The sequence below is a fragment of the Orcinus orca genome, chromosome 4 (assembly GCF_937001465.1).
Source record: "Orcinus orca chromosome 4, mOrcOrc1.1, whole genome shotgun sequence".
NCBI lineage: Eukaryota > Metazoa > Chordata > Mammalia > Artiodactyla > Delphinidae > Orcinus > Orcinus orca.
Window position 1 is genome coordinate 103,349,875 of NC_064562.1, and position 71,692 is coordinate 103,421,566.

Below are 71,692 nucleotides of genomic sequence, written 5' to 3' on the forward strand. Positions count from 1 at the left end.
TGGGATCTTAGCTCCCCAATCAAGGATCCAACCTGCACCCCTTGCATTGGAAGGCGAAGTCTTAACCGCTGGACGGCCAGAGAAGTCCCCTATCACTGCACCCTTAAGAGATACTTTACTTCTCCTGCCTGGGAAGGTAAATATCCCTACACAGAGATGCTTGAGTTAGAAACACTTGCAGGTCTTTTTTTCAACAGAGGGCAAGCCTTTGTCTGACATGAGCTAAGATGGCCTGCTGAGGACAAACTTGGGATTTACTACTGCCCTCTTCCCGAAATGACGGCCCCTGTGGGTCAGCACTCGTGCCAGTGGATACACCCCCTTGCCCTCCTTAAATGATGGATCCCCTGCTCTCCCACCGAATTAGCAGTCTTCAGGAGCCACATAAATTCTAAGCTCCAATGTCATCCTAACGATCGAGAACAAGGAGTCATGAGGTTTGTTTAAGGGATGTGAATTTATTCAGTGCAGTGGCAGGTCTGGTCTTGCCCTGGTCTCGCCCTAGTGTAATGTGAGTGTGTGTGTGTTGGGGAGGGGAACAGCGTGCTGGAGTCACCGCCATCTTGCCCTTTGGCCAGGCTCCTGAGATTCTGCCCAGTTGCCTGGGGGCTGCTAACCCAGGCACGCAGGACATCCTCCCCGATTTACTGCATGTGCAGGGCTGGCGGAGGGCAGTGGGAATCCACAGCTGGACCACATCTGTCTTGTCCACCACTGTATTCCCAGAGTCTAGCACAGTTTCTTCTCAATAAATATTTATTGGCCAATTAAACTCATTTTTCCAGCTTTCAGATAAACGCACAGATTCTGTCTCTTGGGATGTGGAAAGAAAGTGGTGGGGAAGAACTAAGACCCTCTGAGTACCAGCAGGCTTTTTTGACATAGAAAAGTCTTATTTCCTTGGGTACTTTTTTTTTTTTTTTTTTACAGTGCGCGGGCCTCTCACTATTGTGGCCTCTCCCGTTGCGGAGCACAGGCTCCGGACGCGCAGGCTCAGCGGCCATGACTCACGGGCCCAGCCGCTCCACGGCATGTGGGATCTTCCCCGACCGGAGCACGAACCCGTGTCCCCTGCATCGGCAGGCGGACTCTCAACCACTGCGCCACCAGGGAAACCCTCCTTGGGTATATTTTAAGCTCCCTGAGGAGAATCTATTTATATTTATATCTATATCTATACATATCTATATCAATTTTTATTCATATCTAAAGCTATATCTTTATCCATTGTGATTTGTGGCTCTGAATGAACAGGTAGAGCCCAGCTAGCTAACCATGTAATTAATCACGTAATGAACTAATATGAAGAATTTTCATATTCTTCAACTGATTTCATCCTTCAAGCAATCCAGGGTGATGTGCAACATCCTCTCCCATTTGCTGAAGAGGAAATCAAGGCCCTTTGAAGATGAGAGCTGCCCAGGTTGCAGTGATGATAAATGGTGAAACTGGGATCCGTATCGGGACCCCTGACAACACATTCCATGATGCCTCCCACTCCACCCGTGGGTCCTAGTACTAGATTCTGAAGAGCTCAGGCAGGAAGTGTCGAGGGAGGACTCTGAAGATAAGCTCTTCCTATAAGACATGGGTGGGTTGAAGAGGGGAGACTCATAGCCAGGTCTGCAGGTAGCAGTGGAAGACTTAGTCCGTTTTCTGATTTCAGGGAGTCTGTCTGAAATTCTTCTCTTGGTGTTGAGCTTACTCCTGAAAGCTATGTTCGAACACAAACATCCCTGGGAAGGGCAGTCCAGTGAATTAACAGCCGTTGGGATTAAATGTGGATGCATTTCAGATGCTTCCCTCAGAATATATTTTGACGTGGGCTGGGGCGGTTTGAGCAGAGGGCATAAGATCACAGAATAACTCAGATGCTATTGAATGAAAGAAAAAATAAGCCCCAAATGTCTTTAATTTAGTCTTATTTAAAATTAAGTTGAGACCAGAGGCCACAGGCTTCAACAGCAAGAAACTTAAGAGGCTATATATCCTTAGAGAATGCAAAGCTTTGAATTAGCCATGGTTTATGGATTAGAGAAGAGCTTAGACGATATTTAAAGACCCATTATTATACATTGAAGTTAAATCTGTACTCATTTTGTAACTTGTTCCCCTAAAGTAGAATTTCTAAGTCTGTTTGCCAAGAAGAGTGAAGCGATTTCCCATAAAATTATTATATTGACTTGTAAATTTGAGACTGTGAAAGTTGGTTATACAGAAAACCGTCCTTGTCTTAGGAGACTGACTTTACTCACAGACCCACTGTCTGGGACTCACAGATGTACTTCTAATCAACTCAACCCAACTCGAAGATCGGGGACGTTCTCCTAGAACTAGGAACATCGTTAAAGGCCTTCTGATATAAATATAAATAAAGTGATGTATTCATCAAGGTTCTCCAGAAAAACAGAACCAATAAGATATAGATGAGGGGATTTATTATAGGAACTGGCTGGTTGCAGTTAGGGAGGCTGAGAAGTTCCATGGTCTGCTGTCTGTAGACTGGAGACCCAGAAACACTGACAGTGTACTTTAGTTTAATCCAAAAGCCTGAGAACTGGGGAGGGGTGGATGGGTAGGGCGTGGACGTGATGCTGTAAGTCCTGGTTTGACTGTTCTAACCTGAGAAACAGGAGCACCAATGTCTGAGGGCAGGAGAAGACAGATGTCTTAGCTCAAGCAGCGATAGCAAATGCACCGTTGATCCACCTTTTTGTCCTCTTCAGGCCCTCAGTGGATTGGATGACGTCTACTTGCACGGGTGAGGCTGGTGAGGGTGATCTTCTTTGCTCAGTCTACCAATTCAAAAGCTTACTTCTTCCTGAAATCCCCTCAGAGACACACCCAGAAATCATGTTTTACCAGCTAGCTGGGCAACCCATGGTCCAGCCAAGTTGACACATAAAATTAAAGTGACTCTTGTAAAATAAAGTGACTTGTAAACTAACGTTACTCTGATTAACTTTTTTTAAAAAGGTGCGAAATTTCAGAATATAGTAGAAAACAGATGATAAAGATTAAAATATAGTAATGACATAGAGAACAAAGATCAAATAGAAAAAGATCAACAAAGGCATAACTTGATTCCTTGAGAAAACTAATAAAATAGATGAAATTCTGGCAGTATTGACCAAGAGAAGAAGAAAAATGACAAAAACAGTATAGAATTTCAAAATTTCCCTGACAAAGGGGAGGGAAAGGACATCACAAAATTGGGGAAAGAGGAGAAAGAGCTTTGAGAGGCAAAGCTGGGGACACTTACTGAGTTTCACCTGCTTCTCAGTTTCATCTTGAAGGTGCTGTGTATTGTCTCTGATGTCTGCATGCACTAATGATGTCTGAATGAACTAGTGATGTCTGGATGGACGAGGCAGGATTCATCTTGTTGCAATAAACCAAAACCCATACTCCGGCTAGTTAAACAAAAAAGGGAAGTTATTATCTCAGAAAACTGCAGAATTTAATGGGTGACTTGATCTGAGACCCAAATGATACCATCAGGATTCCTCTCCTGGGTGTGGGAGGGGACATCTTCTCAGGAACCTGTGTGGGTTTCCAGCCTCACACCACCACAACTCCTCGGCCAGTGGAAGAGTGAGACTGCTTTCCAATATGTCAAGCATAGGTCCTGTCAAGCAGTTTTTTTAGCCCTGATTGCTCCAGTTGGATAAGGTATTCACCACAGAAACAGTCACTGTGGCTGGGAGAGTGGAATGTTCCAGAATGCTCTAGTCTAGAGCCATGTGCCATGGGAAATGGAAGTATTCATCAAGTGAGCCACATGGATTGAATGTTGGGAAGGAATGATTCCTCCAAAGCAAAATTGTGTCCTGTTGTCATGAGAAGGGGTGGCTCACGCTGGGCTATAAGTTTCCCACAGGTGTCCGTCCCGCTGGTGGTATGGCCAGTGTCTTGAGGGCCTTTCAGCTGATTCGGGAAACTGCATGAAATATCCACAGGCGGCTCTTCAAGAACATGACTGAATTCAAGAGGCCAGCCTGGGGCGGATTCAGAACGAATTCCAGACTTGTGACACCCACTGAGTTTATGAAGCAAGGAAATGATGGGAAGCCAGAAACGGCATCTACATTTGACCAGCAGCCAACCACAAGAGTGGCTTATTAGGGTGATGTGGTCAAAGAGGGATTGGCAAACTCTTTGATTAAAAAACAAGAGAGAGACAAGACTCTGTTTTGTGTTATTTGGGGTTTTTTCCCCAGAGAATCCAATTTGTAGCCATTCAAACCAAGTGCCTTTGAGGTTTGGATGAATACGTTTTCTTCGGTTGTTACAGCAAGCATCAGAGCCAGTTAGATGTTAGTGAACGCTTTCCAAAGCTTAGAGCTCCGGTGAGAACACCAGCAAGGTGGGAGAGGGGGTTATTTGGAAAATGGGGGAGGGGGCTAAGAAGCATGAAGAAGTCTCTGAGATTCTTACAAGATTTACAGTTTGGTTTAGAATTTGAAGATTATGCTTGGTTTAAAAATAGATCCCCAAACTGCAGTATTCTTAGATTTGCAGTTTTCTGCAAGATTTCTGTGATTCCTTGCTGATTGCACCTGAGAGATATTTTCTCTTGAATGTCTTTAATGTTCTTATGTACAAAATGTCATTCATTCATCCCCTCATTCATTCATTCAATCAACCAACATTACATTGAGGGCTCACTGAGGGAGAATCAAGGTTTCATCTTGAAGATGTCCTACCCACCACCCCCCATCTCTTCCTTACCATTTCCACTGGTCCTCTAGCTGCCAACTCAGCATCGGCATGTGGATGGCTCATGGGCATTTCGGAGTCAACACTTCCAATACCAAACCGTTGATACCTGTCTCCCAGCCAAACCTTCTCCTCTCCTAGGCTTTCTCATCTAAAGGGATGGTGTCTCCATCTACCCACTGGCTCCAGTCAAAACCTGGGAGGAGGCATTTTTGACTTTTCCTTCAACTTCATGCCTAAATCCAACCCAGCACCTAGTAGGCTCTGAATCAATACTGACTTAATGACAGGTGGTTGAATGAGAGTGAATGAATGAACAACGCTTTGAGCTGCCTACACATGCTCCTCCAGCCTGTGCCATTTCATCTCCCATAGGAATGTGTGCTCCTGCCATGGAGATGCAGCTTGAGTAACCGCACATATGAACAAGGATTTTTACATTTTGAAAAACTTGCTATTTCCTGGAAACAGATTGTGTCTCTCTGATTGTCTATTAAGTTTTTTTTTTTTAACCACTGAAGATCTTGGAATCAAACCAAAGTAATCTGCATTTCCATTTTTATATCTTAATTTATAAACTGCACCTTATAATTTACAAGCATTCACTTAGTGTCTCTAACAGAGATGAAACAAATACCAACCGTGCCAACTATACCACCCAAGTCTTCTCTCTGCACCCTTCCTATCAGGAACTTTCTAGTTTTTCAGGTTGGAGGGAATGGGTTGGAGCTAGACCTAGCTTGGGGAGGGTAAGGATAGAAGTAATAATGATATGTCACATTTATTTAGGGAAGAAAGAGGAAGGTCTCATTATACCCATTTTATAGATGATAAAATATAGGCTGGAGATAGGAGTGACATGACCAAGAAGGTTTGCTTATGAGTGATGGAGCCAGGCCTAGAATCTGCACTTCTGGAATTCTTCATGCCAAGGGTCTTTCTAGGATACTAGATTAGGATCTCCCCACTTTGGCACTGGTGGTATTTTGGGCTGGATCATGCTTTGTTGTGCATTGCAGGATGTTCAACAGCATCTCTGGCCTCTCCTTATTAGACGTCAGTATCACCCACCCCACTGTGACAACCAAAACTTTCCCCAGACATTGTCAAGTGTCACCCCTGCTTGAGAACCACTGTGCTAGACTGTGCCCTTGTCCTTGATTAAAATGGAGGCACAAAGGTTAGGAAAATTCATCCCCTTTCACTGCCTCTCACACCCCACACCCCACCCGTTCCCTCCAGTCCCAGGGTTTATCTGAGATTTGCCCTGCCCACAATATCACACAGATCTCTGAACAAATACCTAGTACCTCTTGTGTGGCATTGGATCCTTTATAGTCTTGATCACATTTAGCTCCCAAAGGTGCATACAACTATCCCATTTTACAGGTGAGGAGACTGAGGCATTGAGAGGTCATAACTTGCCCACAATTATACAGTTAGTAAGTGGCAGTCTGGGCTGCAAACCCACAGCTGTCTAGCTCTGGGGACAGAGAGTTTACCTTACCCACCCTTTTCTCCTTGCTCCTCTTCAACACAGCTGAGAACCTTTGCCTGGGTCAGCAGGAAGGCACTGTGTTTGAGAATCCCCGCACCCTCCTCTCCATAAAGCAGTAGCCCATCTCACTTAAGGCAAACATCTTTCAGGATGTGCAGGACACACACCCATGATTGTGGGTTCATGTGCCTATCACCCTCTCCAGACCGTGGTTTGCGTCCTCAGTGCCAGCACGGCCTTGCTGAGTAAGGCATGTGGGCAACGCATGTCCACACAGCAGTGAAGGCTATGCATAGCAGCCAGCTCTGGAGCAGGATTCTCCTGGCTGTGTCCTGTGTGACCCTGGGCAAGAGAAAAAACATCTCTGAGCTGAGTTTTCCCATCTATAAGATGGGAAGACCCATTTCTCAGGGCAGATGTGAATTGTGTGATGATAAATGTACACTGGTTCCCATGGATACTAGGTGCTGGCTAAATGGTGACCTGCAACGAATGTCAACTCCCTCCATGAAGTTACCTGCAACAAACTGACTTTCGATTCCTGAACCCCTTTTGGTCAATGTGTGACCCCCCCCCATGTAGCCACGTGGGGTTACTTCTTCAGGGCTATATGCCCAGCTAGACTTCAAGCTCCCTGAGGATAGGACCTGTCCCTTTGTTCCCCTGCCCCCTCCAACCAGTGGCCAGCCATACGTGCTCCAAATGACTGCTGAAGGAGTCTAGTATTGGTGATTCCTACAGTAATAATAACCTTTTGCATCAGTCACTGCCTTTTCAGGGTATAGCTTAACATATGAAATGGTTTTCCTTGGTTAGTAGCCTGATGATGGGCCCTTGATTCCCCACTCTGAGCAGCCCTGGTTTTTAGCCATTTTGATTCTGCTTTGGCCATTTTCTTTGATTTCTCCAGTTCACACTACCTTGTGGTAAGATTCAAGCTCCCTGTACCAAAGGTGCGGAGAGAAGAGGGGCCCAGTTGGGCCTGGTTACCCATCCCCAGCCCAGGCTCTCATCCCCATCTCTCCCCAGCCATTTCCTCCTTGATCACCGGCCAGTTACTGATGCTTTCGGTGCCTCAGTTTCCTAATTCGTAGATTAGGACCTGCCTCAAAGGGTTAGAAGATTAAATGTACAGAGCCTAGAACGTATCACACCATTGATCTCTATTAACAATTGCCCCCTGTCCTTTAACTGGGGTGAGTGCGGAGCCTAGTGAGCCGCCGAGGGAGGGAGAACTGGTACGGGCGTTTGAGCTCTGCGGCAAGCAGGCGGCAGGCCCCAGAGCAGCCGGGCGCGCACTGCCGTAGCAGCTTTGCTTGCCTACATGCCTTCAGGAGGGAAAGGGGGCCGGCTTCAGTGAGCCCAGGGCGCTGTGGGCAGGGAGCCAGCCCCATCGCGCACCCCAAAAGACAAGCAAAGCCATGCCCGCTGAACTCAATGGCAGCATTCACGTCTTTTAAACATTAATAAAGGCTGCTCAAAATTCCGTACTCTTCAAAGACCCGGGACAAAGTCTCCCTTCCCAGTCATCAAGCCAGTTCCCCAGGCTCTACTCTTTCCGCCGCCAGCCTCTCACGTTTTGGCCCGGCTAAAAGGAGCCCAGTGTCTCCCCCAAATTATTTCGAGCCGGTGGAGGGACTGCGGGCTTCTGATCCCCAACCGCTCGGCCAGGTCCACAGAGGGTCTCCGTCCAGGCCGGCTCCTCCCCTAAGGTCACCCAACTTTCTCCTCTCTCCGCAGCTCCTGGGAAGGGGCCGGGAGGGGCCGGCGGGGCGCGGCGGGGGGCGGCGCGAGGCCCCCTCCCCCGCGGGCGGGCGCCCGCCCCGCATTATTCATTGGCCAGAGCTGGCTGCGGGCTCGGGTGCTGATGTCAGGCGGGCGCGGGCGAGGCCCGGGCGCTGGTGGGGGGGCGCAGAGTGGGGGTGACGGCCAGCATGCTGCTCGGCTGCGGCTCGGCCTCCCACACCCGCGGCGCCCTAGTCCTAGCCAGCAGCGGCAGCGGCGGCGGCGGCGGCGGCGAAGCAGCGAGCGGCGCCCGCGTCTGCAGCGGCGCGGAGTCCGAGCGCGCGGCGCGGCAGCGGGGTTCGCGGCCGGGGCGGGGACCGGGGACGCGGCATGGCGCTGCGGCGGGGCGGCGGCGGGGCGCCGGGACGGCTGCTCTTGCTGCTGGGAGCCGCGTGCCTGATCCCGCCGAGCGCGCAGGTGAGGCGGCTGGCGCGCTGCCCCGCCACTTGCAGCTGTACCAAGGAGTCCATCATCTGCGTGGGCTCCTCCTGGGTGCCCAAGATCGTGCCGGGCGACATCAGCTCCCTGTGAGTGAGTGGGACCCCGGCAGCCCCTGCCCCGTCCTGCCCCACCCGGCGCCCGCCGTCGCCCGGGAGTTGCCTCTGGCGCCGGGACAGCGCGACCCTGACCCCACTTCCCGGCCCCTTCCTTTGCGTTTGGGTTGGGGCGCGCGGTGGGACGTGGGTTGGAGTCTCGGGCCCCGGGGAGTATGAGGGGAACCCGAGATCCAGAGTCTGGGAAGCCAGACAAGTCCCTGGGGCAGTGTTTCTCAAAGTCTGGCCCGCGGGCCACCTGCATCAGATCCACCTGGGGGGGCTTGTGCCAATGCAGATTCCGGGGCCCGCACCGAATGATGCAGGGTCCGAGAGCGGAGCCTTGGAGTCGGCGTTTGGCCTCCCCAGGTGATTCTGGGGTGCATTAAAGTTTGAGAGCATGTGTGTCGGGGGGTGGGAAGGTTGTGTGGGGGGCTTGTGTATGCAGCCGAGCATGACTGGAGCGCTTGCAGAGGAATGAGGCCTCACCGTCCCTCCTGAGGTCTGGGGCTGTGGTTTACACGGTGCCCTCCTCTGGACCTGTCCACACTGCAGGTGGGGCAGTACCTGGGAGAAGGCATGTCACCTCTAGAAGTGGAGATGCCGCCGCATATGGCCCGGAAGAGGGAAGCACAGAGGACCTGGCGGAGCATTGGGGAATGTGGGCATCCAGCCCAGAGGGCAAGTGCTAGGACTCAGCCGGACTCCTTGCCCTGAGCTCATAAGGGCTTCTTGCCCCCCTCCTCACCGCGTGTTGTGCTGGCTGCTTATTCAGTGCTGGAGGAACGGACAGGAAAGGGCTTCCCATTATTGGTCCACCTGCTCAGGGGCTTTCAGCCTGGCCTCACACAGCCACTCAAACCACATGGCCAGCTCTCATAATGGCTGGGGAAGGGGCTACTGGGCAATATCTTCACTGCCGGGAAATGTTTCCTGCTGAAATGACTCCCACATCCAGGCCAAGGTGCTGGGTGATGCCCACTCCATCGTAGAGGCAGGGATTCCCATGGGGCAGCAGGGGGTTGCTCTCACTTGCTCTTGTGCTCCACTTCCGTGTCTCCACCCCAGGTAAGGCGCTGGGGCCTGGACCCAGGAGTGAAGGGCTTCCTGTTTGCATTTATAGGCAGTCAGGAGAGTCTGGCTGAGCAGAAACAGAGGGCCTGTTTGACGCCTAATATTGCTAAGTCGGGTGACATGGAGCATTCCAGAAATGAGAATTCCCCTGGTTAAATCCCTTAGACCAGCAGCTGCTTAACGGATCTGCATATTAACTGAAATAATTCTGAAATGATGTATTGAGGTCCTACTGCGGCCAGAAAGGATAGGGGCCCTGGTGGCTAAAATAGTCAGGTTCCTTGTTCTGACTGGCCGTTAACTCTGGCAGATGGCGTGGCCTCCCACCACACATTCAAGTTCAGGTGTCTCTGGGTTGTTTCCCAAGGCTCTCACGGTGCATTTAATCAGAAGTGCTCTGAGCGACTTTCAGAGATGTGCTCCCAAGGGGAACACTTAATCCTACCCTTGAGTTTCGTCGGCCAACACTAATGCTGTGTCTACACAAACAGAATCATGGGCAGAGGGGAAGGAATTATCCGTCTTCAGCTAGGGCCTCCTGTAGTTAAGAAAAGGAAGTGAGGGGTTATTGATATAAACCGGCTGAGATGATGTCTATGCAAGGAGCTAGACTGATAGTAACGGTTTCTGTTATTCAATCCAGTTTTCCTATTGATCCAGTTCATTGGAAAATGGCTGGACTCATCTTGTTCTTACTCCTGAAAAGACCCTGGCCAACCATTTGAAGCCTCATTCCTGAGTGGAGGAGTTTAAAGCACAGGTAGAGGATAAGGCTTCTCGTCCATCTTGCCCAGCACTTCCTCAAAGCAACCTAGTCCTTGTTTTGTTCCTCTCTTGCCCGTAGGAGCCTGGTAAATGGAACGTTCTCGGAAATCAAGGACCGAATGTTTTCTCATCTGCCTTCCCTGCAGCTGCTGTGAGTATGGGAAGTCCTCTCTGGAAATGGCGGTCCTGGAGGTGCGGTCCTGGGAAGAGCCGTCTCTGTCTCTTGGGTATCAGTCCTTCCCAAGATACCCAAGCTCCACAAGTAAACTGTGGCTGGCTCTTAGTGTTTACTTGCCCTGTTTTGTCCCCACTGAGCTAAGTCCCCAGTGCGCAGTGTCCTTTCCTTCTTTCAGCACGTTTTCCTCAAGGACTTTATTTATTTATTTTAACATCTTTATTGGCGTATAATTGCTTTACATTGTTGTGTTAGTTTCTGCTTTATAACAAAATGAATCAGCTCTATGTATACATATATCCCCATATCCCCTCCCTCTTGCGTCTCCCTCCTACCCTCCCTATCTCACCCCTCTAGGTGGACACAAAGCACCAAGCTGATCTCCCTGTGCTATTCGCTGTTTCCCACTAGCGATCTATTTTACATTTGGTAGTGTATATATGTCAATGCCACTCTCTCACTTCTTCCCAGCTTACCCTTTCTCCTCCCCATGTCCTCAAGTCCATTCTCTACATCTGCATCTTTATTCCTGTCAACGACTTTACTGTAGATGCCATCGCCCATATCCAGCAACTGGGGACATGATTACATTGAATTATGACCTGAATTTCACCTAAACGTACCATTTCCCAAACACCTCACTTTAAAAGAGAACCTCCATTTTTAACCTCTAAATGTTATTATGGAAATAGGAGCTCTCAGGTCATATTTACTGAGACCCGTAGGGAAGAAAGGTGAAATAATGGGGGTGACCAGAAAATCTGGCCAAAGAGAATCCGCTTGCCATTGTCCATCTGTGTCTGAGTCAGGTTGCACACCGAATGGGCAAGTTTTACACTGAGAAGAGCCCGTGTTTGCCCACAGATCAGAACATAACAAAAGAAACAGAAATGGCTTCACTCTGTGACTCAAATTTTACACTTCTGCATTGAAACCTAATGTCTCTTCTTTTCAGATTGCTGAATTCTAACTCATTCACAGTCATCCGGGATGATGCTTTTGCTGGACTGTTTCATCTTGAATACCTGTAAGTTTTGTGCTTTGTCTATTTGCTGAGCGTTTGGTATGTCAGTGAAATGGCTGTATTGCTTTCCAAGCTGGGACAGCATCTCTTAGAGAGCTTAAGGGTGGAGAAGATTCAGAAAACCCCATTCTGTTTTCAGCGCTGACCTTTTATAGTTTACTTGTGTATAAACATGCTGAGACAGGAGGAGGTTGGAGCCAAAGAGGGGGAAAGGAAACAAAGAAGGAAAGATATTCATTCATTCTCTGCTGACATTTAATTTGTCATGTCATAAGCACAATTGGAAATTATATTGGATATTTTTACCTCTCAAAGCTAGACATGGATTTGCTGATCAGCCAGAAATGAAGCTGAAGGATTCCGAGGGTTACATACTTTTAAGAAAGTCTCCCTGTTTGGGGAGACAGCTTCACGTTTTTAGTTTACCTGTCCTATATCCCGTTTGCAGTGTCTCCTGTGAGCTGCAGCTGAGGGTCGAATTTTGTTTTTTCTCCTTTAAAATAAAGGTTATTTTTCCCTTTTCAGTTGTGCATTTTTCCCCCCCAGCAATGCCTGGCTCTGATTTCTGCCTCTTCACACTTTCAGGTCATCTCTTTTCCCCTTAAGTTCTTCCACCCTTGTCTTCTGTCACTTTGTAATAATATTAATCCTGCTATCAGATGGGATTTCCTTACCTAGCATTCAGGGGCATTTTTAAAATCCGTGTCTCTGCTTTCTTATCTGAGGTTAACAGGTAGATGTTGGAATTCTAAATACATCCTGGGTCTAAGAAAGCTCTCTGCTGATTTCCTGTCCTCAGGAAAGATGTCTCTGGAGAAATTCTTTCTTCAGAGGATACATAATACGGGTACTCTCATAATACTTGATAGTCTATGTAACCTGGGAAGAGTGGTCAGCTGAAGTGCTAGGCCAACTAGGTTCTATCAGAGCACATCAACAGCCGATGGAGGCGGTGAACAAAGAACCATCCATTCTCTCTTTCAAGCAGTACATCTTCCTGTCAAGGTTACTGTGAGGAGGAAGTTCGCTTCTCAGCTTATACTGAAGTCTATTACTGAATAGACCCCGATTTAAAAAAAAAAAAAAAAAACAGGCACCGGATCATTCTCAGTCTACGAATCAAGAACTGTTTCACTAACGAAAAACATCATGTTGCAAAGTCTCCCTTGGACCATCTCATCAGAGACTTTCTTACATTTGAAGAAATGTGATGCCGTAAACGAAAATTTAGTTCTCTGTGGCTCTAGGGAATAGTCCTAGTGCATTCACTTCATGTATTTCCCATTTTAAAGCATGGCTGGAGTTATTACTGCAAGGTCCTGTGTGCAAGCCCTAAGACATCTTAGCACAGAGAAAGAAGTGTGGCCCATGCTCAACTTCCTTATACTTTCTATTTCCAAGTAGCCTAGAGATCTTGAGAATATCCTTGCCTTGTCACCCACTTGTTCAGAGATGACACTGTGTAGGACATGATGAACTCAAGCTTGCCAGAAGCCAAGCTTAATGGAATTCTCCCTGGGCAAGGACTTTAATATGAAGAGGTAAAACAATGGGCTCCCCTCAAGGGGCAATGATGTTAACAGAAGTATTATAGCCAGGCACTGTGAAATGTAAGAAGGTTGGAGGGGGGAAGATGTCTGGAAGTGTTCCAGTCTTGCGGAATTTGAGAATATCTTGCCTTTGTGTAGGGCTTTCTTCTCCTTTTCCCCCCAAGATGTTTTTACCCATGCTGCCAATCCTGACTTTGAAGACTTCCAGGCTGCTTCTGGAAGGAATGCAAAAAGCACGCTTGTGTGGAGGCACTCTTGCACACACACCCAGCTCCCACTTGGAATCTGGTATAGCTGACCGAGCCTTTGGAGATGAATTTCTGAAATTTATAAATGCTTTTAGATTTCATTCTGAAAGCATCCCAGTATCGTTTTTTCGAGATATTAAGCAGAGAAAATTCAGTTTAATTATATGGCTGTTCTCCTTAGGTTCATTGAAGGGAACAAAATAGAAACCATTTCAAGAAACGCCTTCCGTGGCCTTCGTGACCTGACTCACCTGTAAGTCCTGTGAAAAGTGTTGTAAGCCCTATTTAATGTGTGGAGTGAGGGTCACTTCCCAGTGCCTCTCTCTTTCTTGACTGTTTTCTACATATTGTGATAGCTTCTGAAGGAAACTCATTGCCAGATTGCCCGAGCAGTTTCTGTATTGTCGATCAGACACCAGCCCATTGTGATCACTCACACACTCGGCTTTCTTATCTTCTCCATCCTTCCGAATTGCCGTTATGGTCCATATGACTGCATGTGACAGGAGCGCTCTGAGCTGGGAGTGATGAACGAGGTGGGAAGGAATGGAACATGTATCAAATACCTACTCTGTGCCAGGCCCTGGGCTGAGTGCTCACTAAGCCTTCTCTTCTTTATATTTCACCATAATCTGTGAGTCCCCATTGTACAGATTTGGGAACTGAGGCTTACCTGACTCATTGAAGAATGTTTGTTGAATGGACGATCGACATTAAGATGAAGTAGAATAGAGACATTTTTGTGGTTCCTTTAATTTGGATGCAAATAGCTTTTCTTTTTTTTATGTTGGATTAATCTGTGGTTTAAGCTAAGCTCTCTGGGTTCTTTAATAGCTTTCTGGAGGAAAAAATTAAATTGATTTGAATTGGCATATCAAATAAAGCAAGCACACACACTTAGCAAATTTAGAAAACTGGAAGAATAGTGCCTGTGCTTATGAAAATGTGAACATCGTCATTGTCTTGGCAGGAGCAATTTATTAACCATTTGCACGCTAGAAACTTTGTGTTTGGGTAGGATAACATAGGATAACATATCCCATAGTCAGCTTATCTGTGGTAAAAAGACAATTGGGGAAGTTAGAGGGCTTTGAGTAGGGGTATTAGGCAGGGTGGCAATACCTCCAGGGTGTGTAACCGAAACCGATACAACATCTAAGGAGATCATCATTCACATCAGACCCTGATAGAGGCAAAGGTGTCTGTCAGTAGGCTCAGTAAGCACTTGATTCTGGAATGCTACTGCTCAGAAGTCCTGCCTAAGTTACAGTTGGTAGAGTAAGGAGATGAGGGAGTGGAAATGGGAGTCTCTAAACATCTGGAGCAGCACAGCCGATCCTGGACAACATCAGACTCTTATTGGCATCATTCCTCCATGTTTTCTTTCCTTGCTATAAAAGTCTTGATTGTGTTTTCAGATTCAACCTAGATGCCAAATCCCCACGTTCTTGTAGGGGCGAAGACAATGGGCTTTGAGTCACGATAGACTCGAGTGCAAATCTCAAGGCCACCATTTGTTAGTATTACTTAGCCTTTTCCGAGCCTCACTTTTCTCATCCTTAAAGATGGGGATGATTATACAGACCTCATAAGATTGCCGCACGTAGTGGGTTAGTGCTTGCTTGCAAATCATCCGGCCCATTATCCACGGTAAATGTTCAGGGTCTGGTTGGCGTTGTTACCCTCATCATCTTCATCGTTCACAACAATAGCATCATTCCCTCCCTCCACTAATGAAGAAGCCTCAGTTTCTTCCAGGGGCTGCTGAGTAGCCTTGGCAGTTTGGGTGGCTAGACAGGGTCTGCTAGGAAGACAACTGTGGGGGTCTGGAGAAGAACAGCTGTGGCAAGACAAATGCAGTTCCCAGAAGTCAGGAATGAAGGGATTTGTTTTTGAGCAAAGGCTCTGTGCAGATTATATGCCTGAAGTAAAGCCCGTGTGACTGGTTGAGTTCGCCCAGATGTCAACTTTCATCGGACCAGTTGGCTCTGGGGCCTTGGTCTGAAAACAGATGTAAATATGCAGGTATTGTGCATATGTATTTGCATATCTTTGTGCATGTGGGCCCTTGGGCACATGGACTTCTATTCATGTGTGCACATAACTGTGTGTATATGCTTGCACATCTGCACATACAACCATATGCTGTGTATCACCCATATGTGTGCAAGAGGCACCTCCTTGTCTGTGTGACATGCAGGGGGCACACACAGAGGGAACAAAGGAGTCCTTTGTTTGGGTCCAGAGCGCATCTGATGCATTAGAGGAGATGTAAGCCCATCCAGCGTGTGTTCCCATCCCACAGTCAAGCCTGTGGGGCCCGCCTCCCCCCAGCTCTCCAGCTCATTTCCCTGAATGTGCCCACAACACTGGGCTCTCAGGGCGCCCCTGTGCACACCCAATTCACCCCATTACTGGGCCTTTCCCTTACATCCTTTCCCTTGCCCAGGATACGGTTTCTTCTGCCCATGATCTCCTGGAATCCACCTTTTCTTTCACAGCCCAGATTAAGTTCTGTCTTTTCCTTGGAGCCATTCCTGATCTCCCCTCCACACCTCTTGCAGCCCTCCTAGCTGATTCCACACAACCTGCACTTTGCTGTAGACACTGGCCATATTGGTTGGTGCCGTTTCACGGATGTTAGTTTCATCTCCCCAGCTGTGTTGAAAGCTCCCTGAGGGCAGGGCCCCTGCTGATCTTCCATTAGCTCTGCTCTTCCCCCAGGATCTCACACAGGGCTAAGCCAGCAGGACATTCTTTCTGATTCACTGACTGACCAATGAGTTACTAAGCTGGGTTTTCCATATGTGCTCTACTGCAGGGCAAGTCTTATGACTTTTAAAGTTGACTCCTCTGGGCTGGAGATGTACGTAGTAATAAAAACATTTAATACACTGTTGAAAGAATGAACTGATCCTCCCAGCCCACCCCATCCCCTTCTTTCTGTAAACTTCTAAGCAAGGAGAACACATCAGCTCTCTAAAGTTCACTCCTGTGCTTAAGGAAGTGACTATCTGGAAGTTGCTTGTTTTAAGTATCTGCTTTTTTACCTTTATGAACTTTTCCAACACCTGCAGACTCACATCCATAGGTAAAGAAACATAGATCAGGTTTCAAAGCATTGAAGGAGCAGTGCCAATCTGTAACTAAAATCTAGGACATTTGTTTTCCAGCGGTCCCACAAAGCCCAAGGGACCAGTTGCTGTTAAGTAGTTTTAGAAATGAAGTACCATGAACTTGTACACAAAATGAAGTGGAAAGTGAGATGTTATGCGCGGAGACTGGGCGGGGTAGGGGCGGGCAGTCCATCTAAATCATTCAGCTTTCCGAAATCTAAATTGAACACTTGGAACAGTTACTAAACATTCAGCTTTTTTTCTTTTGGCCTTGACCATTCCGTATATGCTTAGCACTTCAATCCAATGCGTTTCAATTCACTAAAAATGTTTAGCTAAACTAGTAACCTTTAATTAGCTAAAAATATTGTACTTTACTTTCCAGAAAAAGTGACTAGCAGCCAGAAAAAAAAAATCAAAACTGTCTCCTTTTTAAATTTCAAGAAACTACTTCTAGAGAACGTTCAGTCTGATTACAGTCTGTAGTCTATAATCTACAGTCTGTAGTTACGATTTCAATCTGTTCGGCCTGTTTTCCAACATGTTTAAAATTGTACCAATAAATCATTTAGGAAAGGAAGGTAAAATAATACATGAAATTGTATGTTAATCCATTCGTGGTTAACTGGATGGGAAAAGACATAATTTAGAAACTATAGGTCTCCCTGTATTCCATTGCTGTCACTCAGCAAGAATGTTTGGATTTAAAATGGGCACAAACTTTCTACCCTAGTTGACTCTAAGGAGGAGCACCCTTTCATTCCTACTTCTGGGATGGGTCATTATGATGCTACAAAAGATGAATTTCCTATATATTTTTAAAGAGGTTGGTGCTGAATTGCCTACATGGGGATTATCATTTATATGTTTTGCTGTTTGTATACTCAAATGTATAAAAGAAAACAAAAGTCAGCATCAGTTTTTTGGCTGACTCACATTAGGGCGTGATGCCTGGGAGAAATCAGACTTGATGTACGTCATTTCAACACCTCTCATCTTTCTACGTCAGCAACCCAGCACCATGTACGTTCATCTTCAGCAGGATGATGACAGGGCACTGCATAATCCTGAATCATCAGAGAAAGCATTGATGATGTTTGTTCAAGTCTGCTTCCTGGAGATGGGGGGTAGATTAGGACATTTTAGAAAGATCTCCAACACTAAGAGCAAAAATACAAAATATGGTTTCTGGTCAACCTTAATTAATGAGAAAATGAAATTGATCACAGTCATTCCCTAAACATTGTGGTTCACTGAGATTTTCTATTATCGTTAGTGTTACAGTTGAGATTCTTTATGTAAAAGAGTATTTACATAAAGTAGATACTATTTTTTAATAGTCACAAGTAATAAAATTCACTTAGATGCCCCATGAGGGAACTTCTTAGGATAAGACTGTACATCTCTCTTTTTATCATTCTCATTTTAGTGCTTAAGTCATCCATTCAGAAAGACTTTACCGAGTACCCACTATGTGCCAGGCACTGTTCTAGATGCGAGGGATACAGATGTGGACAGACAAAAATCTCTGTCCTCATGTTGCTTATGTATAGGGAGAATGCAGAGTCAGTAAACAAATAGATGGATAATTAATATATATTGTATGCTAAGTGACAGTAGTGCAGTGGAGATCAACAGGGCATGGAAGGGAGTTGTGTAGAGATCAGGGAAGGTGGTGAAAGTGGAGGACAGACCTAAAGGAGGTGAGAGCGTCAGGCAGATGAACACCGAGTTCAGAGAACTTGAGCTGGGAGTGTGACATAGCCTGTGTGAGCAATAGCCAAGGCACCGGAGTGGGTGATCTGAGTCATCAGAGATTCAGTCCCACAGGTAAGTGGGAACGGAGGTAACTAGACAATGGAGGGCCTTGGGTGCCATCCAAGGGACTTTGACTTTTATTCTGCGAAACGTGAGATGCCATCTGAGGATGATTAACGTGTATCAAGAGCTTAATCAATGCTTGTTTTAAAAACAAAACAAAAAACGGACATTGTATGCTCCAGCATCTATAATGTTATCTTTGTATAACTAAACTCATTTCTTTATCTCAGTATCAATGACCAAAGCCAGAAATTGAACTACCTTTTGCTAAAGAGGTTTAGAACTCTGTTTTAAATCACTTGCTTTATTTAAGGGACTTCAGAGGGATAGGACATGAAGATAATAACCACATTAAAATGTGACTTTTTTGTTCTAGTTCTTTGGCCAATAATCACATAAAAGCACTCCCAAGGGATGTCTTCAGTGATTTAGACTCTCTGATTGAACTGTAAGTAATGAAAATTAAGTTGATGTTGCTTGTCTTGAAATCCCCTCTCCCCCTATACTGCATTTTTTTAATGTTGTACCTAAAAATCTATGACAAAGTAGCAAATACTGGAAAACGGCATATAGTTTGTATTGTGTTAGCTTTGTCGTATACTTAGTAGCATTAGGCCAATGGTAATTTGGCGTGCTGGGTCTGGGGGCTTCCTTTCTCCCAGAGAGCAGTAGCGTATCCATCTGCGTTGTCTCCTAGTGCTTGTCACTCCTTGCTGGGCAAAGTTTAACAAGATCTTAAAGTTTCAATCGTGTTTGTCAAAACTATCTTCCTGTAATGTCCTGTTTTTGCTTGTGAGAACCTATGCCGGGTGGTGTTCTTCTGTCACCTCTTCCCCATTTCCACCATGGCGTGGTGACAGTTTCAAGAGGATCTGGAAAAATGGTGCTGTGTCAACTCTGAGTACTCTCTGCGTGCTATACGGTTAAAATCATGGGCACTGAAGAGTGTTAAATAAAGTCAGTGGTACGTAAAAGACATCGGATGTATTAAATACAAAATTTAAAAAAAATTCCATTTGGGGGAGTTATTAAATATGTCAGGATATCAGGATTTCTGGAGTTTCATGTTAGGGCCAAAATATTTCCAACATGTCTGTTTCTCTGTGTCTGTGTTTGTTTTGTTTTTTAGAGATTTAAGGGGCAATAAGTTTGAATGTGACTGCAAAGCCAAGTGGTTGTATCTGTGGTTGAAGATGACAAATTCCACTGTTTCTGATGTCCTGTGTATCGGTCCACCAGAATATCAGGAAAAGAAGCTGAATGACGTGACCAGCTTTGACTACGAATGCACAACTACAGGTATTCAGAACCTCTATCATCCAAGTCTGATATTTAGAATAACCCTTTGTTTTTCTTTTAGACTGTCAGCAGGGAGTGGGGAAACATGGGGGTAAAAGTTTTCTATCAAAATTATTTTAGGGGAAATTTAAGCATTCTCAAAGAAATGATTTGATGTGGCAAGGAAAATATCTCAACAGTTTGGAAGGATTTTTGTTAACTGCACTGGCTTTACTTTTGATTCTTTTTGATTCTTTACAAAATTCAAATTTGTCTAAAGATTTTTTTTTTAAGCTCAAAGGTGAGTTTGGCATGAGAACATTTTCAAAGCAGTCTAGGTTTCATATAAAGACAGTACAGAGAGACCTAAGTCACTGTTCTCTTGATTGAATACTATGAAATTTATAGGACATTTAACTAATAAATACCAGACTTTAAAATTTATAAATTGCTTTTGTAGTTCCATGTAAAATGAGATAGCTAGGCATCTTAATCAATGGCAAAGTAGGAATATAAGTTAACAAGTAGTTATCAAAAGGAAAAATTCACATTGAGGAAAAAAATGTCAAGAAAGTTTGATTTTGTTTTCCAGAGTCTGCCTCAGGGTTTCAGTTTATATGTTTTCAGGTTATAAGATAAAACTAAAATACTAACTGCCTCAACTGTCATATCTTGTAGAGAGCCCAAGAATATCTCCATATGAAAGGCTTAGATGGAGTTTCTATAGCTTCTAAAAGCCAGATTTTAAAGGAGAGTGGATCAATCCACAGTATGAAACCTGCTTACCTTATAAAATACTTATAAAAATAAACACTTAGGCTGAGAGTTGGTATCTACAAAGCCTCAAGTCATGTCAGTAGGAGCAGCAGAAAAGAGAACTCAGAAAATAGTTATGGAAACTCAAAAGACAAAAAAACTCTAAGAACAAAATATCACATTTAGGCTAGTCCTACTGCTATCCCCCGATCTAATAAACAAACTCAAAAGTAAAAATTATTTCTAGATATCTTTGTAAATAAGGGACCTGACAAGTTCTGTTCTTTGCTGAGAGGAAACCTGAAGTCTTATGGAAATGCCCTTGTCTTTCATCACTGAACAGGGACTTATTCAGCTGTGTAATTGGCAGGTGCCCTTTAGCCAGCTGAGGCCACTGGGGGGTTATTTATTGTATTGTAGAGCAGTGCAGTCTATCAGAGGTCACGGTCAGTGACGTTTGCACCAAAAGGTGGCATTCAAGGCCATGTCGTATGAAATGTGAAACCCCAGCTCGCTGGGGTGCCTCTCTGCCTTTTCTCATTTTTCTGGAGAGTTCTCTAAACCCCATGCTGAAGTGAGCAGCTTTTCCATTGTTCTCTTCACTCCCGGCCCTAGTGTGTGACAACGTTGCCAATCTCAGAGAGAAATGGCTTGGACTATAGAGGGCCTTGGGAACTAGGAATCTGTCCTAAACCCAGAGTCTATGGGGCAGCATGAGCCCCTTAACACATTTGGGGGCATTCTCTTATACATATTTATCTTTGCTAACAAGCTTTTTGCTAAAATTTAGGAAGTCCGCCCCCCCCACCCCCGGCCTGGAAACAGGGAGAAGATGATTCTGTCTTTGCTCTTGTTTTATCCCTTTAAGGCTCATGAACAGATGAGCTCTCACCCACGGTGTCTTCCATCACGAAAAAATCGTGCCACCAAGTTGTGACCCCCTCCCCCCAAATATAGTCCCTGCCTTGTAAGAACTAGGTCGATAAAGTATGAGTTTTGGGGGTTCCTATCTTCTGGCTCGGATCAAGCCTCACACGCTGGTGCTCTATTTAAGGCCAGGGAGGAGATAGGTGAGGATGGATGGAAGTTGGAAAGCCAAGTCTAAGACTCATGGTACCATTACCACATCCTCACTCGAGTTTGGGGAAGAAGCACATTTTCTGAGTGCACTGTTTTCCTCTTAGCTCGGGGTTTTAGCAAAGGAGTAAATTCTTCCGGTAGATGTCTCACCTTGTTCTTCCCAGGGGGAGGAGGGTACATTACCATCCTGTTCCTCAGCACAGGGGTGTAATTAACACTACAAAGCCACCCCTGGCCAGTTTCAGCTCTGCAGCTTCATCAGTCCCTCCATAACCCTCTGCTTCAAGTCTATTTTTAACCACCTCAAAAATTCCTGTTTCCTACTCATAATTCCCCATGTTAGGTGGATAATTCACTAAATTCCTCAGAGGGTGTGAATTTTGCATCCTAATTGTCCCGTTAGTTTCCCTATTTCAGGGCTGATGAAAATGCAGAGAGAAATAATGCATTAATGTGCAGTTTCTCTCCCAATAGGATCAGCATCATGTATAATTTATTTTCTGCAAGTGCTATAAATAGGTATGTAAAAATCTGTTGATTCCAGTGGGAGCAAGGCCTAAATTGTAAGAGTCCCACTGACATCATGAACTTAATCCAATGTGAATGGAAGTGGAAGTGCTTTTTGCAGAGAAGGCCATTAATACTTTAACACCAGTAAATTGATGTCATATCAGCATGTGGATTGTTTGAGATCTTTCCACAATGAATGTGCTTTTGCCGTTTGTGAGAAATAACTTACGATGGTGATGGGGAAGATGTTTAAATTCCCCGAGTCCTCTCCCCCATTCACACAAACACACATTCATCAATCATATTGTTTCACCGTTTTTTTCCCTTCTTCCTTCTTTCTCTTCTCCTCCTTTTTTTTGGACAGGAGCGGCAAAGGGGGAGAAGGAGTGTCCTATTAAGAATTAGATTTATATCTCGAATGATTTAACAGTCTGTGCTGTGCCAGATAGCCAGTCTATAGAAAATATTATGAAACCAATGTTTGGGGGAAATCAATGAAAATAGAACCATGAAAGGCTAGATTTGTAAAATGCTCTCTATATTTTTTAAAAAATAAAATTAAAATTCTGGAATTTTTTTAAAATAAAAAACTGAAACTTTTGGGTCTGCACTTTAAACGGCCTGCATTTCTAAGCTCACAAGTGCTCGTGTTTCTGAGAATTCAGAGTGCAGTCAGGAAGCTCTGAACGCAAGCAGAGGGGGTTATAAAGCATCAGGAGTGTTGGGAACCTTGGGCAGACTGGGATGAGGCAAGGCAACTGGAGATGCTGGGGGAGGTTATAGACATCTTGGTGGTAATTAGAAGAACGCAGCTGTATTCTCTGAGTCCTCTTCTACCTCCAGGAAAGAAAGCAGACGGTGACTGCTTCCATTTCCCTTTTTCCATTTACCAGCCTGTGAACACGGAAGCCTTTTGCAGCGTTTTCCGACTTCTACACTGGGGCCACCAGGGCCCACAGGAATGAACCAGGGGTTTTTCAGGTTTTAGTCTTTGACCAAGCAACGCTGGTGTTTTGGGGGACTTGGTAGAGGAGGGGGAACTAGGATGCATGGTGACTCTCCCCTAAGTCTTCACGCAGGCAGCTTCACTGTCACTGTTACGCGTGTAGAACTCCTGAGGGATCACCGCAGCCGAGGCTGGGCGCTAACGCTTAATCCTCACTCTCCTATTCGGCCTCTACAGCAACCTTGTGAAATAGCCGTTGCCCTCATTTTACTCCTGGGGAACCTGAGGCTCTTGCCCGAGCTCCTGGAGCTGCAAGTGCAGGCGGGGTAGAAACCAGTCTATCTCACCTGCCCCAGCTCTTCCAAATGTTCCAGAACGGGGGGTACCTCCTCCACTCTTGCCGACTGTCCCCACTATCCCTCGGCCACCTCTTGCTGTCGGGTGCAGAGGCAGCCTCCTCTTTGCTTCTCCCTCTTCTCCCTGTACCTGCAAGCATCCTTCATTCAGCCCCGTCCTCTCCCACCACGGTCAGGGGCGAGGCCGGCCCTCCCACACTCGCCAAGCCAGCAAGCATTTACTCAGCAGCTCCTGTCCACTGAGAACGAGAGGGGCCCCTCCAAAAGGTAGCATGTATTGAGCACGCACCTTGTGCAAAGCACTGTTCTACGTGAGTATGGATTCAACAGACGATGAAGAAACTGAGGCAGAGAGAGGTTGGGTAACTTCCCTAAGGTCACTCAGCAAAAAGGCAGAGTCAGCGCTCCGGCATTTTATCCTAGATGCCGTTAAAATGAACACTGTCCCCAAGAGATGGCCCAGTGGTGACCAGGACAGTGGAGGGGGACTGTCCTTGCTTGGATCTCAATTCCATATTTATCAGTCGCCTACCGTGTGCTGAGCCTGAGGTTGGCATGTCCACCACATTACCTAGTCTGTTCCTGCCATCGAGCCTGGATCATTGCCCCCATACTGCAGATGAGTAAACCGAGGCCTTGTAAGGGGAGGTGCGCACGCAGCCCAGGGATTCAAACACAGGGAGTGGTTTCAGGTGGTCTGACTCCAGGCACAGCGCTCTTTCCAGTGCCTCACGCCGCCCTTACTCCTCAGCTTTACCTTCTGCCCACTGACGGGCACCTGCTCTTCCGGCCCCAGCTCCACGCTTCCCACCTTAACACTCGCTCAGCTGCTCTGCCCCCTTACCTGCCTCTAGTCCTTTTGCACGGGCCTTCCGTACTCACTACCTGGTACCTGCCCTTTTAATGCCTTTCTCAGTTGACTTTTTTCTCTTTTTTTTTTTTGCGGTACGCGGGCCTCTCGCTGTTGTGGCCTCTCCCGTTGCGGAGCACAGGCTCCGGACGCGCAGGCTCAGCGGCCATGGCTCACGGGCCCAGCCGCTCCACGGCATGTGGGATCTTCCCGGACCGGGGCACGAACCCGTGTCCTCTGCATCGGCAGGCGGACTCTCAACCACTGCGCCACCAGGGAAGCCCTCAGTTGACATCTTTCATGAGGCTTCTGAGTCAATCATTTCTTGAGTGGCTGCTGTGGGCTTGTGTCGTTGGAGCTCTGAGAAGTGTAGGACCTTCCTTAGGAAGCCCTTGGTTCAGGAGACACACCACGCTGGCTGTGTGTCCGTGGCCGGGCATACACCCTCTCTGAGCTTCAGCTTCTGGCTCTAAGATCTCTCCCATTTCTTCAGATCAGACCCTGATGTCTCTATGTTGGAGACTAAACCCTAGTAAATAATAATATGTAAACAACATTGCCTGGTTATGAGTCCAGCAAGTTAGGAAGGGTCCCTGATTGGACTGGTCAGGGCAGCTTTGCAAGAGGAGATGGGACTTCAGTGGGCATGGATAAGGATTGGGTGGGGGAAGAGGTGGGCGAAGCCAGGATTTTCTCATAGGAACTACTTTCCTAAGCCAGACGTCCACCCTCAATTTACCCTGGGTACTTTTAGCCTGCTAAGAAGCAGTGCACCCTGAAAGATCTCTGGCCAAAGAAATAACTTAAACTTTATTAGTATTTTGTTTTTTTAAAAAAACTTCTTTCTCCATTGTTTCCCTAGCTACTGCACACACTAACCGTTCTTGCATCCGAGGGCATGCTAACCCTGTTTCTTGGTAAGACTGTACATTCCGTACCTAGATTTCACAGAGTGAGTCATTGTAGCTCAGGGAGCGACACAGATGATGGGTATTGACTTGCCACTAAGTGTAAGAGCAGAATGCGTGCTTAAATAGGATGGCGTCTATATTGCTGGAAAATCTAATAGATCTCCTGTAACTGCTCCCTGAGCTGCAGAGCAGTACCCAGATCCCAGGCACAGCCGTACTTAGCACTGCTACCAATCCAGTAACCAGTAAACACACCTAGGTTAACTTCCCCGCACAGTGGGCTTTATCAACCTCCAAGACCTCGTCAAAGAGTTTGGTTTGATTTCCAAAACTGCAGCGTGCCCTTTGGGGAATTTACTTTTAGTTTTCTTTACTACCTGGACTATTCTGAGAGAGCTAAAAAGAACAGCATTCCCCAAAGGAATTTGACCACAGCAGCCCTTCTTCATAGAGTAAATTTCACCATAGTTTCAGGAATGTTGTCCTGCAGTATCCTTTCTGTCCTGTCTTTCTGAAAGCCAGGTCTCACCAAATTTGTTTAAAACTTTGAGATCCTCTAGCCAGACTTGTGAGCTATTTATCTCAAGGAAGCTGTATTAGAAGCTGTGCGTTCAGTCTGCTATTTCTGCACAAGCCAGAACTCTCTGGACTCATCCAGAGTGAAACATGCCATGATGTGTGTCGCTTCTCTCCCGCCCTCCCCCCTCCCCAGTCCTCTTTGGAACTGATGAGAGAAAGGATAGAAGGGGAATGGCGGTCCATAATGCCCACAGGAGAGCTCACGGAGACTTTTTTTTAAACACCCCTTCCCAGATTTTGTTGTTCATCAGACTCTGCCCTACCAGTCGGTTTCAGTGGATACGTTCAACTCCAAGAATGATGTGTACGTGGCCATCGCTCAGCCCAGCATGGAGAACTGCATGGTGCTGGAGTGGGACCACATCGAAATGAATTTCCGGAGCTATGACAATATTACAGGTGTGTTATGGCTTTGACTGGATGTACTGCCCTCGTTTCAGCGTGGCCTAAGGCCCGGGAGAGGAGAAATGTTCTCTGTTATCCCGAGAGGGAGCATGGCTCTCGGGCTTGGTTTGATTTGGGAACACATTCCAGCCCACCCTCTTCCCTCCACCTTTGTCTGGACGTGGTCAGTTATTGGCGAGAGCAGAAACCTTAGGTGGTGATTCTGTTTATTGTTGGTGATCCTTTTGTAAAGGGAGAGGGTGATGGGGGCCTGTGGTGGGAAGCATTTTCCTGAAATGGTGAGAAGTCACTCCCAGAATCCCTTGATTTGAGCAGTTATGCCAGCCTCAGACTGCAGGAGCGTTTTAGCAGCTAAATGAATCTTTTGACTTTTGTAAGCTCTTAACGAATATGCTAATGCACACACACACACACGTGCTCACGTACACATATGCACACACTCACGAACACACACACACTGTAGCTGTTTCTATCGCCCCCTTGCGAAGTTCTGGTGATCACGACTTCCTTTTAATAAGTACATACAAAATAAGCATAAATGGCTTCCTAACTCAAGCCTTTGGGATAAGACTTAGAGCTTCATTTGGGGCCATGATTGAATCCCAGTGTCTTAGCGCTACTAAAAATGGACTGTCTACTTGCTTTTTAAATCAGTGGATAAAGTCAAAATAATCTTTCAAAGACTTCTCATTTATCAAAGTGCAATCTGATACTAATACTGACTTTACAGACAGCACCACGTGGCCTAACTCTTGCCCCATGTGAGGGTTTCCTTCAGTGATTCCTTCTCTGGTTCGAGCGGCGTCTTGCTGGGGCGGAGAGAAGCGTATCCAGGTAGCATTTCCAGATACGGAGGTTCTGGCCTTGCAGCAGGTGCAGGGATGCAGGGAGAGCATCGTTCACCCTCAGGGAGCAGAGCTGCTAATGAGGCTGATCTGGCAGCCCGGAGAGGTCTATGAGACGTAGATCCTGACGCTCCGACATGCCATCTGGCCTCCCAGTGCTGAGCCCACATTCCTGGGAGCAGCCCCGCTCGCTCCAAGCGCAGACTCAGCACAGAGCGGTGCAGGTGAACCTATGGAGGGGAGCCCAGGCCTCAGGACCCTAAAGCCGGTCCGTGTTAGAGGAAACGAGGTGAGAGAGGAACTCACCACCCGCATGGTTTTCTGCTTCCATCTTTTCTCTGACCTGGAAGGTCGGTGAGGGCTGAATGAGCAGGCCCCTCTGCCTTCTTTCCTCCCTCTCACACGAGGAGGTGGGAGCAGAGTGAAGCCGTGCTCTCGTGCAGGGAGTTCTGAGGCCAGCGCTTGTTGCCGGTGCTGGTTGTGGGCTTGCAGAGAGCCAGGTTCGGGTTAGTCTCGTTGGGGCTCATAACAGCTGTTTGAGGTGTTATTGCAGGTTCCCTGCCCGTAGGTAGAGGACAAGTGACCTCTCTTCAAGAGAGAGGAGGCATATGAACTATAAAGAGCTATGAAAACCTACGAACATGGATTCTACTCCTGACTCTGCCATGTGCTAGGAAGTAGCTGTGGCCTTTGAGCCTCTGTTTTCTCATCGGTGAAATGGGCAGGAGATGTACCTCCCATGGATGTTGTGAGAATTGGGTGAGTGCCAGACACAGAGAAGGCAGTTCTTTTTTTTTTTTTTAAGTGTTTCCTCTTTCTCTTTTTTTTTTTTTTTAAATTTATTTATTTTAGGCTGCGTTCAGTCTTCATTGCTGCGCGTGGGCTTTCTCTAGTTGCAGAGAGCTGGGGCTACTCTTCGTTGCTGTGCGTGGGCTTCTCATTGCGGTGGCTTCTCTTGTTGCGGAGCACGGGCTCTAGAGAACAGGCTCAGTAGTTTTGGCACATGGGTTTAATTGCTCTGTGGCATGTGGGATCTTCCCAGACCAGGGCTCGAACCCATGTCTCCTGCATTGGCAAGCAGATTCTTAACCACTGCACCACCAGGGAAGTCCCAAGCAGGCAGTTCTTAATGCTGGCTTCCTCCTTACCTTTCCGAAAGAAGAGATGTAGGCTCAGGCATGTTGAACCACTCCACTGTTACTTCCAAGGCAGAGCCCGGGACCTGTCACTGCTGCATCCCACCCTTTCCTTCTCCCAGGTTGACCTTGGTAGGAGGGGACAGCATTGCCCTCCACCTGCCCTTCCTACGTACAGCAGCTGGTCACACCCCTAGGTTCATCAAGTCATTCATTCATTTTTTTCACTTGTTCCCAAAGATTTCTTGAGTGCTTCCTCTGAGCCAGGCCCAGTCTAGGTGCTGGGGCCGTAGCAGTGAACAAGTCACAAGAAAACCTCCACCCTCAAGGAGTCTGTGTTATAATGGGAGAGAGAGAGACACTAAAATAAGACAAATAATTGTAATACGTACAACACCTTAGATGGCAGCATGCTAAGAAGGGAAGAGGTGGCAGGGAGGAAAGATTTGAAGTGTTGGCATGAGAGGACTGAAATTTTAGATAGACTGTCTGGTAGAGGCCTCATTAAGAAGGTGTTTGAATAAAACTTGCGGGACATGAGGGCTTGATGCACATGGAGGGTGGGAACAGCGGGGAGAACATTCCAGACAGGGAAGAGTGAGTGCAGCAGTCCAGAGGCAGGAGGGTATTTTTCCTGTTGGATGAACAGGCAGGTGGCTGGTTTGGCTTAGACAGAATGATCCAGGGGCAGCTGTAGGAGACGAAGTCAGAGAGGTAAGAGGGCTGATCGGGGGGCCTTGCAGGTCCTACGAAGGACTTGGACTTTTGCCTTTGTGCAGAGGTCAGCCAGGCTGCATAGAAGATGCAGGTGCCTGCTACAGAATGCTGGGTTGTGTCCAGCTGCTGGGCTGAGAGTAGTCCGTGTGTGGGGAGGGGACCAGAGTGGAATCAGAGCAAGTAGTTGAGAGGCTATTGCAAGGATTCAGGCAAGTGCTAATGGCCTGGACCCAGCAGAGGCCGCAGAGCTGCGGGTAGGAAGTGGTCAGTGAGAGCAGAGTGGGTGTGGCCAGAGCCAGGGCTGGAGCTTACTGGTTTCCAGGGATCCCTTGGCCTCTGAGTGTTGAAGTCTGAATCTTCTGAGAGGTGGGCAGCTGGACATGCAGCCCACTGGGATCCTCTTCACAGCCAAGCCCAAGAAGTGAGCTACAAAATTGTGTTCGTTAAGTTTATGAACTCCAACATCACACTGGTTTTTCATAAATCTGTCTCTAGATCTTTCTAGCTGGTGACCTTGGGCAAGTTTTAATTTCCATGAGCCCCTTTCATCTGTAAAGTGGGAATTCCATCTGTAAAATGGTATCATCATAGTATTGGGCCCATGGGAATTTAACTGGGTAGCTTATATAACACTTAGCATGGGGCCTGGCGTATAGTAAGTTCTCAACAAGTGTTGGGATATCAGTTGCGGATAAAAAATAGATATTTGATTATTATTCCTTGCTACCACCGCTAGGCAAATCCACCAGGTTTGGATCTCTTACTCTTCTTAATTCATGAAAGCACACAGATTTCATACATCAGGGTCCCAACACACATTTCCGAATACATATTGCCAAATTCCTGTCACATTGATTTCTGATCACATCTTACAATTCAACCACCTCTCTTTTGTTTCTCCCTTCACCTGGGTTTCCAGGCTCAAATGCAGCCTCCTACAGGAAGCATTTCTTGATGACCGGATTGGAATGAAGTCTGCCTTCTCTGCTCCCTTATTGCATGAATTTCCATTAAACACAAATCTCATCACATAATTTTTCACTTAGAGGAAGGCAACTCACATTTACATACTCAGTGATTTATAAGCTGTTTCTTTCGTCAGCTACACAACCTCATAATGTGTACTTATTGTCTCTGTTTTATAGTGAAAAAAAAAAATAGGAACAGCCCTCCTTCTCCCATAGACCCTAATTCTTTGACTTCAATAAAATTGTCTCCACAACTTTCAAAAGCATAGGAGTGCCAGGGCCAGCAGAGCATGGCCTGAGGGAGGCTGGGAAAGAGGGTGGTTACAGAAGTAGGGGCCTTGCTCGCTCTGTGGAGGAAAGAGTGTGGCTTGCTGGAATTCAGCCTGGTGTGAAGGAAGGCCCTGCAGCTCACACGAGCTGGGCAGATGACAAATGGATGAGCAAGGGCACAGCCCCAGAACCACTTGCCTCGAACAAGACCAAGGTAAACGTGGACCGTTCTCTCCTCATGGGGCTGTGCATGCCTCATTTATCATCTCGTTTGATCACAGGGTGATCCCAGAGTCAGCAAGAGCTGGGCAGGATTTTCTCCATCCATGGCCGGCAAGTCTGGGGCTCCGAGGAATGGGCGGGACACGTGCTTCCCCCTCTGTGGCCCTGCTGGGCATTGTGCAAAAGGGACATCCATCCTCTAGTGAGAGAGGGAGACCCAGGGTCATGAGCCGCCCTCCGCCACTGCCAGGTTTTGCTCCTTTTTCTCTCTACATCTCTTCTCAGCTCTCCTGCTTTTGGTTCATTTTGTTTGCCTTTTGATTTCTGCCCACGAAGTATGTTGCAGCATCTCTCCTCCTAGATTAAAACACATATTCACACACACACACACACACACACGAGGATTTCTGCTGCTGCTGACAACTCCATAAGCTACAACTCCACAGGCTACACCTGGAAAGAGGACGCTTTAGGGAGCATCTCCAAGAAAGGAATTCTTTCTCACACGGCCCCTCGGCTGAGACCAGGATAGCTGCAGGATGCTTCTAGATAGAAGGGACCTCCGTAGCCAGGGACTCAGGAGGAGCATGCACCTCAGTTAGTGCTGTCAGGGGGGAGTCAGTGCAGTTTCTGAGGAGCAGTTTGGTAGTTGAAACCCAGAAGCCTTAACAATGTGCACAATGTCTACCCCGCAATCTCTCCATTTAAGGGCACTGCCAGGTGGTTTTCAAACACAGATTTCTCTACAGGGAAGCCTATTACTTACAATAATGAAAAACTGGAAATAAGTGCAATGTCCAGCAGTAGGGGATTAAATAAAATATGGTGCCTCCATGCAATGGATTACCATGTAGTGTTAAAAACTCAAGTTGTAGAAGACGCAATAACATGGGAAAATGTTCACAACATAGTGGCCAAGGGAAAAAAGCAGGTTATAAAAAATCCATGTACACTAAAAGCCCAGATCTATTTTTAAAAGGCACATTTGGATATGTGCAGAGATTGGCAATTAAATATATCAAGATATTAAGTGTTATTTCAGCATTTGCAGTTCAAGTGATTTTGATTTTCTTCTTTGTACTTTTTGGTACATTGGTGGTGGAGTGTAGACTGGAGCCAGACTACCTGGATTTGGATCCCAGGCTCCATCACATTGTAGCTGTGTGACCTTGTATAAGTTACTTAACTTCTCTGTGCCTTTATAAAACAGGGTACAAAATTAAGTGTATGCTAAGTATATAATAAGCATGTAAAGTGCTTAGTATAGTGCCTTTATGTCTTACCTATTATTATTTTCAGAATTTGCTCTGATGAACATTAAAAACCTTTATACTCAGAAAAGATGCCATAATTAGTTTTAAACAAAGGAAAGGGACCAGATTCTTGCAGGAAAGCCAAAGCAGTGGAAGAGAAAAGTAAATACCACCGGAAAATCCACCAACCGTCTGCCCCCAATGTTAATACTGAGGACAGAAATTGGGTAATTATCCTTGTAATTTACAGACCAAATTCACTTTGGTCCAAACTGCCTAGAAAATTAGGAGAAAGAAATAACTTTTAATTGAATGACCTAGATGACGGGCCAATAATACTCTTTGAGATGTGGGTGGTCTTACTGCTGTCTGGCTGGAACGGTGCGGGTGGGGGGTCTGGGTGCAGATAGGGAGAAGGTGATGGGAGGTGACCCAGACAGGGCAGTCACGACTGAAAATGTTCCCCTTTTCCTGCAAAGTTCTGGTTTGGTGCCGCCTGAGCTAGATCATTCAGATCATGGCTCGTGATCTCAATTGCCTCAATGATCCAATAATGAGAGCAACTAGTTATTGATCACTTCCTGTGTGTGCAAGCTCTGTGCTAAAAACCCTGACCGTGAAATTTCTCAGGTAGTCTTTACAGCGGGTGTGTAAGGTCAGGGCTGGCAGCATCCTTAGTCGCATCTGGTAGGGGAGGAGCCTGAGCACAGGGAGTTGAGGGAACTGCCACAGGGTCAGAAAGCTTATGAGGTGCTGGGCCGTGTGGTCTAGAGTCACAAGGTTTAACACTGGTCTGTTCTGCCTCCGCTCAGCTTCAGAAATCAGAAAAGGTCAAACGTCCTCAAGAGCTCTCATTACATTTTTTTTTTTTCCTGCCTCTAAGTCCTGACTCCTAGCTTTTTACCCCCCAAGAGAAGAAACCCGTTTAAATGCCTCATTCTCCCCTATGGAGTCGGGAATAGCATGCAGACAATTCGCTTGGTGTCTTAGTGAATTTCCTGAATTATACACCTGCCTCCAAAGATGCCAGAGGCCCAGGTGACCAACACTTACCTATTTCGATGGAGGTACTTTTAAAACTATTTGTTTTAATTGTGGGGAAATATACATAACATAACATTTACCGTCTTAACTGTGTTTGTGGGTGGTTCAATAAATGCATCAATCCCCAGAGCTCTTCATCTTGAAAAACTGAAACTCGGTACCCATTAAACTGTAATTCCCCATTCTCCCCTCCTCTCAGACCCTGGCAACCACCCTTCTGCTTTCTATCTCTATGAATCTGACACCTCTAGGTACCTCATGTGAGTGGAATCATACACTATGTGTCTTTTTGTGACTGTTTATATCACTTAGCATAATGTCTTCAACATTCATCCATGACACAGCATGTGTCGGAATTTCCTTCCTTTTTAAGGTGTAACAATAATCCATTGTGTGTATATACCACATTTTGTTTATCCATTCATCCATCAGTAGACACTTGGGTTGTTTCCACCTTTTGGCTATTGTGAATAATGCTGCTATGAACACGGCGTACACATATCTCTTCAAAACCCTGCTTTCAGTTCTTTGGGTACAGACCCAGAAGTGGAATTGCTGGATCATATGGAATTCTTTGTTAAATTTTCTGATGAATCGCCATACTGTTTTCCACAGTGGCTGAACATGTTATATTTCTCACCAGCAGTTCATAAGGGTTCCAGTTTCACTGTGGACGGGCATTTTTTTTTATTTACCTAAAGATTTTATTATTGTTTTGTACCAATTAGATTTACATAAAGATTTATCCTTTTCATTCTCTTGATTAAACGCAAAAATATTCTGATTGTTTAATATATTATTATTCAATACAGTTAATTTACCTAAAGAAATTTTTGCTATATATAGTTTAGATTTACATAAATAAATATTTACTCTGTTCATTGTTCTTTGTTATTTTTTTTTTTTAAAAAAATGAACTATAGTTGATTTACAATATTGTGTTAGTTTCAGATGTACAGCAAAGTGATTCCGTTTTATATATGTGTGTGTGTGTGTGTGTGTATATATATATTTCAGATTATTTTCCATTATAGATTATTACAGGGTATTGGATATAGTTCCCTGTGCCATGCAGTAGGTCCTTGTTGTTTACCTGTTTTATATATAGTAGGGTGTATCTGTTAACCCCATACTCCTGATTTATCCACCCCCTTTCCCCTTTGGTAACCATAAGTGTACTTTCTATGTCTGTGAGTCTGTTTCTGTTTTATAAATAAGTTCACTTGTTTTATTTTTAGATTCCACATATAAGTGGTATCATATAATATTTGTCTTTCTCTGACTCTGGACGAGTGTTTCTCACGGTGGCTGCCCTAACCCCATCTCCCCTCTTCTGGAGCGCAGGTCAGTCCATCGTGGGCTGTAAGGCCATCCTCATCGACGACCAGGTCTTTGTGGTGGTGGCCCAGCTCTTCGGCGGCTCCCACATTTACAGATACGACGAGAGCTGGACCAAGTTTGTCAAATTCCAGGACATAGAAGTCTCTCGCATTTCCAAGCCCAACGACATCGAGCTGTTTCAGATCGAGGACGAGACGTTCTTTGTCATTGCAGACAGCTCCAAAGCCGGTCTGTCGACCGTGTATAAATGGAACAGCAAAGGATTCTACTCGTACCAGTCTCTGCACGAGTGGTTCAGGGACACGGACGCCGAGTTTGTTGAAATAGACGGCAAATCACACCTGATCCTCTCCAGCCGCTCCCAGGTCCCCATCATCCTCCAGTGGAATAAAAGCTCTAAGAAGTTTGTCCCCCACAGCGACATCCCCAACATGGAGGATGTGCTGGCCGTGAAGAGCTTCCGGATGCAGAACGCCCTCTACCTTTCCCTCACCCGCTTCATCGGGGACTCAAGGGTCATGAGGTGGAATAGTAAGCAGTTTGTGGAGGTCCAGGCTCTCCCATCCCGGGGGGCCATGACCCTGCAGCCCTTTTCTTTTAAAGAGAATCACTACCTGGCCCTGGGGAGTGACTATACGTTCTCCCAGATATACCAGTGGGATAAAGAGAAGCAGCTCTTCAAAAAATTTAAGGAGATATATGTGCAGGCGCCTCGTTCCTTCACAGCCGTCTCCACTGACAGGAGAGATTTCTTTTTTGCATCCAGTTTCAAAGGGAAGACAAAGATTTTTGAACACATAGTTGTTGACTTAAGTTTGTGAAGGTGTGATTGGTGAATTTAAAAGACGTGTAGCTTTAGCTGTCACGGGAGAGGACCAAGGGGAAAAAAGAATCCAGGTTCACAGGTCTGAAATTACAAATGCACTGGGGAAGTAGTTAGAAGTTTTCAAACTTTTAGAAGTCATATTTTAATCAGGGATTGCATTTATTGGCTAACTGCATGACATGTCCATTCTCCCACTTAAAAACACATCTGAAAGCCTGTAATTACTGAGAAAACGGTACAACGTTAAGTCTTACCATCTAAGGAAACAATGCGCCTTTTTTTCTTTTTAATGAGGAAGGAGAAAATCGGATAAGATGGGACAGCTCTTACAATGAAATAAAAACAAAAAAAGACCAAACACACTATGGGCCCTTCTCATTCCATTTTAGCAATCTAGTGGGTAAGAACTCTTAAAGCCAAAGTCAGCTGAAAAGATTTGCTGATGATTAGTTTAAAAATCTGATAACACTCAGCAATGCTATTTTGAGCCTTCCCTGTTTCCTGAATCCCCCCTAATAGCAGAGCCTTGACTGTTTCATTGGCTCATATAGATGGATGTTCATCACGGGTGTGTTAACAAAATAACGTTTAGCATTGCTTCCTCTGCTACAGAAAAAATATTCTGCTGACACGTGTATTGGTCCATCACAGGCTGTGGACCCAGGAGTGAGACAAAGAAGTTTCCCCCTCTTCTTGGGGTTCAGAGATGACCCGCATGGTGGCCAGAGCAATTGTGCTTGTTTGATGCTCTCCATGACTCATCTGCTTCTCTGGACCCATCCTTCGAGTTTGTGGGTAACCAGCAGACAGGCCAAAGACTGAATGGTGCTTTTTATTCTGTCCTTTAGAGCAATAGAACAGGTATTTTCATCTATTGAGCATTTGGTAGAATTTTTGAAGTAAGGCTTTGTGGAGTCAGAGAGGGCTTTTTTATACAAGTCTTGATGTTCTTTGAAACCTAGAGATGATTCTGTGATGGATGGAATGTCCTATAAATATCAATTAAGTTCATCTTTTTTAATGTATCATTTAAAGCTTATGTCTCCTTATTTATTTTCATTTTGGATGATCTGTCCATTGGTGAAAGTGGGGTGTGAAAGTCCCCTACTATGATTGTGTTGCTGTCGATTTCCCCTTTTATGGCTGTTAGCATTTGCCTTATGTATTGAGGTGCTCCTATGTTGGGTGCATAAATATTTACAATTGTTACATCTTCTTGGATCGATCCCTTGATCATTATGTAGTGTCCTTCTTTGTCTCTTCTAATAGTCTTTATTTTAAAGTCTATTTTGTCTGATATGAGAATTGCTACTCCAGCTTTCTTTTGGTTTCCATTTGCATGGAATATATTTTACCATCCCCTCACTTTCAGTCTGTATGTGTCTCTAGGTCTGAAGTGGGCCTCTTGTAGACAGCAAGTATATGGGTCTTGTTTTTGTATCTATTCAGCCAGTCTGTGTCTTTCGGTGGGAGCATTTAGTCCGTTTACATTTAAGGTAATTATCAATATGTATGTTCCTATTCCCATTTTCTTAATTGTTTTGGGTTCGTTATTGTAGGTCTTTTCCTTCTCTTGTGTTTCTTGCCTAGAGGATGATTCTGTGATGGATGCATGTCTTTGTCCTCTGGGCAACTTAATATTTCAAGTAACTGAATACCAGCCTACCTACCTGCCCATCTGCCTACCCGCCTACTCAAGTCACAGTCCTGCTTTGTCGACTTGCTTATATTGCTGCTGCCACTCCAGTCCTTCTGAAGGTGCTGTGGCACCAAATTGCAGAACCCCGGGTATTCGTGATGGCGATGCCCCTTCCTCTCCCAGCACGTTTGCAGAGGAAACCCATGCCCTTACACAGGGTGACGTGCTGGCAGGGGCTCATCCGGTACAGGCTGGGGCTGGGGGTGGGAAGGGTCTCAGGTTGATCCAGAGGGACCAGATTTGGAGCCAGACATACTGAACCCCGGTCCACACGCAGGGGACAAGATGGCCTCTCTGGTGTGGCCCATTTAGGAAGCTCATGGGGTCTGGTTTTGTGGAAGTTTCCAGGTAGATAGTCTGCCTGGTTAGCTGGTTCTCTTCAGAGAATATGAAATGAGTGCTTTCAAGAGTGGTTCTCAAAGAGAAACCCAACAAGTTCTCTTGTGGCTGTGAAAGTAGCACAGTCACCTTGTATTGTATTGCTCTTTTTGTTTGTTTGTTTGTTTTGTTTTGTTTATTTATCTTTGGCTGTGTTGGGTCTTCGTTGCTGCGCACAGGCTTTCTCTAGTTGCGGCGAGCGGGGGCTACTCTTCGTTGTGGTGCACGGGCTTCTCACTGCGGTGGCTTCTCTTGTTGTGGAGCACGGGCTCTAGGTGCACGGGCTGCAGTAGTTGTAGCTCGTGGACTCTAGAGCGCAGGCTCAGTAGTTGTGGCGCACGGGCTTAGTTGCTCCATGGCATGTGGGATCTTCCCGGACCAGGGCTTGAACCCGTGTCCCCTGCATTGGCAGGCAGATTCTTATCCACTGCGCCACGAGGGAAGCCCTGTATTGCTGTTTTTTAATGATTGTTTGCCAAGTCATGAGTAGGTAGATGTTTTGTCACAAATATGGATGTGTTTGTTGTTTCCAGACTTTGAGCAGTGCAGATGGAGGCAATAAACAGCACTTAGAGAACGATGTGGCCATGTCACAGCAGCGCTCTTGGGAACATTGTGGGACTGCAGGCTCAGGGCTTCCAGCCGAACTAATTCACCCACACATAGTAACGCTGCTGCTTGAAACTTTCCTACTAACCATGGAGCAAACAAGAAAAAAGTGGTTTGTTTTCATTTTTAAGCACAAATCACTCTTTCTTCCATGTTCTTTTGCCTTCCTGGTTTATTTGCATTGACTAGAAATACCCAGATCCTCACATCGGAGGCTGATCTGCCTTTCCTCTGACTGTCAAGACGGGCAAGCTATGCTTTCTGGCGCACGGAGCCCCTCAGGCAACAAGCCTGGGTGGAAAAATGCGCACTTGGCAAGGAGTGTAAGAGACATTTAGATTGTCCTAGCACTCGTGCCGGGTTGAAACGTAGAGGAGACAGCAGGAGCATCTTTTCTCAGTGCTGCCTCCATGCAGCAGTGACCACCTTCCCAGCCTTTACCTCTGAGGGCGGAGTTAGGGGCCGCCCTCTGCACTCATCATGCTGGGAACCGTGGCCTGGAATCTGGAAAACCAGGGAGCAAAGGGGGCGGGACTGGGAGTGGGGGGACTTGCTAAGTCCAGATGAGATACTGGAGAGTGAAAGGAAGAGCTAAAGCAACTGGGGATGGGGAGGGGTGTGGGGATGAGAGGGTGGGAAACCCACTCGGCTACAATCAGTTTTTCTTTTTTAAAAGTTGCAGACAACATCGGAGGCTGCAATGTACAGTCCCGGTGCTAAGGGAGGAGGTATTTGTTCTGGCCAACTTACCGAAACAGCAGAGATGTTCTTGACGGGAGGCTGCGGAAGCTTTGCTTCGTTAATTTTACTGCTCCATCCCAAGAACCCCAAGAAAGAATTTCTGCAAGAAGCTTTCTTCCAGTAATAATGGAAGACAAACAAACAAAAAAACCCCAAAGAGCAGCAACAGAAACCCAAAGCAGAGAGACACGTGGGCCCATCCCCTGTGGAGCTGGCCTTAGAGAGTCTGCCTTTGCATCTCCATTCCTTCCCATTACCCACATCTTCTCAGTTTGTTTCTTCTTTATAATCTCAGCGTCTAGGCTCCCAGATCGAGTCCCTCCACATGGCCATGTGGCCAAGCCACACAGCCTTAAATTGAGGACTTGTCCCCAAACTCCACGGGGTCAGGAATACATCTCTCACGAACACTCTAAAAACAAGCCTTAGGTGTGAGTATCACTGTGTTCTCAGGCAATGGATAATAAGACCACCCTGCATTTTGGCAAAACTTTATATTTTTCGATGTACATTTGTGTTCATCTCAGTTGTTCATAAATAGTTCTTCAGTTTTTGAAGGCATATTGGAGGGCATACGTTATTCTAATTTCAGAGAGAAGGAAATAGACACAGAAAACCTTAAGTCAATCGCTCAAGGTTATCCAGTTGTGAGTGGCAGAGCTAGAGCTTTCCCTCTGAACAGCAGGCTTTGTATTTTCTTTCTGTGACACTGCCATGCCCTCCCAGTAAAGACTTTTTATCCCAATTTTGAATATAGCAGCACTTTGAGATAAACTAAAAAATGCAACAAAATGTGCATAGATAGAGGGAAAATCGTGCTGAACAGACACCATTCCATCAACCGGTCCATTTAACAATTAAACAGTACAGAACTGCTCTTACAAGCAAGACCCTCTTAAAAGTCTGCCAGAAGTTATAGATAATTTTCAGTTCTAAGGAGGGTTTTTAGCTAGCATGATAGTTTCTCCCCAACCCCTTCCCCAGATAGCTATGGGAGGGATGTTAAAGTTGAGACACATCTGGTTCTTGTCACAATGTCCACAAGATAAACAAGAAGAGTTCCATGAGGGAAAAACTAAAACCTCCAATGCACGAGTGATGATGAATTGCTCCCGGGCCGTAATCAGCCTTTGGGGAGCGTGCTGGAAATGGCAGTGTTGCAGTTTTCTTCCCCATGGAGTGAGAGGCTGTGTATTTTTAGGCAAGAAATCAGCGTGGGATGCTGGAGGTTTGGCTGCCAGGAACACTCACGATGGAAATTTCTCCGACCTGGGTATAATGAAAGAGAGATGAAGGTCTGCAGGAGGGGAGTCTATTTGCATGTCATCTAAAGAAAATGTCCTTAGGCAGCTTCCTGATTCTTCTGCAGAGGTATCAGGCCTTCGCTCGTGGTTTTGGAAGAGAATTCTTTAATTAGGCCGTAGTCAAAGAATCTGTTAAACAGCATTCTGGAGTGGAATGCTATAATCTAGAAGTTGATGCAGTGAGCAAGGTGGCCCAGACTTGGGGGATAATGGAATGGGCAGAAAAGCGGGGCAGATGGCTGTGGAGGAAACTCTCTTGGGAAAGTAGAAATAAAGTGGAAGTAAAGAAAAAGTATTAATGGTTTCCTTTGCCTCAACCGAGCTAGTAGAGTGTGGAAAGACCAGGCAAATTTAACAGCATCCCAATCGTTAATGAAGAGAACCAAGCGTAATGCAATTTAAAATAAGAATTATATTGTAAAGCTACTGAGATCTACACGGAGGCACTCCTATCCTGACATCATTCCATTGCTTGTATCAGAATCCGCCTTTTTTCTAGTAGGAAACTATGCATTCCCTATCAATCTCTTTGACTATCAGGAATGTATAAGACCTGGGACAAACTGGCCAATATGCCATTTGGTACCATTTCTATGTATTTTAAATGCATAACTTAGGCCAAATAAGAATAGTTGATATGTATATGAAAGCAGATTTTGCAATCTACAATACAATGCAAGCTACCATGGATGAATTTTAAGGCTGAATATATATTTAGCTCTTGTTGGTAAATAGACTTAACGAATGACTTGCCTCTTAATTCAATATATTCTGTAAGCCTGTGAATAAAAAGTAACCTGTGCCTAATATGGCTTTGATTTCTGGTCTGCTTGAATCTGGATAGAGCCCCTTGAGTCGTGGAGTTGAAGGGCTGCCCACAATGGGCTACTGAGGAAGGGCAGCACATGCCCATTTCTCGTGGTGGCTTCCGCCCCGTTTACGTGGAAGATGGGCATGGCAGGTGCCTCTTCTACTTGCAAACTAAAAAGTCACTGAAGAACTTTTACGGTTATACCTTGGCTGGATCAGCAGAATCGTAATCTTGACAGATTGACAAAGAACTCTAGGGATCTTTGGGTATTTTCTGATTCTGCTGGTGAGAAGGAGATGAGATTATAAGATCCCATTGGCTGTGTTGAGCCATGATCAACTTCAGGTCAGGACTTCTGATTTGTTCTCTGCATGTCTGAGGTCTAACCGGGTACCCAGTAGTCATGCAGTCAAAGTCGGCCACCTGCCTTTAATCTAAGACCCCTTTGGTTTAGTTGAACAAATGAAGGGTCAAAACCTCAAATCACGTATGACTGTGTCCCCACTGTGTGTCAGGTACTTTGATATGCTGTGGGGCTTTTTAAAAAATACAAGACCAGAGTTCTTGCCCTCATTGGATTTACAATCCAGTGAAGAGGAAAAGTCATAATTGCACGAAGCTATAGTTACAATATGAGGTTTAAGGAATATTCTGCAAAACAGTGTGTGACTAACTGTGCAATGAATGGGACAAGTAAGGGTGACAACCAAATATTTAACTATTGGTATGGCGTGTGCCCTGAATTAGTTTAATAAATGACCACACATGTGGTGGCTAAAACAGAAGCACATTCATCAGCTTCCAGTTCCCGTGGGTCAGGAGTCCTGGCCTGTCTCACCAGGTCCTCTGCTCAGGGCATCACAAGGCTACAATCAGGTGTCAGCCAGACCACATTCTCATTTGGAGGCTCAGCTAGGAAAAGATCTGATTTCAAGCTCATTCTGATGGTTGGTAGAATTCATTTCCTTGTGATTATGGGACTGAGGGCCCATTTCTTGCTGGCTGTGGTTGGGGGGACACTTCCAGCTCCTCGAGGCCCCTCATGGCTCCAGGCCACTGACCTTCACCATAGCTGTCTTCACAACATGAACTGTTGGTTTCTTCATGGTCATCAGGAATCTTGGGCATGACATTCCATCACCTTTGCCCTGTTATTGATTTGAAACAGGTCCCACCCTCACTCATAGGGAGGGAATTATAAAGAGCATGACTCCTGGAGACAGATCACCTTAGACTGTGTCCAAAACAGGCACCAGCCAAATAGAATGGATGCCCTGCTGATCAGAGTAGACACTAGTCATGAACAACCTTGACCAGTGCATTCCAGTGGAACATGAGCTATAAATACAGATAACAAATTTGTAGGAGAAAAGGTCACTTCATGCCAGGGCAAGAACTCTTGACCAGGATAGAGGGGAGAAGGGCCTCGTTCCTTTTCATGATTGTTTTGTGTTAGTGGAGACGTGGAGGAAAGGACTGAATTTTTCCACACCTGCAAGTCAGAAGCTCATTCATCCCAGTCTCTCAGCGCATTTCATCTTGGAACTAAAATGCTCTGTGCAAGTTGCCCGGTCCTGACCATGTGCCCATTAGCAAGGCAAGCGTGCTTATTTTCTGACCATGTGCCCATTAGCAAGGCAAGCACGCTTATTTTCTCTGTTTCTCAGAGAGCTGACTGAGGGGGACTAATTCTCTAAAAAGAACTGGAGGCATAAGTAATGTGTTACTTGCATTGATCACCTATTCTTGCAATTGGCTTCTCTACCTATCTCCCAGACACTACAGCCCTTTACTAACCGTGTCTAATTGGCACAAATGACTTCTTCCAACAAACTGGTAGCAGAGCTGAGACTGAAGGCCTTTGGCGAACCCCACCTCTTGGCCTCTGCTCCAGGCAGCCTGTTGGTAAACCTGAGATTCTCCTTCACCCAGACAACAAACCAAAGCAACACAGGCAAAGAGGTCCACAGTAATGGAGGAACCACGCCAGAATCCCCAGGCCTTTCTGAAATTATATGTGAGCCCTGGAGAACATTCTCCTACATACATCTCCAGGTTCTGCTCCAGAAAGTCTACTAGAAACCGGCCGTGCCCTCCAGACCCCACCTCCCCCCATCCAGCATCCCCAGAAATGACCCAGAGCCCCAGTCAACATCTCCAGCAGTAGGGCTGGGAGATTCCAGGTTGTGTCGGCAGCCCAGTTAGCTCTGTCATCTCCCTATTTGCTCTCAAGGGCAGTAGGCCTGAAGAGCATCTGAAAGTAAGGTTGTGGCCTCGGGAAAAAATAGCAGTCTTGACATTTTGCCTGGCCCCAAGCGCAACTCTGCTCACCCCTGGGGTGATTCGCTCCTGATCTCCTGCCTTTGTTTTTGCTGACCCACCTAAGAATTCTGGACACGTTGCAACTCCAAAATATTTTCATTTCAAGTTTACCTTGTTCCTCTGTTCCTTTGGATTATAGCATCTTGGTTCATAAATTATGTGAAAATCCAAATGAACTTTTTCACTTGATTCTTTTCCGATCATATTGAGTACCCACTATGTGAACAGTGCTGTGCTAGATACCAAGAATACAAAAGTCTTTAGTAAGAGGCAGAAGCATTTAAGAAGCTTTAAAAATAGTATTTCCTTGCCATTTCACGTTCATGGTGAAAATTCTCTGGAAGTGTGAATGTAACCCGAGTAAATAATGAGGCCCATGTGATCCAGTCTCACCACAGTGTAGCACTAAATGAAACAGCCCCAAACCAAAGAGTTAACACGAGTGATTCTGATCTCTACTTGTGTCCCTGAAAGGAGTGGAAAGCCTGTTCATAACCTTCTACACACTGCTTCCTAAATCCAGTCTCCCTCAAGCCCTTCACTCTCCAACAGCTTACCCCCAGCAGCAGCCCCAGTCCTGAGTCTCCACTGTTCCAAAAACCTCCCCTCCATCACCTTGTCATCCACTGCCTGGTCCTCTTTCCCATTTCTTCACCTCAGTTCTTCTGGGACAACAGTAGAGGGAAAGAATCACTAACGCTCAAACATTCATATATTTTATTGCTGCTGTAGTAAATTCAGAAAATTTTAAGATTCTTACTTTGCTACTCTCTTTCTGCACCATGTTACTCACGGTGGTTTTAAAATATGTGTACAAATTCTTAGATTTCCCTCCCCCCTCCCAGGAGCTGGAGCCTGATTTCACTCTCTGGGTGCAAGTTGTAGTTAGTGACTCGCTTCTAAGGAACAGAATGTAGTGGAAGTGTCAGTGTGTAACTTCTGAGAATAGGTCTTAAAAGGCACTGTGGCTTCCTTCTTGTTCTCTCTTGGACTGCTCACTCTGGGAAGCCAGCTGCCATGTTGTGAGGACACTTAAGGAGCCTGTTGAGAGGCCCATGGGGGAGGAACTGCGGCTTCCTGCCAACACCAGCACCATGTGAGTGAACCACCTTGGAGGTGGATCTGTCGACCTCAGTCAAGACTTCAGATGACTGCAGACCTGGCCAACATCTTGACTCCAGCCTCATGAGAGGCCCTGTGCCACTGAGCCACTCCTGCATTTCTGACTCACAGAAACTGAGATAATAAGTGTTATTATTTTAAGCTGCTGAGTTTGAGAGTAATTTGTTGTGCAGTAATGAATAACTATATAATGTTTTTATTGGCTTATAGGAATGAGATTGTTGCCAAGTGAGTCCATTAATTTGAGGAAGTTTAATAGCCAACATATACACATGCCACACAGCCCCACACATACATACCACATCACACACACACTACATGCACACACACCACACTATACCACACTCCACCACACACCATGCCACATCAGACACACACACACACACACACACACACACACACACACACACACACACATTGTTTAAGGGACAGGTGCCATTTCCACAAATAGTTCATTCCTAGGTTGGTATATGCCTCCTGAGTAAACAGCTTTATTAAAATTAAAAGGAGAAAATATTCAGTTTACCTAAAAAAATCAGGAGAGGTTACCTGAAGACATATGATCAGAATCTTGACTGTGAATTGAGTGTGGAAGAGGAATGCAATTGCCTTAACTTCCTTAACCACTCCCAAGAAGAATTCTTAGTGACAGGGAGGCTTGTGGGTTGTGGTTGACCTAGAGAAAGGTAGCGATGCTCTGAAGACCATCCAGGATACCTCAGAGACATCTTTGTCAACTCTTGGGCTTTGAGGTAAACCTGTCACTAGCTGCTATGGACTGAATGTTTCCCACTAAAATTCATATGTTGAAGCCTAATCCCCAATGGGATGATATTTGGAGGTGGGGCTTTTGGGGGGTGATTAGCTCATGAAGGTGGAGCCCTTAAGAATGGCATTAGTGGGCTTCCCTGGTGGCACAGTGGCTGAGAGTCCGCCTGCCAAAGCAGGGGACACGGGTTCGTGCCCCGTTCCGGGAAGATCCCACGTGCCGCGGAGCAGCTGGGCCCGTGAGCCATGGCCGCTGGGCCTGCGCGTCCGGAGCCTGTGCTCAGCAACAGGATAGGCCACAATAGTGAGAGGCCCATGTACCACAAAAAGAAAACCAACAAAACAACAACAACAACAACAAAAATGTCATTAGTGCCCTTATAAAAGAGGAGGAGACACGGGATCTCTCCCTCTGCCACATGAGGATATAACAAGAAGACAGCCGTCTGCAAGCCAGGAAGCAGGTCCTCACCAGACACAAATCTGTCAGCACCTTGATCATAGACTTCCCGCCTCCAGAACTGCAAGAAATAAATGTGGTTTAAGCCACCCGGTCTATGGTATTCTGTCCTAGCAGCCTGAACAGACTAAGACACAAGCCCCTGTTCTCTGTCTGAAAGCTGTTCCCATTGAGAAATAGGAAAATGCCAGAATAGCACCTCTATAACTGATAAGGGTCACTTCAGAGACTGTGACTTATCTGCGGGCAAGTGGGCTTCTTAACACTGACCCCCAAAACAGACTGTCACAGACTTACAGTTTGGAGGAGCAAGGGACACGCTTGCTCTCTGCAGGCAGACCAGGAGGGAGAGGGTGTGACTGGGTTTAGCACGTCCAATTTCTCATCCCAAGTCACCAATTGCATTCAGACATCTCACCCCGCTTTCCAGGGTGGAGAGAGAAAGCCAACACGCTGGTGCCAGGAATAAATGCTCCTGGGCTTCCTCCACGTGGAGGGCAACCTCAGGAGAAGGAAAGCAGCCTTTTCTCTGCCACCATCAACAGCTCAGGATAAGGCAATGTTTCTTGATCCTTGAGTGGATCTGGGGAGCTCAGCTCCCTGTTCCTTAACTCTGTTTGCAAGTCGTCCACAGAGACCCGGGGAACATATTCTTAACCATTTGGAAAAGATCTTTTGGTATAAGATAGACCAGAAGAAAAGGGAAATTTGCCAGCACTGAGGGAGGATCCTCCCTGCAGGTGATGGGAGTAGATATGACTCAGTAAAGCTCTGCTCTCCCCATAATCCCTTTCTCATTTTTATTTGCTATTTTATCAGCTTTTCACATTGCATAGCACCAAATATAGTGAAGTATAATGTCATTCCAGGGTCCTGAAAGAAGAAGCAGGTCAACTTTAATTGTCTTTCAGTAACATAGAAATTCAGGAGAATTTTCTGGCATTCCATATTTTCAGCAAAGTGGAGTATCTGCTCTACTTACTAAAAATGACAATCTCTCCCCACCGTTTCCATCTGCATTTACGTTCTGTGCGTACTGCTGAGGTAGCTTTTTGCCCTGATGTTTACTGCCAATGCATTTGCATTTTCTGTCACAATAAATAACCCAGTAAAACCCTCCAATGAGTAGGTTCTAGCCCTGGCTCTTTCTAAGCATGGAATCACAGACAATGATTTATAGTCGTGATGGCGCAGAGGAAGGGATAAGTGGCCATTTGTAAAGGAAAAATAAGTGAATTCAAACAAAAGCTCAATGGCTGTTAGGAAATGAAAGGCGTGGAACTTCTATAACCATTAAAGTCGTGGGTGGAGAAGGAGGCCATGGCAGGAGGGAGCTCTCATTCCACGGGCTGTGTCTGTGGGTCACCACTGTTTCCCCAGCACCCAGTATGTCACGAGCCTGTGAAGCAGACACTCTCGTATCCCCACTTCACAGACAAGAGAATGGAGTCACAAAGAGTTTGAGGGCTTCTCTGGGTCACACTGTTAGAGAGTGGCAAAGTCAGGTGACTTGTTCACATTTGTTCAGCGATTAAGACCTGGGTTGAGAACACAATTACATAGTTCACCTCCAGACTAGGGTTAAAAATTCAGGATGCCCAGTTAGATTTGACTTTCAGAGAGCAACAGTGTTTTTAAGCATAAGGATATCCCAAATATTGCATGGGGTATACTTATGCTAAAAAATTATTCTTTGTTTTTCTGAAATTCAAATTTCAAGGGAACAGTGTCCTGTACTTTTTTTTTTTTTTTTTTTTTTTTTTTGCGTTATGCGGGCCTCTCACTGCTGTGGCCTCTCCCATTGCGGAGCACAGGCTCCGGACGCGCAGGCTCAGCGGCCATGGCTCACGGGCCCAGCCACTCCGCGGCATGTGGGATCTTCCCGGACCGGGGCACGAACGTGCAGGTGGACTCCCAACAACTGCGCCACCAGGGAAGCCCTGTCCTGTACTTTTATTTGCTAAATCTGGCAATCCTAATCCAGAACCCACACTTTTAACCACTGCACTGCACTGTCTTCAAGATGCTCAGCTTCACTGCAGCTGGGGAGAAGGATCCCCCCGTCATTTTAGTTTGTATGTCTGGATAGTTTACGTCATATGTAAATTTTTGCATCTCATCTTCATAACCAATGTGCAGGGTCAATACTAAGAGGAATCTGAGGCCCAAAGAGCTCATGTCTTTTGCCTTAAAATCACACAGAAAATGCTAATTACATCTATCCCTTACATGGCACTTGCCCAGTGCTGGTGCTCTTTTAAGAGCTTTATACCTATTTTCTCACTTAGTCCTCACAAGTCCTGCAAGACAGTTCCGATCATTATACCCTTTTCATAGATGGAGCAATAGCATCACAGAGAGGTTAAGGAACTTGTCTGGAGTCACACAGCCAGCAGGTGGAAGAGCCTGGCTTTGAACCCAGGAAAATCTGGCATCAAAGAGTATACTCTCATCCACTGTGCTACATTCACGCTTTAATTCACAAATACAAAAAAAGGGCTGTAGCTTTGTAAGTGCCGACTGCTGGTCCACATGTGTTTGACTCCATTCTAAGTAAAGCCTGTGTGTGTAGTATTGGATCGAGGAACACAAAGAGTGCTGCGTGGGGAACATGAAAAGCTGGAGACGTCATCCTTGTCCCCAGTCCTCACCATGGCAAGGACTCCCCTGATCAGCTCTGTCTGATTTTGTAAATAAAGTTTTATTAGAACACAGCCAGGCTCACCATTTATGTATCACCTGTGGCTGCTTTTGTGCTTCAACCACAGAGCTGAATAGTTGCGACAGATTCCATGACCAGCAAAGCCTAAAATATTTACTCTCTGGACCTTTATAGAAAATGTTTTCTGGCCTCTGATCTAAAGAACATACACTCATGATCATCATTTTACATGTGAAGAAACTGAAGCCCTCGAGGGTTAAATAAGTTGTTCAAAGTCAAATAGCTAGTGAGTAGTAGCTCAGCTGCAATTCCAATCCAGAACTGTCTGAATCTCAAGTTTAGACCAAATAGTGCCTTTGATAAGCCAGGCTAGCATTGATGTTAAGTCGTAAGTTGACTTGCACTCCAGTTAAACATGCAAAAAATTAAGCTTCTGTATTTTTCCTCTAATTGACTTAATATATTTTTAATGGATTCCACCCCAGGGGTAATGAGTAAACTAAGTGCAGGCCAATCTAGTAAACTCAGTCTAACCCAACAATTTAAATAGTCTCATTAGATCATTCAGGCAGTGGTGAGTCAAACACACAGTTTTACAGATTTCCACCCTCTCGGCTTCTCCTTCAGGAGAGCTTTCAAGGTCCTCATGGCAGTGGGATTGGGGTAGGGAGTGGTCCTCACGTACATGTAGAATTTTCTGGCCTCTGCCCTGCCCTGGTCTGGTCCCTGGCCCTGGGACCACTAAGGTCTGACTGATCCCATCTCTTCTCTCTGAGTGACCTTGCACAGATTCCCTCATCTACAAAATTGTGATCATAATAAAAGATCAGTGGCTTCTTTGTCCCCCTCGCAGGCCTCCCTGCCAGCCCTCTCAGCCTCTGCAACTCTGCTCCCCAAGGTGCATAGACGTTGAGAGCCCACGGGGCCAGAAGTTTCTCCGTCAGGGTCACCATCCCTCCCCTCGCGCCATATTGGAAGAAGCCACTAGGTGAGCTTCTCTTAGACCCTGCAGCCACCACTGGGACGTGTAGAGAAGTGGGTCACTGGCTCTGCTGAGTTGTTGGCCCTCACCTTGACCTTTGCAACACATCCTGCACAGCCAGGACCTTGACTGGTCCTTGGCTTCCCCTGCATCTTTCCCCTTTTCCATAATCTCCCAAAGTAGAAGACATGGACTGCCCATTTTCTCTGCCTCATACCATGGCTTCTTTCTCCTCTGTCTTAAGGTAAAACTCTCTGTTCTAGTCAGCCAAGCTCTAACATGTAATCAAACTAGAGGAATTCAGACAGTGCCTTTTGACAGTGCCTGGCCGTGAAGACTGTTGACTTGCCAAGGAGGTCAAGGAAGGGAGCTTAGAGACTCAAGCTGATGAATGGCCTCTTTCTTCCAGATAGAACCTGTTCTTTTCCTTCCCTGGGACAACTGGGGTTTATTATTATCCCCACTGGAGAAGCACTCCAGCAGACCCACTAGATGGGGATGTTGTAGAAGGGAACAGAGCCCAGATGTCTGGTTGGCCTAGAGGTCTCCAGGGGCCTTCCTAGCTGGGGGCACCTGAGCCAGGCTTTTTGTTACGCCCTCAGGTACCGTGCAAGCCCAGACTGGGGGCTTCTCACAGCAGATACCGCCTCCCACCCCCCGAGAACCTATGTCAGGGGCCACTTGACAGGGTGTTGAGACACACGCTTCCCATCACTCACCACACTCATGCTTTCCCAGCCTTGACAGATGGGATCAGCCACTGGAAACAGCAAAGGTGGGATGAAGAAAAATCTATGAAAATAAATCAATGTTTCTATCAAGGCACCATGAGAAAATGTCTGACTGAAGAGTCATAAAATGTGGGTGATATGTTTGGAAAAGCCTGTTTTACAAGCCATGCTGGTATTATGTAAGTTGGGGGGTGTCCTCAAAGGAACAGACAAACATCCTCCAGAGGGGCTCAAACAGCCCTCAGTAGAGGCCCATGTGAAGACCACTTGGAGAAAGCATGCAGTGTAAACTAAGATGATGTAGATAAAGAACAGGCTACCGTTTCAACCATGAGCCACCAATTAAAGTTTAATTATACAGGTGCTACAGGCTGTAGTTTCCAAATTCGGTCCCAGCAATAACTCCCATTTCAGTGTTTGAATCTGGGTGGGCTTATGGCTCACTTGTCCCCAGTGAGGTGCAGCAGAAATGATGCTGTGACTTCCAAGGCTGGATCAGAAAAGATGGGTTCAGTGTCTATGCTGTGTAGTCAATTACCACAAATACAGCAGCTAACCGCAACGCTCATTATGATTGCACACTCCCTGTGGGTCAAAAGTCCAGGCACAGCTTAGCTGGATTCTCTGCTCAGGGTCTCCCAAGGATGAAATCAAGGCATTTGGCTGGACTGTGTTCTTGTCTGGAAGCTCAACTAGGGAAGGAGCCCCTTTCCAGCTCCCTTGGCATTCTGGCAGAATTCATTTCCTTGGGACTGTCCCATTCGTGGCAGCTGACTTGTTCAAGGCAAGGTCCTAGCTTGCTGGGGCTGCCATAACGAAACACCACAGCATCAGGTGGCTTAAAGAAAGCAAATTTATTTCCTCCCAGTTCTGGAGGCCGGAAGTCTGAGATCAAGGTGTTGGCAAGTTTGGATTCTTCTGAGGTTTCCCTCTCTTTGGCTCGCGGGTTGTTGCCTTCTCGCTGGGTCCTCACATGGTCCTTCCTCTGTGTGTGTGCATCCTGGGTGTCTCTTTGTGTGTCCTAACTTCCTTTTCTTATAAAGACACCCGTTGGGTTGGATGAGGGACCGCTCTCATGGTCTCATTTTAACTTAATCACCTCTTTAAAGGCCCTATCTCCAAACAAACAGTCACATTCAGAGATATGGTGGGGTGGGTTAGGACTTCAACATATGAATTTAGAGAGAACACAGTTCAGCCCATAACAGCAAGCAATGGACAGAGACAGTCTCTGCTTCTTGGAGTCCCTCACTTCTGGAAAGATCTAGGCCTTCTTTTAGAGGGTACATGTGATTAGGTCAGGCCCATTCAGGATCCTCTCCTTTTTTATTAACTCAAAGTCAACTGATTAGTAACCTTAATTGCATCTGAAGAATCCTTACACTTTTCTCATATAACATAACCTAATCATGGGGGCGACAGTCTGTTGCCTTGGCCACATTCTTAGAATCAGGGCACAATTCCTGCTACTTCAAGGCATGGGGATTACACAGGGTGTAGACATTAGGGCACAACAATCATGGGGGCCTCCCTAGGGGATGTCCACCATGTGCACCCTAAAAGGTGTTACAATGTCCGTCTGGTTTGCTGGGATGCTCACCTGGAACTCTGTGCCATCATATGAGGGGTCTGATTGCACTGCGGCCTCCATGATGTGAGGAAGCTCAAACTACCTCACGTAGACAGACCTTCTGGAGAAACTCGAAGCTTCCATGAAGAGAGACAGATGTCCAGGAGGCTCCCAGCTGCTCCAGCCCCCATCTGACTGCACTGCAGGAGAGACTCCAAGCCCAAACCACCTGGCTGTGCACTTCCCAAATTCCTAGACAACAGAAACAATGCAAGATGATGAAATAATTATTGTTTTAAGCCACTACAATTTGGGGCCTTTCTCTATGTAGCACTAGTGACTAGAACAGCAGGCATTCCAAATGAGGACCTGCCCCTCATAGACGATTCTGGGATGAGTATTATAAGGAATTTATTTATTTGGCAAACCTCCCTTGCCTCCTAACCTCCACATTCCTTAACCCTTTACTATCTGGCACACTCGATGTTTAGGTGTTTTCTTGCTGTCTATTCACCCACCCCCACCCCTAGATCCTCCCAAAATGTAAATTTCATAATGGCAAACTTTGTCTCATCTGTCAAAGCCTGGGAGGTATGTATGCTCAGTGCAAACTTTATTATTTCAACTCTCAGTGGCTGATCTAACAGCTGGAGGAAGGCCAGGCAAGTAAACAAGTGTTCAGAAAAGGTCAGAAGATCAGAAAACCATATAGAAATAGAGCAGAACTGGTCCTTAATGAGCACACAGTTCAATGCCACACTTTATCCTCGAGGAGACGGATGCCCGGAGAAAAGGACTCGAATGACACAGGAGGTTAACGGCAGAGCTGACTCCTAAAGCCAGGTCTCCGATCCTCCTTCCAGGTTCTTCCCACCAGGTCACGTTCAAGGTGACTCCACAAGAAGGTGCTGGTATTCAGCCTGCTCATCTGGTCTTCTAGTAGAGTTTGGTCATAGTTGTCCCCGGATGGGCCCTGACTATACGGAGGTTAGCAAGCGAGTGGGGACTTATCCTGCCAGGGAAGATGCCACATGAAAATTAACCTGTGCCAACATGGGGCAGTTATCATTTGCTGAGATGATGCTATTTCCAGGCACCAGGCTAAGCACATAAGAGCTGTTTTCTCATTTAATTCTCATGGCAAACTTTTGAGGTACATATCATTCACATTTTATAAAGTAGCAGGACTACCTACATCATTTGCAAGGCCCAGTGCAAAATGAAAAGGCTGGGCTCCTTGTTCAAAAATTAAGAATTTCAAGATGGTGATAACAGAGCAGGAAACAAAGTGGGGACCCTTCTAAGCAGAGTGGGCCCTGTGTGACCACAGCTTGCACGATCCAGAAGATGGTTCTATAGAAGAGGAAACCAAAGCTCAGAGAGGTTACGTGTCCTGCCTACAGTCACACAGCGGTTTAAGTGTTGCTGCAACAATTTGAATCCATGCTATCTAACTCTATATACATTTCCTTAGGTTGAAGGCAGAGGGCTGAGCTGAAAAGTACACTTCATTTGGAGTCAGAAGGCTGAGGTTTGAGCAACTCCTCACTTGTTAGGTTTCCCTACAAAGGTCTGGTTTTTGCCTTAGTTTCCACATCAGTAACTTCAACTCAAAAAGCCCAGCACCGTGGTAGCCTCTGGGAATGAGATGGGTGGAGACACTAAGAACTGTCTTGCATTTTGTCTGTGTCACAGAAGTCCAAAGGAAGTGCCTGATCTCAGATCGGCCATTCCTGCTGAGGAGTCCAGGGCTCTTGTGTCCTTTCTTGAGGAATTGGAGTTTAATAGAGACTTTGGAGGAGCAGCGCTTTCACCAAGTCACAGCTGCGTATATTGGGCCTCTAGGTCGCAGGTCGTAGGTGCTGACTTGGGATGACTAAGTCAAAAAGGAGCTTACTAAAAGGCTACTGGGGCATAACCCATAGATCCCCTTCTCCAGTTTCTCTGAATTGAAGTCGCCCTTGCATCAGTTTGATTGCCAGAGTCTCATGCTGGGAGGGGCCTGAGCATTTTTGTTTTCTGAGTTCTGCTGTGGGGAAGCCCAAGTCTTAATGTCAGAATTTCCCCAGACATACCGAGGATGCTCCAATGTTTGGGAAAAACTGAAAGTGGGATAAATATCCACTGTATTGACTCCAAAAGGTAAAGATGATAATTGGTGAGTCTCACGTTCAGCTCGTGGAACAGAAACCCAGCTTCAGGGGCCTAACCAAAAGAGGTGTCTGTTCTGCTTACATCACGAAGAGTCCAGGGGTGGTGAGTGCTGGGCTGGTGATGCTGCACAGGGAACCAGTCTCTTTCCTCCTCCCACCATTCTTAGAGTGTGACTGTGAACCTCATGGTTCCAAGAAGGCTGCCTTACCTCTAGACATTGTGTCTGCATTCCAGGCTGGAAAAGGGGTGAAGAGCAACGGTCAAAAGTCACGTGTCAGCCAAATCCCCCTTTTCTCAGGTTAATGATAGCTTTCCCAGATGCCCCATCCAGTAGATTTCCATTTGTACCTTTTGGGCAAGAACTAGGTTACATGGGAAGCTAAGGAAAAGAGTATTTTTAACACAAGGCCATTCCAAACTCAATTAGGATATTGTTAGCACAGAGGAAACAGAATACAGATATTTTCTGGGCTGGCCCAGCAGTGTGCCTCAGCAGCTCTGGGCACCATTATGGCTCCAAAACCCTCTACAGCATCCCAGTCCATATTGGCAATGGCCAGTAAAAATATAACACAAACCGCAAATGCAAGTTATGGGCTACTTTAACATTATCTCATAGCCACATTTTTAAAAGTAAAAAAGAATCCGGTGAAATTGAATTCATGTATCTTATTTAATACAATATTTCCAAGGTATTATTATTTCATCATGTAATCAATATTACAAAACATTTATGAGATGCTTCAGGGTTTTTTCCGTGCCAAGTCTTCAAAATCCAGTGTGTATTATTTTATACTCACAGCACATCTCAATTCAAACTAGCTTCATTTCAACAGCCCCATAGTCACATGTGGCTGGGAGCTTCCATACTGGACAGTACATGCCTACACTGTAGCAGACAGGTACTCAGCTGGATATTTTAAGAAGTGCAGGGGGTTGGAATGTCATATGACTGAAAATGCACTCGCTGCGCTGGGTGGGCAGAGAAACTGAGGGTCCTGCAAGAATCTTGACATTCACACAATGCCGAGGACGGTCCCAAAGAGGATGAAGAATTGTCCTGCCCAAGTGCTGAGAGTTCTTCTACTGAGACCCACTGCATGGATGGATTAATTAATTGATGCATGAAAAGTGCTCAGAGCAGTGCCTGACTCAGAGTAAGCACTCAATGCAAGTTTATCATTATCATTATTATTATTAGGTAGTCAAGTCTGGACTTCATCTCCCGGCATATAAAACCCTCTATAATCTGATCCCTATTACCTAGAAACTACACACACATGCACACACAATACTCATAATAATATATATGGGTAGTTGCTATATTTACTGTACAAATTATACGTGTGTGTATCTATCTATCTCCATCTCTATCTGTCTACATCTAGCTATCTGTAGGTTCTTCAAATTTCTTTCCCTTGGTCCTCAAATCTGCTTTGGGAATAGGAGAGTAAGTATTGTTTATCCCATTGTACAGATGAGAAAACTAAGGCCAGGGAAGTCAAGTTGCTTTCTTAAGCTGATGAGGGCAAAGCCACGACTTCAACTGTCTTTGTGAGAGATAATCCGTACACCTGGGAGCCATACCAAGACTAAGGCTACAGGCATCATGGCTGAAGTCAGTCCATCTTTCATTTCCAATGATCTGCCAGGCCCTTCCTTGGGCGACAACCAGAACAGTCCTCCTCACCCTGGCCTCAGGCTCACCACACAGTTTCTCTACTGTCCTAGAAACGAGCTTGGAGCAGGCAACAGAGAAATATCCCAGCGCAATTGCAGCCCCGACAATGACAACTGATGAGGCACAATAGCAGGCTCTGGCCTGTAATCAGTCTCAAACGATACTCAGCTATTTAGGCGTCCATTCTGCTCGCTCCAGAGAGAGTGGGGGGAGAGGCACGCACCCCCCAACCGCAGCTCCTTGCTCATCATTGTGTGCACCGTTGCCGAGAAGGACCCCTTTGTGACAGCACCGCAAATTATAGCCCCAGCCGTCTGGAGTCTCAGCTAGAGCTGATTCTCCTCTTTCCTAAAAGAAAAATCTGTCTTAAGCTTAATTATAGTCTGTCATTACCAGCAATCTTATAATGATCCAAAGTCCCTGGCAAAATGATAATAATAATAAAGAGAGAGAGAGAGAGAAAATCAATTCGAATATGAGTTGACAAGACCCAGGCAAGTGTGGGGAAGGGAGGTGATGGTGGCATTCTTCATAAACAATTGTGAAATGAGGATCAGAGGTTTAGAATGGTAAATAGTTATTCCGGCACGATTGTCAATTTACCAGGCCAAGGGCTCAGTGGTAACTTTACCCTTTCTGAATATTTAATCTTGTTGCTCCAGAATTCACCTTGTAAAATGTAGGGGCAGCTCCCAAGATAAACTGATGCCCAAAATCAAATGACCTAGATTTAATAGGACAGTGCTTCTCAGATCCCAGGAGGATGCATTGAACAGACTAAAAGTGTTCAACGATTGTTCTTGGCATGTTAGCAAGAAGACGCTGAGGTTTATCAGAAGACACCTTTTAAATCAAGTTTTCTTTGTCAGTTTCCATGGACTGGACTATCATTTCCTTTCAGGTACAGCCAATCATTGGGAGCTCCCTCTTGTGGCCATATCAGGAATGGAACTGTATCTCTTTTCCCACCTCCCCACTCATCCCCCAAAAGCAAAACTGAGAAGAGGAATTGCCCCAAGTTGGTGGATCCAGGATTGGAAACTGGAGAGGCAGGCTTTCTGGGAGTCTCAGATGTTATGCTAAATCTTCCTAGAGCCCAGATGTCCTCCTGAATCTTTGTGAATCTTTGTGAAATGATGTGAATTTCAAGAGAAATTTCTTTTTCTAACTTCTTCCTTAGTTATTTTTCATAAATTATTTGTAGAAATAAGTATTTTATATTGTATACAAATAACTCCTTAGTTATTTTCCATTTATTGTTCTGTAAGAATCCCTGAAGCATCAAAGAAACCTTTTAAGCCTTTGTGCTCAGAAGCAAGATTTTTGATGTGAATTCAGTTTTCTGGAAGAAACACTAATGCATTGGACAAGGGATTCAGTTTGGAACATGGAGCTGACTGTGTTTAGAGAGAGCTGGGTGGGTTCCCCAGTGAGGTCCTCTTCACTGGAAGGGCTGCTGGGTCACAAGAAGAACTCGGCCCCCACCTCCTGCAGCTCCTCATTCACTTACCATTGCACTCTGGTTTCAGGAAGGAAATAATGGCGTGACTTACCCGTCAACCCTGATTTTGAAACCACAGGGAGTCTTCTCAGTTGTGGGAACAAAGTTAAGAAAGAAACAAGTTAGGAATCAATATGTTGCCTATAAAGGAAAACTCTGCTTTTGTCTATGCTTAGTATCATGCTCATTCTCAGGCAGGCTCTCCCCACAAGATAGCAAAGATCACCATCCTGCCAGCTTGGTATCCTCAATGGCAAAAAAAAAAAAAAAAAGGAAGCCTCTTTCCCAACAGTTTCAGCAAAGGCCTGCAGAGGGATCTCATTGGTCTGGCATGGGCCCGTTCCCATCCCTGACCCAATAACTATATCCCAGGATTAAGTCAAATGTCCACCTCTGGCGCCATGAAAGCAAGACAGAGTCGGGGGCGGGTCCCTAAAGGAGAAGGGAATAATGGGTACCAGGCAAGCAGGAACCACTGTTGTTTCCCCCACAGATCTTGAGTGTCTGGCCTAGGGTTTGCCTCATTAGGGATGAGCCTTTTCTAACCAGTGCTCTGGGTTAACTCAAGCCTGGAAAGGAGAAACAGTGACTGTGCTCTGGGGTGCTCCATGGACACTGCCAGATGTCCCCCTCAGTCAAGCATCACTTCCAGATCCCCCCTTGGCTCCCAGCCGGCATGAACTGCACAGAGCGCTTGACGATGCTTCTGGTGACGTCCTTTGGACCAGGGCATGGAACCAGCATGGGCTAGAGGATGGCTCCGTGTGGGTAACTGTCCTGGTGATACCTCTCCTCTCATGTCCACCTTCCCCTGCCGCCTATTAGATTACACTTCTACCCTCCAGCCAGTCACCTCTACCCACACAGATGCGCTTCCAGGGCTAAACCGTGCCCAAGCACAGGGGGCAACTGCAGGCTGCCTCAGCCAGGACTGCATTGCTCCCGCATTGCTTTTCTTGCCAAGTGGGCCCTGGGATGACTCTGTGGGGCCCAGATATATGAGCAGGATTCCTTTGAGTACAAGGTACTCTTCAAAAGAACTAAACTGACTTAAGGAAAAAGGTAATTTATTGACTCATGCAACTGAAAAATCCAAGGTAGACACAGCTAAACAGAGAGGACTCAAGTGACTGCTGCCACATCCCTTCCCTCCCCACTCGGCCTCTCCTGGTTCTGCTCTCCTCTGCTTGCCTCTTACTCAGTTGCTGCAGAAAAAGCCCCAGAGTGGGCTTTGCTTGGCCGTCCTTGAACCAGTCGCTGTGGCCAGGGAGTGGAATGAGCCGAATGGCCAGTCCTGGGTCCGATGGTCACCCGGATGGAGCGGGGGAGGGGAGGAGGAAGGTTCTCGAGGCCACATAGATTGGGAGTGAAGGAGAGCTGGCTCCTCGAGGAATCATTTGCTGGAAAGTGAGAGGATGGAGGCTGGGCGGGCAAAACCAGCCACGTCCTTCCTATGCCTACGTCGCAGACTCTTCTCTCCCCAGCTGTGGAGGCTCCGCTCCGAAGCTGTGTGCAGTCATCCGTCAGGAGCCCTGTCAGACCCGACCCCTGCTGCTGGGTCCCGCTGTCCCCACCCCAGCCCTGGAAGCCAGGGCCCTTCCAGCGGGCTGCCCACACCGGTGCCAAGTCTGAAGGGCTTCCTCCTGTCACCTTCCTGTTGGTTCATTCATTCATTCAGCAGCTATGACTAAGCTTGATTGGATGCCAGCACTATTCTAAGCACTGGGCATAGGATTTGAACAAAATGGACAAACATTCGCATTTGGGAAAGAGAGACAAACAAGGAGCACACTCAAGGGAACAAGATCATTCCAGAGGTTGCACTGTTGAGGCAGGTGAGACAGAGATGGAAGGAGGGTCCCCTTGGGCAGGGAGGATGAGGGGGCGTCTCTGACGGCAGCTGAGCTGAGCCCTGAATGAGGGAAGGAGCCAGCCTCACACAAAGCCAGGGAGGGAATATTCCAGACTGAGGAAATGGCGGGAGCAGAGCAAACTCTGTGTGTGTTTGAGGAACAGCGCTGCTGGAGCGTGGGGACCACACTGTTTGCAAGATGAGGCAAGTTCACGATGGCTCTGGTGATCATGTGAGGAGTTTGGGCTTTTTCTGAATGCCAGGGAAAGCGACCAGAAGGTTCCAAACAGGGAAGTGGTATGATCAGAGTCACATCCATAGGCCCTGCAGACTGAGGTTCTTGATATGTCTGTTCTGAGGCCTCAACCTTGACCCCATGCAGGCCTCAGTGAAGCAAACACAAATGGAGATTCAGAGATGCTTCATGCCGACTTTGAGTGGACGGTTGAAATAGAGACCCTCAGAATCAGGGTGCCTGGAGCCCCACAGAACTGCCCCAGCTGAGGCCAGGCAGTGCATACGGGAAGACGCGATTCAGTCCTACTCTTGTTCAGCAGACGTTTACTGAGCACCTACTGTGTGCGGGCATTGGTGTGGAGGTGGAGAGGTGACTGGGACACGCTCGCCCACCTACCCTCACCATATGGATACTTAAGAAGCTCAGAAGCCAGCAAGGAGGAAAAAGGGAAGTCCCACTGCGGGAGCCCTTCTAAGAGCTGGGGATATATATCATTAAATCCTTGGCATAAGTCAGCCCGGAAGACACAGAAATTCCAGCAGTTTCCGTTGCCACAGAGGAGCTGGGAGTAGATGTCAGGTCTGCCTGGCTCCAAGGTGATCACACGTTTGCAACTCGACAAGACCACGTCTCCTGGAATTGCTGCGAGACAAAGCAGTGGGGCTTCCCTTTGTGGAACTCAGGGGATTTTCAGGCCTCTGGGTTCTTGATTGGGGTGGGGTTACACCCTCGTGGAAGTGGGGAGCATGGAGCCAATGACATCCCGGGTTTCTCCCAGGCCCGGGCGTCTCAAACCGCAGACGGCCGATTGGTGGGAAAGGCAGCCGGTACCTGCGGGTCACCTCCGGGAGCAAACTGTCAATAGCAGTTGTGTACATATGTCCATGCCACTCTCTCACTTTGTCACAGCTTACACTACCAAACGTAAAACAGAGAGCTAGTAGGAAGCAGCCGCATAGCACAGGGAGATCAGCTTGGTGCTTTGTGTCCACCTAGAGGGGTGGGATAGGGAGGGTGGGAGGGAGGGAGACGCAAGAGGGAAGAGATATGGGAACATATGTATATGTATAACTGATTCACTTTGTTATGAAGCAGAAACTAACACACCATTGTAAAGCAATTATACTCCAATAAAGATGTTAAAAAAAAAACAAAACACTGTGACTCACGTAGGAAAAGTGAACACCAAATCCCAGAATATGATAAGCACCCCGTTAAAGTTCGAGAGAGGTAGTTTAGAGCAACTTAAAGGAATTCTTCAGCCAACAGTGAAAAGCAAATTTATCCACCTCAAGTTACCCCACAAGAAGTAATACAGGCAGAAAATGTAAATATATTTTTTAAATAAATGAATGCTGGAGTTCAAAAAAAAAAAAAAAAGCAGTTGTTCCCGAGGCTGACCTAGTTTCCCAGTGGCCGCACACAGATGCTCTCCTTTTCAGGATTTGTTCCAGGTGTTTGTTTATCTGCAGACCACCCTACTTGCTGCTAAAAATACTCCTCCAAAGCAGATGCACAACTGACTGTGACTCTCTGTGAGACAGCCCAGAGTGCAAGCACTGAAGCCTCCCCCTCGCGCCTCTGCACTCAGGGACCACCGGGAGCAGGGCACGGCCTTCCTGCCTGAAGACAGGCAGCACCAGTCACTCCCATAATCCCAAAGTGAATCCTTCCCTAAGACAGGTGCCTAACGTGCCTTAAGAAGGGCCTCTCAGTCTGTGTCTGACTGTGGACAGTGTTATATGGAACTCTTCAGCTGCAGCAGAGAAAACTCAACTCAGACTGAGTTCCACATACACACACACACACACAAGTGTTGTCTCAATAAAGGAAAATGTCAGGGATGGTTTCAGGCACAGCTGGATCCAGGTGCTCTATGGATCACCAGAATCTGGTCTTTTTCTGGCCTTCTTCTTTCAAGTTCTATTTTCCTCTGGGTTGGCTTCATTCTCAAACAGGTTTACTCCTCATAATGTCAAGGTGGCCGCCAGTAGCCTCAGGCTTACATCCTTTGCTCCAAGTTGAACCAAATGAGAGCTTCTTTTCTTTGCTAATTTTTGTTGTTGTTGTTGTTTTTTGCGGTACGCGGGCCTCTCACTGTTGTGGCCTCTCCCGTTGCAGAGCACAGGCTCCGGACGCGCAGACGCAGCGGCCACGGCTCAGGGGCCCAGCCGCTCCGCGGCATGTGGGATCCTCCCAGACCGGGGCACGAACCCATGTCCCCTGCATCGGCAGGCAGACTCTCAACCACTGCGCCACCAGGGAAGCCCTGATCCTCCTTCTTGATGGGTGTGGGGAAAAACACATTCACCATCTTAATAGCCACATACCATGATGCCAAGGCTGTATTAATTTGCTCTAGTAAAGATATCATATATGGCACATTAGCTGAAACTGGGGCTATTACTTGATTAAATTTGTGCTAGTGTCTTTCCATCCACCATGATCCATCTGATTTTTGCAGGGGCCAGACTGGTAAATTAAATGGGAATCTGATGGGGGACCAGGACCCCTGCATCCTTTTAAGTCTTTGAAGATGGCACTGATCTCTCCATACCCCTTCCTCAAAGGACCAGATAGATACAGAGAGAGATTCATATTTATAAAAATCCGTATAAAATATGTGTACTATCATGTCTTGGCAGGGCTGGGAAGATGCTGAAATTTTAGGAGCTTCCACTTGGTGTTTACAGACAAGAAACCAAGGTGACGGTTCTGTCAGTTGCTGAGTGTGCCTATTCACATTATACATTTGGAAACCAGAGAAACTACCAGTGGGTAGTTTCATGGACCCAAAGTCTCACTGTGAAACAGACTTGCCCCAGGACTCCATTTATCCCCTGACCCCGTATGTGTATACTAACAGTGCTGCTTTTCACCTCTGAGTTTCAGTGTTAAGAGTGACCTTACCAAAAGCCCTTGGAATCTCTGGGTATCCCCCTCCCCCCGGTTACCTGAATTGATGGACATTGACCCTTGAGGAAGGGTCAGCTGCTGCAGGATCCATCCTTACAAGACTTTTCCTCCAGGCAGCGGGTTCTGGGTCTGAGAAGTGGCTCAGGTCTGGAAACCGGCAGAGGGCCATGACTTTCTACAGAGGTGGCTGACCTCAGTCTTCTCACCCAACTTCAAGCTCTTGATTTTCCATTTTAAACAGTTACCCTTGTTGGCTGCCCATCCAGCACCATGTTCTGTGAGCCGGAAGGAGGCGGTGAAGGTCTGGAGTAGCAGGGGAAGGTGTGAGAGTGGGGTGTGTGCTGGGGAGAATTGAGGTAACTGATCACTAAAATAATTTGCACTGAGAGCATGAAGTCGCCTAGATCTGGTTCAGTCCTCACAGGATGGTCATATAGCAAATTCACAAGTTCAGGCTGGAGGATGGAGTCAGAAGCCTGTCAGCAGCCTTCAAACAAAACAGGACAGCTTTCCAAGTCACTTTGAAAGTCTTTACATATGTTAATAGAAGGTCACCAAGAGGGTGTGTTGGGGTCATCTGGCCCAGGGCAAGTTCAGAGAAATCCTTGTTATGGGGTCAGGTTGGGTTAACTAGGTTTTGCGTCATCTCCCAAGAACCACTTTTGCTTCTACCTCAGCACCAGGAGAAATGACTCAGCACAGATACAATTAATTTGGTAGAAGATACATGAAAACCTTGAGATTTATAGTTTGGCCTCTTACTATTCTAACGATGGTGTCCATTTTTTTTCAGAACCACCTCTAGAGTCTAATATATACGTTAAGCTTCCTTCCACCTTCTCGGGTGAAGATTAAAGCAAAGGTTGTTTTCCTCTCTTTTGGGGAGGAGGGCAGGTGTCATTCAACCAAAGTCCCTAGAAGAATTTTATCTTTGTTTCTTCAAAAAGCCTCCTTCAAATGTAACCTAGGAATGGCACTCTCCTCCTTTTCTTTCCACCAGGGGAAGTTGGTCTTATTGTCTCTCAGGCTGGAAGGAGTTATCCTGGTCCACATGGGGTTTCCAGGGCAGACGAAAACCTGGGGCAGCTCCTTGCTAATCCAGGCAGTGGACAGGAAGTTGCAGCGAGGGATGCCTGTCAGCCTCAGCTCCGATGGAGTCCCCACCAGATGCGACAGAAGTGGTCGTCATTCCTTTCCCAGCTGTCACCCACTTGTCATCCTCTCCAGAGCAAAGAGCCAGTGGGTGACAACAGGAAGAGGAGCAAGCTTTGTCCCTGGGAGGTGAGCGCTTTACTGGAGGGTCTGCTGGACCTCATGGAGCCACACAGAAGTATCAGCTATGTCTCCAGTGACATCATGACCGTCTCCTAATAGAAATTCTCAAATCCAACCTTCTTATAAAAGGCATTTACCAAAAGACAAATACTCTATGAATCCACCTGTATGAGTTACCTAAAGTAGTCAGATTCATAGCAACAGAAAGTAGAGTAGTGGTTACCAGGGCCTGGGGGGAGAAGAAATGAGAAGTTATTGTTTAATGGGTACAGAGCTTCAGTTTTACGAGATGAAAAAATTCTGGGGAGGTTGGGGAGGGATGAATAGGCAGAGGATTTGGGGGGTAGTGAAAATACTCTGCATGATACCCTACTGACTGACACATGTCATCATACGTTCGTCCAAACCCATAGAATGTACAACACCAAGAGTGAACAGTGATGTAAACTGCAGACTCTAGGTGATCATGGTGTGTCAGTATAGGTTCATTGATTGTAACAAATGTTCCACTTTGGTGAGGGATGTTGACGAGGGAGGCTATGTAGGTCTGGGGGCAGGGGTCTATGGGAGTATCTGTATCTTCCCCTGAATTTTACTGCCAACCTAAAGCTGGCTCTAGAAAACTGTCTTAATTTTAAAAAATCCTCCCCCCTGCCCACAAAGTTCTGGAGATCAGTTTTACAAGAATGTGAATACACTTAACATTACTACATACTTAAAAATGTTTCTGATAGTAGATTTTATGTTATGTGTTTTTATCACAATAAAAAAAATTTTTTTAAGTCGTTTAAACTTCACATACTTCCAAACCCAGGTGGTTCCAGTTAATATACATATGCAGAGCGATATGTATGGACAAAGCTGTATGTTCAAGGCACGTCCATCTGCACACACTCCATATGGATGTACACACAGATGTCCCATAATACTTTCAGGAGAGTGGAGTTGTGAGCGGCCCAAAGCCAGATGGAGGAAAATTGTTTGGGAGACTGGGAATCAGTGCTCCTGTGTTGGGAGCCATGAGAGCGCGGCGGTCTAGCTGAGCTCAGGGGCTGGAGTAGAGGGAGGTGGGACCCCCTAGAAGAGGATGGCAGAGAGAGAAAGGAAGGGCCTTGCCCGTCGCGGAACCTCTTCGTCCTCTAGGATCTGAGGAGCCACATTTTTTTCTTTAACATCTTTATTGGAGTATAATTGCTTTACAATGGTGTGTTAGCTTCTGCTCTACAACAAAATGAATCAGTTATATATATACATATGTTCCCATATCTCTTCCCTCTTGCGTCTCCCTCCCTCCCACCCTCCCTCTCCCACCCCTCTAGGTGGTCACAAAGCACCGAGCTGACCTCCCTGTACTATGCGGCTGCTTCCCACTAGCTATCTAAACACGCTGATCTCCCTGTGCTATGCCGCGTTTTATTTACAGCGCGGACCCTCGGCAGAGATCCGGAGGATGCATCTGCAGTGTGAGCTTTTGTGAAGACTTGGATTATTAAGATGCAAATTAATGATCATAATGCCTGGCCCTTAAATGGCACCTCTTCCTGAAAGGCCTCAAAGAACTTTCCTATTTACTGATCCACACAAAATGCTGCTTTGTCTAATAACACTGTGAGGTATAAACGGCCACAAACAAATATTAAAGGAAAACATTTTAAATACAGTCACTATCGCATGTGCATTTGGGATGGGACATGTATTTGGTCGTATAAATTGTTATCAGCTAGGTTTTCCCTTCTTTTCTCCCTTTTTTTTTTTTTTTTTGCGGTACACGGGCCTCTCACTGTTGTGGCCTCTCCCGTTGCGGAGCACAGGCTTCGGGCGCGCAGGCTCAGCGGCCATGGCTCAAGGGCCTAGTCACTCCGCAGCATGCGGGATCCTCCCGGACAGGGGCACGAACCCGTGTCCCCTGCACCGGCAGGCGGAGTCTCAACCACTGCGCCACCGGGGAAGCCCCTTTTATCCCTTTTTAAGCCACCATAAAAACCCAGAGTAAGTTACCATGAAAATCTATAATGATGCTAATTTTGTTCCCATTTCCTGGCTTTTTCCACCAGACTTGAGGCTCTTTAAGATGACTTAACATTTTTTTTTCCTATTAATAATACCCTTTCTCTTGGGCTCTGCACTTTTGAAGTTGTATTATTATTTCACTCTATGACTGCGGCATATTTGCTGTTTAAGATCAACCCTTAATGCACGAAAGCACATTCCCAAGGGCCACGCTGTCCACCCTGAAGTTTAAAAGCTTCCCCAAATGAGTGGGGATGCATCATTCTGAATGGAAACGTTGGGGGCAACTTGCCCTGAGACCTCCTTGGGGACAGGCAGATCTGGAGTAGGGGTCCTATGTAAATGACGAAGCATGAGTCTCATCTGTCACTCGCTGTCTGCCGTCCTGGTCACCGCCCAGGCACAAGTGGTACCCACACGTGGGGAAATCATCCACTGTGGGCAACAATTTCCTGCACATTCCTGCCCATCTCTCCCCCTCCTCCCCAGCATGGGAACAGCTGCTTTTTCTCCAGAAGGGGTTTCTGAGGGAACACAGATGCTGCTGAGGTGAGGTGTCCAGGGAATCTGAGTCCTTGAAGGCTGGATGTGAGAAACACAGGGAGCATCTAACTAAGAAGTGAGAATTCTGTCAACTCCTTGTGGCAACTTTCATCTGGCCCTGCTCTTCAGAGGCTCTGAAGGATCATTATGTGTGCCTTAGACCCACCCCAAATTGAGAAACAAGTTTGTTACCTTAATAAACACATCTAGTTTGGTGGGGGAAAAAAAATCTGTTTATTGAATAAATGAATGAGCAAATGAAAAATAAAGGAACGATTTGCATTAAGCCTCACCACAACCCTCAGAGGGGAACACTGTCAGTATGCCCATTTTATAGATGAGAAAACTAAGGACCTGAGAGGGTGAGCTCTTGCCAAGATCACAGAGCTGGCTTGCGGCAGAGCTGAGATTCCAATCTTTGTCTTAGGCTGGGAAGCTCCACTTTCCCTTCCAACCCTGTGCTCAAGCTTATGGGCCAAATTTCCACCTCCAAGTCCACTTGACTCGGGGACCATCTTGAAGCAGTTTTAGGACTTGGCAATCAATAAATGAAAATAGTCAAGTGGCGTGGAGTAACAATAATTAATATTTGTATAGCGCTTACACGGTGTGGGCACTGAGTGCTTGTGTATATTAATTAATTAAATCTTCACAGCCCGCTTCTGAGGGATGGCTAGAATTCACCTTTACATGTGAGGAGACTGAAGACAATAAATGGCTTGTCCGCAAGAGGCAAAGACTGGCTTGGGAGCCGGGCAGTTTAGCTCTGGACCTCGTGCTCACCAACTGTGCTGTTGGATGTAATGGAGGGAGGCGCTCCTGCATCTTCCCTCCACCCCCTCGTGCGACGGAGGGAGGTGAGGACCAGTCCTGCCCCTTCCCAGCAAGATGAACGCTCTCCCTCTTCACTTTGCCAGGTGAGGAGGAACCACGGCAGAGGAATGGCCCTGACATACACACGGTGCCTTCAGCCACGCACCACTCGCATGAACCTGGTTCTCTGGTCCTCGGCACAGCCCACGGACTCTGCAGCCCATCATTCTGTTCACGATCACCTCTGCCACTCCCTCTGGGGTCCTGCAGGTTTCTAAAGCAAACTTCCATCTAAGCCAAGAGCCCCGGGGAGTCCGTGCTTGAATCTCTGATAGCTTCTCGAGGAGAAAAGCTCATCTGTCTCATCCTTCTGCCTCTGCCCTCTTCTCTCAGAAGGATTTGGGTCCTAACAGCAGGATTGACTCTTCTTGCTTGGAGGTGGGGCCTCCCTTTGACCTCGGGGGACTTTCTCAACCTCAGTGTAGACAGGGATGAGAATCTGAATCTTCAATATTCGCCTCGTGTGTTTCCAGAATGTGTGTGAGCCCTTGAGACCAGGCATCACGCCCTGTTTATCTCTTAACCTCAGAACCTAGCACAAAATCTGCCTCACTGAGGTGTCCTATTGACGATAGCTGAATACGTGAATAAATGAATATAGGAGCTCAGCAGATTTTGATTACGTCGGTGTCTGGTGAGAGCCCTCTTCCTGGCTTGCAGATGGCTACCTCTCCTTATGTCCCCAAGGTGGTGGAGAACAGAGACAGAAATCCTGTGTCTCCCCCTCTTTTTATAAGGACACTAATCCCATTCATGAAGGTTCCTAATGACCTAATCAGCTCACAAAGACCCCACCTCCAAACACCATCACATTGGGGATTGGATCTCAACACGTAAATCTTGGGGGATCACAAATGTTCAGTTTATAGCAGCTGGAGTATGGATCTGGAGAAGCAAATCAAACATTCAGCCCCGTAAGGTGAATTCATTGATAAAAAGCCTCCTACTATTAAAAAGGCAAAACAAAACTTTGAAATCCCTTACTCTGATCCTTCCCCCTATTTCACAAGTAAGGAAACTGAGGTAGAAAATCAGGTCTTGAATTGATCCACATTGCAAACCTAGAACCCTCGCCACCTGATTGCAAATTCCTAATTTGTCTTCAAAATATCCTTCTAGGGCTTCCCTGGTGGCGCAGTGGTTGGGGGTCCGCCTGCCGATGCGGGGGGTGCGGGTTCGTGCCCCGGTCCGGGAGGGTCCCGCGTGCTGCGGAGCGACTGGGCCCGTGATCCACGGCCGCTGAGCCTGCGCGTCCGGAGCCTGTGCTCCGCAGCGGGAGAGGCCGCAGCAGTGAGAGGCCCGCGTACCGCAAAAAAAAAAAAAAAAGAATATCCTTCTAGCTTTTACTTGGGGACATACTTCAGAGTCACGTGCTCCTCTAAGCATTGGTGTTCGCAACCACTTGCTGATTTTTCGCGATAGGTCTCTTAAATCACCAGCTGTAACTCACTGCCTGGCCACTCTGATGCCTCTGAATTCACAGTTCCAGTTAAAGTCACATCCATGAAGGGGCAGGGAACTAACAGCTCTCCCGTCCCCTCAAACCCCCAAATTGATTTGGCACTGGAAGTCACTGTTATATTTTATACTGAGTCTTCTGAATCAGTTCATTGAATTTTAGCTATAGCTACATAAAATCCTCTCCGGTGAAATGATTTGGCCATATTGCAGATGATTCTGCCATGATCTATCAATGCCACTAACTACCAGCAATAAAGAAAAAAAAAGCCATCCGCCGCGCCTTCTCTTTTCATTATAATGAAATTTCTAAACTCAGAATTGAACCTTGGGAGGCACTTTACTGGCTTTTTAATTTTTAAAAGGTAGCATTTTGTATTTTTATATGAAACCCGTGAGACGGATGGTGGCAAATTTTGAAGATTTCCTATGATGTAGAAAAGTTGCTGGGGAGATTCAGGAAAGCTTGGCTTGTATTTCTTGGGAGGAAAGGACAGACCTGGGGAGGGCTCATTGGTGTCCAGTTTGATTTGAACGCCTGTGATGTAGTGCAGGGCAGGAGGGAGGCATTTGGGAAGCAAAGAGCAGATACGGAAACACAGCTGGGATTATTTTAATGCATTAGTGCATTGATATAGGGGGGAAGTTGGCATAATGTATCCAATGCTTGTGAATATATATATTATCATCCTTCTCAGGAACCTGAATTCCAGGTCAGAGAGGAAGCTATTGACAAAGTAGCTTAGGTGGAGGAAGCAGGTGGCATCACAAAGAAGAAATGATTCACAGTTCAGGGAGGAAAAGCTGTGAGTACGTGGAATAAATACATAGGCACTACAAATAATTGTCTGTTAAAAATCAAGTCAGACTCTGAGAATGTATCTGGAGTTAACATAAATAAGATTTTAAAGGCAAATCTTAAGGCTGATAATGAAGTTGGAGTTACTATTAACTTGCCCAAAAAGGTGGCAGAGAGAAAACTCTAACCCGTTACCAGGATAAAGTGGCCACATGTTCACCAGGACTGTGGTCTTTTTAGACAGCCGTTTGATATACATTTTCCTTCCTTAAGGGAAATCGTTTTAGTTAACTGAGATTTTATCCTTTCATTATCTATATAATGAAATATACAATGGCATTTTAACCAATGGAAAGTCAAGCAAAAAGACTTAAAAGAAAAAGAAAAGAAAAAACTTCAGAAATGTTGCAACATTTGCATTACTTTTATAATTAGGGGGGAAAACCCCAAGATTTTTTTTTTTTTTTTTTTTTTTTTTTTTGCGGTACGCGGCCTCTCCCGTTGCAGAGCACAGGCTCCGGACGCGCAGGCTCAGCGGCCATGGCTCACGGGCCCAGCCGCTCCACAGCATGTGGGATCTTCACGGACTGGGGCACGAACCCGTGTCCCCTGCATAGGCAGGCGGACTCTCAACCACTGCACCACCAGGGAAGCCCCAAACCCAAGATTTTTTAATTGAAAAAGTGTTACGTTTGAATGATAGGAAATTTGAAGTAAAAAATCAAGTCCTCATTTCTCTTCAACTCAGCTAATGTAGAACCTTCAAGGGCACATATGAAGACCACAGATACTCTGTATTAGTTTAGGTTCTTTGGTTGCAAGCAACAGAAACTGACTTGGTAATTTAACTGAAAGGGATTTACTGGAAGGATACTGGGGACTCACAGAATCTCCAGGAGGCTGGAGAACTAGCCTAAAAATGGGCAGGATTCATCTGGAGAACCAGGCAACAAAACCATGACACCATCTCATAGAGCTGCCTGGTCACTGGGCTGGGAACTAATGCTGTATGATTGTGCCTGCATCTCTTGTTTACAATCCAAAGTCCAAGAAAAGAGTATGATTGGCCAAACACAGATCACGTGCCAAGCTCTAACTGTATTAGGTCAGGGACAAAAAGGACCCAGCTTCAGAGTAAAGCCTCCTAGAATGACCTTTTCAGTGACAATTCCGCAAAAGAAATGTAAGGTGCTTTGGGGCAACCCCAAAACAGCACAGGTCCACTACAGAACCCAAAAGAAAACAGGTTAGAACTTCCCTTTTCTCAAAAATATTTTATCATTCAAATTCTTCTATACTTTCCTTTGGAAAGGGACTTGGCTTTCCTTCGTTTTTGCCTAGAACAATAATTCTCAAGTTGTGATCCCCAGACCAACAGCATCAGCACTACTTGGTGTGTCAGTTTCCCAGGGCTGCTGTAACAAATTACCACAAACTGAGGTGGCTTAAAGAGCAGAGGGTTATTCTCTTACGGTTCTGGAAGCTCAAGTCTGAAATCAAGGTTTCGGCAGAACCATGTCCCCTCTGAAGCCCCTAAGGAAAAAAATCCTTCCTTGTCTCTTCCTAGTTTCTGGTGGCTGCTGGCTGTCCTTGGTGTTCCTTGGCTTGCAGATATCACTTCGATCTCTGCCTTCACCATCACATGGCTTTCTCCCTGTGTGTCTCTGTGTCCCTTCTCCTTTTACAAGGACACCAGTCATATTGGATTTAGGTCCCAGCCTAATCTAGTAGGACATCATTATAACTAATTATTACACTTGCAAAGACCCTACTTCCAAATAAGGTCACTTTCTGAAATTCTGGGTGGCTATGAGTTGGGAGTGGGGGCAGTGGTGGGACACACTCTTCAACTCTGAAGGTCTGGGAAGTGCAAATTCTCAGGCCCCACTCTAGACCTACTGAGTCATCAACTTTCTGAGTGGAGCCCAGGAATCTGTGTTTAAACAAGACCTCCAGGGGATTAGAAGAGCCCTCTAAAAGTGTAAGGACCATTGTCCTGGAAGGAGCTGCACATGCATCTCCCAAATTCAGCATTCATCCACACAGAAAACATATGGAAAGTTATCATTTTAAGGAGAAGGGAGTGTCTGATGGGAAGGAGAATGAGGTAGTAGGGTAGCAGGGGAGTAGGAATGTGGGGCTTGACTTTGAGTCACGAGTAGACCTGCACTTGAACTCTGACAACATTGCCAATGGTTGTAAGCTACTGTGTATTTATACTTACCAAAAATAACCGCCTTCATAGCCATCATTATCATCATCCACTCAAGTCATATATGGCAGAAAACGAAAGTCATCACATAAAAGCTCTCAAAATTTGTTTATTAAAGTCAAAGGATGGTCCTTTGACCTTGGCAACCGATTTCATTTGTTGAAACTATATTTTTAGTCCTTAATGTTGCTTCTTTCTTCCAAAGAAATGAAGGCTTTTCTTAATAACCAAAAGAAAAAGAAATAATATTCTCTCTTAAGATTTCTGAACTCTTATTCCTCTGATTAGGGCTCTCTGTCGTTTCTCTTTAATGCCAGTAATTGATGTGTGGTATAGACTCATTCTCAGGGGTTGGCTGAATTGAATTTATGTGATGTGGAGGTCTTGGCTATTTCCCTGTGATTAAACTTTTATGCTACTTATCAGTCAATCTATCAGTCAAAAAGAAATTTCAAGCATATTCTCTGTGCTCCAACACTGTGTTAAGCATTTTTGGAAAGGAATAAGAAGGTACATACAAAAATGTAAAATACCGCCCTTTACACATCACGTCCCCTAACCCCACCCGCACACAGACCTATAATCCTTAAGGAGGCAGTGTAGTATTTAGGAAAGAGTGTGAATTTGGGGTTTGAAGACCTTGGCTGTAGTGCTAACCTCCTCCTTCCTGCTCCGGAACAGCCTGTCGGCAGGGACATTTACTACGCGCTGAATGCCAGGTGTGCCTCCAGATGTCCCTGCCCGCTTCCAGTTAAGCAGAGTCACATGACTAATTCTGGCCAAAAGGTGTGAGCAGAAGGGATGTGTGTCATTTCCAGGCCAGAGCGTTGAGAAGCCAGCGTGTGCCCCTCCAGCTTTTTCCTTCCTTTTCTGCAGCAAGCTCTGAAGTCATATATTGAGGCAGTGTGACCAGTACAACCTCTATCAGCCTGAATCTCTGATGACCAAATAGAGCAGAGCCTCCCGCTTACTTCCAAAGACTGAAAAAGAAATAAGTCATTGTTGGTTAAGCCCCTGAGATATGGGGTTTTGATATGTTATCGTAGCATGGCCTAGTCGATCCTGACCAATAGAGCCTCTGATCTAAATTTGATCAATAGGTTACTCTCCCAGAGCTTTGAGTCTTGAGTGCCTTTATACATGAATGATGCGGAGAGAACATTCATGGCAGCCATGATGTGTCCATTAGAGTGTTCCTGCTACAAAACTGATACCACAGCACCCCATGTCCATCAATCCAGGCTTCTAGTTATTCCTGCCCATCTCCCAGCCAGGCTCTCTAGATTTTTGTCAATTCTGAGGGTCTCTTGATATCCCTCCAGTAAGTTCGCCTTTGCTTTATTTAGTCAAGGTCTGTTTCTTCTGGCCTTCTAAGGCTCCTCCCCTTGGCTTTGGCACCACTGATAATGGGACTGAAAAG

General features: G+C 46.2%; 1 protein-coding gene across 2 annotated transcripts; it reads left to right on the plus strand.

Annotated features, from left to right (window-relative positions):
* Positions 1-8,106: 8,106 nt before the first annotated feature.
* Positions 8,107-40,129, plus strand: LGI2 (leucine rich repeat LGI family member 2). 2 transcript variants are annotated; one of them, XM_004266202.3, is made up of 8 exons: positions 8,107-8,529; positions 10,454-10,525; positions 11,505-11,576; positions 13,553-13,624; positions 18,685-18,756; positions 19,438-19,607; positions 25,809-25,973; positions 33,779-40,129. In XM_004266202.3, exons 1-8 carry the CDS (start codon positions 8,333-8,335, stop codon positions 34,594-34,596), a joined length of 1,638 nt encoding a protein of 545 aa, XP_004266250.1. In that variant the 5' UTR covers positions 8,107-8,332; the 3' UTR covers positions 34,597-40,129. The 2 variants fall into 2 exon arrangements, with proteins under 2 accessions (XP_004266250.1, XP_049565421.1); XM_049709464.1 differs by lacking the exon at positions 13,553-13,624 and having other exon boundaries at positions 8,326-8,529.
* Positions 40,130-71,692: the final 31,563 nt, after the last annotated feature.

Bases quoted from the DNA above. Each gene is read 5' to 3' on its own strand.
- LGI2 (XM_004266202.3), top strand. From the start codon at position 8,333: ATGGCGCTGCGGCGGGGCGGCGGCGGGGCGCCGGGACGGCTGCTCTTG. The intron at 11,577-13,552 runs GTAAGTTTTGTG...TGTTCTCCTTAG, and splicing joins CTGTTTCATCTTGAATACCT to GTTCATTGAAGGGAACAAAA. The intron at 18,757-19,437 runs GTAAGTAATGAA...TTTGTTTTTTAG, and splicing joins TTAGACTCTCTGATTGAACT to AGATTTAAGGGGCAATAAGT.